Genomic DNA, 56,061 nt, shown 5'->3' with positions numbered 1-56,061 from the left:
CAGAGTAAAGCTCCCTCTACACTGTCCCCATCAAACACTCCCAGGACAGGGACAGCACGGGGTTAGATACAGAGTAAAGCTCCCTCGACACTGTCCCCCATCAAACACTCCCAGGACAGGGACAGCACGGGGTTAGATACAGAGTAAAGCTCCCTCGACACTGTCCCCCATCAAACACTCCCAGGACAGGTACAGCACGGGGTTAGATACAGAGTGAAGCTCCCTCGACACTGTCCCCCATCAAACACTCCCAGGACAGGGACAGCACGGGGTTAGATACAGAGTGAAGCTCCCTCTACACTGTCCCCATCAAACACTCCCAGGACAGGTACAGCACGGGGTGAGATACAGAGTAAAGCTCCCTCTACACTGTCCCCATCAAACACTCCCAGGACAGGTACAGCACGGGGTTAGATACAGAGTAAAACCTCCCTCTACACTGTCCTCATCAAACACTCCCAGGACAGGTACAGCACGGGGTTAGATACAGAGTGAAGCTCCCTCGACACTGTCCCCCATCAAACACTCCCAGGACAGGGACAGCACGGGGTTAGATACAGAGTGAAGCTCCCTCTACACTGTCCCCCATCAAACACTCCCAGGACAGGTACAGCACGGGGTGAGATACAGAGTGAAGCCCCCTCGACACTGTCCCCCCATCAAACACTCCCAGGACAGGTACAGCACGGGGTGAGATGCAGAGTAAAGCTCCCTCGACACTGTCCCCCATCAAACACTCCCAGGACAGGGACAGCATGGGGTTAGATACAGAGTGAAGCCCCCTCGACACTGTCCCCCATCAAACACTCCCAGGACAGGTACAGCACGGGGTTAGATACAGAGTAAAGCTCCCTCGACACTGTCCCCCATCAAAACACTCCCAGGACAGGTACAGCACGGGGTGAGATGCAGAGTAAAGCTCCCTCGACACTGTCCCCCATCAAACACTCCCAGGACAGGTACAGCACGGGGTTAGATACAGAGTGAAGCCCCCTCGACACTGTCCCCCATCAAACACTCCCAGGACAGGGACAGCACGGGGTTAGATACAGAGTAAAGCTCCCTCTACACTGTCCCCATCAAACACTCCCAGGACAGGTACAGCACGGGGTTAGATACAGAGTAAAGCTCCCTCTACACTGTCCCCATCAAACACTCCCCAGGACAGGTACAGCACGGGGTTAGATACAGAGTAAAGCTCCCTCTACACTGTCCCCCATCAAACACTCCCAGGACAGGTACAGCACGGGGTTAGATACAGAGTAAAGCTCCCTCTACACTGTCCCCATCAAACACTCCCAGGACAGGTACAGCACGGGGTTAGATACAGAGTAAAGCTCCCTCTACACTGTCCCCATCAAACACTCCCAGGACAGGTACAGCACGGGGTTAGATACAGAGTAAAGCTCCCTCTACACTGTCCCCATCAAACACTCCCAGGGCAGGTCCAGCACGGGGTTAGATACAGAGTAAAGCTCCCTCTACACTGTCCCCATCAAACACTCCCAGGACAGGTACAGCACGGGGTTAGATACAGAGTAAAGCTCCCTCTACACTGTCCCCCATCAAACACTCCCAGGACAGGTACAGCACGGGGTTAGATACAGAGTAAAGCTCCCTCTACACTGTCCCCATCAAACACTCCCAGGACAGGTACAGCACGGGGTTAGATACAGAGTAAAGCTCCCTCTACACTGTCCCCATCAAACACTCCCAGGACAGGTACAGCACGGGGTTAGATACAGAGTAAAGCTCCCTCTACACTGTCCCCATCAAACACTCCCAGGACAGGTACAGCACGGGGTTAGATACAGAGTAAAGCTCCCTCTACACTGTCCCCATCAAACACTCCCAGGACAGGTACAGCACGGGGTTAGATACAGAGTAAAGCTCCCTCTACACTGTCCCCATCAAACACTCCCAGGACAGGTACAGCACGGGGTTAGATACAGAGTAAAGCTCCCTCGACACTGTCCCCATCAAACACTCCCAGGGCAGGTACAGCACGGGGTTAGATACAGAGTAAAGCTCCCTCTACACTGTCCCCATCAAACACTCCCAGGACAGGTACAGCACGGGGTTAGATACAGAGTAAAGCTCCCTCTACACTGTCCCCCATCAAACACTCCCAGGACAGGTACAGCACGGGGTTAGATACAGAGTAAAGCTCCCTCTACACTGTCCCCATCAAACACTCCCAGGACAGGTACAGCACGGGGTTAGATACAGAGTAAACCTCCCTCTACACTGTCCACATCAAACACTCCCAGGACAGGTACAGCACGGGGTTAGATACAGAGTAAAGCTCCCACTACACTGTCCCCCATCAAACACTCCCAGGGCAGGTACAGCACGGGGTTAGATACAGAGTAAAGCTCCCACTACACTGTCCCCCATCAAACACTCCCAGGACAGGTACAGCACGGGGTTAGATACAGAGTAAAGCTCCCACTACACTGTCCCCCATCAAACACTCCCAGGACAGGTACAGCACGGGGTTAGATACAGAGTAAAGCTCCCACTACACTGTCCCCCATCAAACACTCCCAGCAAACATATCTGCAGAGCTCTTACCGTTTCTCTGTCGGTGCTTTGTAATTCTTGTTTGTGTAAATTTCTTCCAGACTAAACTCCTTCTTATTCAGTCTACAAGAGAGACAGAGACACCAGTCAGTGTACAGATATCTCCCTGGGAGAGAGAGAAGGGACTGAGAGACACCAGTCAGTGTACAGATATCTCCCTGGGAGAGAGAGAAGGGACTGAGAGACACCAGTCAGTGTACAGATATCTCCCTGAGAGAGAGAGGGGGGACTGAGAGACACCAGTCAGTGTACAGATATCTCCCTGAGAGAGAGAGGGGGGACTGAGAGACACCAGTCAGTGTACAGATATCTCCCTGAGAGAGAGAGGGGGGACTGAGAGACACCAGTCAGTGTACAGATATCTCCCTGAGAGAGAGAGAGGGGACTGAGAGACACCAGTCAGTGTACAGATATCTCCCTGAGAGAGAGAGAGAGGGGACTGAGAGACACCAGTCAGTGTACAGATATCTCCCTGAGAGAGAGAGAGGGGACTGAGAGACACCAGTCAGTGTACAGATATCACCCTGAGAGAGAGAGGGGACTGAGAGACACCAGTCAGTGTACAGATATCTCCCTGAGAGAGAGAGAGGGGGGACCGAGAGACACCAGTCAGTGTACAGATATCCCCCTGAGAGTGAGAGAGAGGACTGAGAGACACCAGTCAGTGTACAGATATCTCCCTGAGAGAGAGAGAGAGAGGGGACTGAGAGACACCAGTCAGTGTACAGATATCCCCCTGAGAGAGAGAGAGAGGACTGAGAGACACCAGTCAGTGTACAGACATCTCCCTGAGAGAGAGAGGGGACTGAGAGACACCAGTCAGTGTACAGATATCCCCCTGAGAGAGAGAGAGGGGACTGAGAGACACCAGTCAGTGTACAGATATCTCCCTGAGAGAGAGAGAGGGGACTGAGAGACACCAGTCAGTGTACAGATATCTCCCTGAGAGAGAGAGAGGGGACTGAGAGACACCAGTCAGTGTACAGATATCTCCCTGAGAGAGAGGGGACTGAGAGACACCAGTCAGTGTACAGATATCCCCCTGAGAGAGAGAGAGAGGGGACTGAGAGACACCAGTCAGTGTACAGATATCTCCCTGAGAGAGAGAGAGAGGGGACTGAGAGACACCAGTCAGTGTACAGATATCTCCCTGAGAGAGAGAGAGGGGACTGAGAGACACCAGTCAGTGTACAGATATCTCCCTGAGAGAGAGAGGGGACTGAGAGACACCAGTCAGTGTACAGATATCTCCCTGAGAGAGAGAGAGAGGGGACTGAGAGACACCAGTCAGTGTACAGATATCTCCCTGAGAGAGAGAGAGGGGACTGAGAGACACCAGTCAGTGTACAGATATCTCCCTGAGAGAGAGAGAGAGGACTGAGAGACACCGGTCAGTGTACAGATATCCCCCTGAGAGAGAGAGAGGGGACTGAGAGACACCAGTCAGTGTACAGATATCTCCCTGAGAGAGAGAGGGGACTGAGAGACACCAGTCAGTGTACAGATATCTCCCTGAGAGAGAGAGAGGGGACTGAGAGACACCAGTCAGTGTACAGATATCCCCCTGAGAGAGAGAGAGGGGACTGAGAGACACCAGTCAGTGTACAGATATCTCCGAGAGAGAGAGAGGACTGAGAGACACCAGTCAGTGTACAGATATCTCCCTGAGAGAGAGAGAGAGGGGACTGAGAGACACCAGTCAGTGTACAGATATCTCCCTGAGAGAGAGAGAGGGGACTGAGAGACACCAGTCAGTGTACAGATATCTCCCTGAGAGAGAGAGAGAGGACTGAGAGACACCAGTCAGTGTACAGATATCTCCCTGAGAGAGAGAGAGAGGGGACTGAGAGACACCAGTCAGTGTACAGATATCCCCCTGAGAGAGAGAGAGAGGACTGAGAGACACCAGTCAGTGTACAGATATCTCCCTGAGAGAGAGAGAGAGGACTGAGAGACACCAGTCAGTGGACAGACATCTCCCTGAGAGAGAGAGGGGACTGAGAGACACCAGTCAGTGTACAGACGCTTACCGTGTTGGTTTGGGTAGACCCATGGGGGTGAGGTTGGTCTGAGATTTCACTGGAGTTTTCCGAATGCGAAATCGCGAGACTTTTCCGAGCTTTTCCCGTCCGGAGGAATCCTGTCGCTGTAAGAAACACAGACACCGAGTAACATCCTCATTTTCCAATCCCCACGATGCCTTCACATCCCCTCCCTCCCTATCTGTGTAACCTCCTCCAGCCCCGACACTCCTCCCTATCCCTGTAACCCCCTCCAGCCCGTACACCCCTCCCTATCTCTGTAACCCCCTCCAGCCCCTACACCCCTCCCTATCTATGTAACCTCCTCCAGCCCCTACACCCCTCCCTATCTCTGTAACCCCCTCCAGCCCCCTACACCCCCTCCCTATCTCTGTAACCTCCTCCAGCCCCCTCCACCCCTCCCTATCTCTGTAACCCTCCTCCAGCCCCCTACACCCCCTCCCTATCTCTGTAACCTCCTCCAGCCCCTACACCCCTCCCTATCTATGTAACCTCCTCCAGCCCCTACACCCCTCCCTATCTATGTAACCTCCTCCAGCCCCTACACCCCTCCCTATCTATGTAACCTCCTCCAGCCCCTACACCCCTCCCTATCCCTGTAACCCCCTCCAGCCCCGGCACTCCTCCCTATCCCTGTAACCCCCTCGAGCCCCTACACTCCTCCCTATCTATGTAACCTCCTCCAGCCCCTCCACCCCCTCCCTATCCCTGTAACCTCCTCCAGCCCCGACACCCCCTCCCTATCTCTGTAACCTCCTCCAGCCCCTACACCCCCTCCCTATCTCTGTAACCTCCTCCAGCCCCTACACCCCCTCCCTATCTCTGTAACCCCCTCCAGCCCCTACACCCCCTCCCTATCTCTGTAACCTCCTCCAGCCCCTACACCCCTCCCTATCTCTGTAACCTCCTCCAGCCCCCTACACCCCCTCCCCATCTCTGTAACCTCCTCCAGCCCCCTACACCCCCTCCCTATCTCTGTAACCTCCTCCAGCCCCCTACACCCCCTCCCTATCTCTGTAACCTCCTCCAGCCCCCAACACCCCTCCCTATCTCTGTAACCTCCTCCTGCCCCCTACACCCCTCCCTATCTCTGTAACCTCCTCCAGCCCCTACACCCCTCTCTATCTCTGTAACCTCCTCCAGCCCCCTACACCCCCTCCCTATCTCTGTAACCTCCTCCAGCCCCCTCCCTATCTCTGTAACCTCCTCCAGCCCCCTCCCTATCTCTGTAACCTCCTCCAACCCCGTACACCCCCTCCCTATCTCTGTAACCTCCTCCAGCCCCTACACCCCTCCCTATCTCTGTAACCTCCTCCAGCCCCCTACACCCCCTCCCTATCTCTGTAACCTCCTCCAGCCCCTACACCCCTCCCTATCTCTGTAACCTCCTCCAGCCCCCTACACCCCCTCCCTATCTCTGTAACCTCCTCCAGCCCCTACACCCCTCCCTATCTCTGTAACCCCCTCCAGCCCCCTACACCCCCTACCTATCTCTGTAACCTCCTCCAGCCCCCTACACCCCCTCCCTATCTCTGTAACCTCCTCCAGCCCCCTACACCCCCTCCCTATCTCTGTAACCCCCTCCAGCCCCCTACACCCTCTCCCTATCTCTGTAACCCCCTCCAGCCCCCTACACCCGCTCCCTATCTCTGTAACCTCCTCCAGCCCCCTACACCCCCTCCCTATCTCTGTAACCTCCTCCAGCCCCTACACCCCTCCCTATCTCTGTAACCTCCTCCAGCCCTGACACTCCTCCCTATCCCTGTAACCTCCTCCAGCCCCTACACCCCTCCCTATCTCTGTAACCTCCTCCAGCCCCCGACACCCCCTCCCTATCTCTGTAACCCCCTCCAGCCCCGACACACCCTCTCTATCTCTGTAACCTCCTCCAGCCCCTACACCCCCTCCTTATCTCTGTAACCTCCTCCAGCCCCCTACACCCCCTCCCTATCTCTGTAACCTCCTCCAGCCCCTACACCCCCTCCTTATCTCTGTAACCTCCTCCAGCCCCCTACACCCCCTCCCTATCTCTGTAACCTCCTCCAGCCCCCGACACCCCCTCCCTATCTCTGTAACCCCCTCCAGCCCCGACACACCCTCTCTATCTCTGTAACCTCCTCCAGCCCCCGACACCCCCTCCCTATCTCTGTAACCTCCTCCAGCCCCCGACACCCCCTCCCTATCTCTGTAACCCCCTCCAGCCCCGACACACCCTCTCTATCTCTGTAACCTCCTCCAGCCCCCTACACCCCTCCCTATCTCTGTAACCTCCCCCAGCCCCTACACCCCTCCCTATCTCTGTAACCTCCTCCAGCCCCTACACCCCCTCCCTATCTCTGTAACCTCCTCCAGCCCCTTACACCCCCTCCCTATCTCTGTAACCTCCTCCAGCCCCTACACCCCCTCCCTATCTCTGTAACCCCCTCCAGCCCCCTCCCTATCTCTGTAACCTCCTCCAGCCCCTACACCCCCTCCCTATCTCTGTAACCTCCTCCAGCCCCTACACCCCTCCCTATCTCTGTAACCTCCTCCAGCCCCCTACACCCCCTCCCCATCTCTGTAACCTCCTCCAGCCCCCTACACCCCCTCCCTATCTCTGTAACCTCCTCCAGCCCCCTACACCCCCTCCCTATCTCTGTAACCTCCTCCAGCCCCCAACACCCCTCCCTATCTCTGTAACCTCCTCCTGCCCCTACACCCCCTCCCTATCTCTGTAACCTCCTCCAGCCCCTACACCCCTCCCTATCTCTGTAACCTCCTCCAGCCCCTACACCCCTCCCTATCTCTGTAACCTCCTCCAGCCCCCTACACTCCCTCCCTATCTCTGTAACCTCCTCCAGCCCCCTCCCTATCTCTGTAACCTCCTCCAGCCCCCTCCCTATCTCTGTAACCTCCTCCAACCCCGTACACCCCCTCCCTATCTCTGTAACCCTCCTCCAGCCCCTACACCCCCTCCCTATCTCTGTAACCCTCCTCCAGCCCCTACACCCCTCCCTATCTCTGTAACCTCCTCCAGCCCCCTGCACCCCTCCCTATCTCTGTAACCTCCTCCAGCCCCTACACCCCCTCCCTATCTCTGTAACCTCCTCCAGCCCCCTACACCCCCTCCCTATCTCTGTAACCTCCTCCAGCCCCCTCCCTATCTCTGTAACCTCCTCCAGCCCCTACACCCCTCCCTATCTCTGTAACCTCCTCCAGCCCCCTACACCCCTCCCTATCTCTGTAACCTCCTCCAGTCCCTACACCCCCTCCCTATCTCTGTAACCTCCTCCAGCCCCTTACATCCCTCCCTATCTCTGTAACCTCCTCCAGCCCCTACACCCCCTCCCTATCTCTGTAACCTCCTCCAGCCCCTACACCCCTCCCTATCTCTGTAACCTCCTCCAGCCCCCTACACCCCTCCCTATCTCTGTAACCTCCTCCAGTCCCTACACCCCCTCCCTATCTCTGTAACCTCCTCCAGTCCCTACACCCCCTCCCTATCTCTGTAACCCTCCTCCAATCCCCGACACCCCCTCCCTATCTCTGTAACCTCCTCCAGCCCCTACACCCCTCCCTATCTCTGTAACCTCCTCCAGCCCCTACAGCCCCTCCCTATCTCTGTGGAGTAGTGGATGAGGTGGAGGGCTGTTGTAGGCTGCAAAGAGACATAGATAGGATGCAAAGCTGGGCTGAAAAATGGCAAATGGAGTTTAACCCTGATAAATGTGAGGTGATTCATTTTGGTAGGACTAATTTAAATGTGGATTACAGGGTCAAAGGTAGGGTTCTGAAGACTGTGGAGGAACAGAGAGATATTGGGGTCCATATCCACAGATCTCTAAAGGTTGCCAGTCAAGTGGATAGAGCTGTGAAGAAGGCCTATAGTGTGTTAGCTTTTATTAACAGGGGGTTGGAGTTTAAGAGCCGTGGGGTTATGCTGCAACTGTACAGGACCTTGGTGAGACCACATTTGGAATATTGTGTGCAGTTCTGGTCACCTCACTATAAGAAGGATGTGGAAGCGCTGGAAAGAGTGCAGAGGAGATTTACCAGGATGCTGCCTGGTTTGGAGGGTAGGTCTTATGAGGAAAGGTTGAGGGAGCTCGGGCTGTTCTCTCTGGAGCGGAGGAGGCTGAGGGGAGACTTAATAGAGGTTTATAAAATGATGAAGGGGATAGATAGAGTGAATATTCAAAGACTATTCCCTCGGGTGGATGGAGCTATTACAAGGGGGCATAACTATAGGGTTCGTGGTGGGAGATACAGGAAGGATATCAGAGGTAGGTTCTTTACGCAGAGAGTGGTTGGGGTGTGGAATGGACTGCCTGCAGTGATAGTGGAGTCAGACACTTTAGGAACATTTAAGCGGTTATTGGATAGGCACATGGAGCACACCAGGATGATAGGGAGTGGGATAGCTTGATCTTGGTTTCAGATAAAGCTCGGCACAACATCGTGGGCCGAAGGGCCTGTTCTGTGCTGTACTGTTCTATGTAACCCCCTCCAGCCCCCTCCACCCCCTCCCTATCTCTGTAACCCCCTCCAGCCCCCTACACCCCCTCCCTATCTCTGTAACCCCCTCCAGCCCCCTACACCCCCTCCCTATCTCTGTAACCCCCTCCAGCCCCCTACACCCCCTCCCTATCTCTGTAACCCCCTCCAGCCCCCTCCACCCCCTCCCTATCTCTGTCACCTCCTCCAGCCCCCGACATCTCCTCCCTATCTCTGTAACCTCCTCCAGCCCCCTACACACCCTCCCTATCTCTGTAACCTCCTCCAGCCCCCTACACCCCCTCCCTATCTCTGTAACCTCCTCCAGCCCCCTACACCCCTCCCTATCTCTGTAACCTCTTCCAGCCCCTACACCCCCTCCCTATCTCTGTAACCTCCTCCAGCCCCTACCCCCCTCCCTATCTCTGTAACCTCCTCCAGCCCCCTACACCCCCTCCCTATCTCTGTAACCCCCTCCCTATCTCTGTAACCCCCTCCAGCCCCCTACACCCCCTCCCTATCTCTGTAACCTCCTCCAGCCCCTACACCCCTCCCTATCTCTGTAACCCTCCTCCAGCCCCCTACACCCCCTCCCTATCTCTGTAACCCCCTCCAGCCCCCTACACCCCCTCCCTATCTCTGTAACCCCCTCCAGCCCCCGACATCCCCTCCCTATCTCTGTAACCTCCTCCAGCCCCCTACACACCCTCCCTATCTCTGTAACCTCCTCCAGCCCCCTACACCCCCTCCCTATCTTTGTAACCTCCTCCAGCCCCTACACCCCCTCCCTATCTCTGTAACCTCCTCCAGCCCCTACACCCCCTCCCTATCTCTGTAACCTCCTCCAGCCCCTACACCCCCTCCCTATCTCTGTAACCCTCCTCCAGCCCCCTACACCCCCTCCCTATCTCTGTAACCTCCTCCAGCCCCTACACCCCCTCCCTATCTCTGTAACCCTCCTCCAGCCCCTACACCCCTCCCTATCTCTGTAACCTCCTCCAGCCCCCTACACCCCTCCCTATCTCTGTAACCACCTCCAGCCCCCTACACCTCTCCCTATCTCTGTAACCCCCTCCAGCCCCCTACACCCTCTCCCTATCTCTGTAACCCCCTCCAGCCCCCCTACACCCCTCCCTATCTCTGTAACCCCCTCCAGTCCCCTACACCCCTCCCTATCTCTGTAACCTCCTCCAGCCCCCTACACCCCCTCCCTATCTCTGTAACCTCCTCCAGCCCCCTACACCCCCTCCCTATCTCTGTAACCTCCTCCAGCCCCCTACACCCCCTCCCTATCTCTGTAACCTCCTCCAGCCCCCTACACCCCTCCCTATCTCTGTAACCCCCTCCAGTCCCCTACACCCCTCCCTATCTCTGTAACCCCCTCCAGCCCCCGACACCCCCTCCCTATCTCTGTAACCTCCTCCAGCCCCCTACACCCCCTCCCTATCTCTGTAACCTCCTCCAGCCCCCGACACCCCCTCCCTATCTCTGTAACCTCCTCCAGCCCCCGACACCCCCTCCCTATCTCTGTAACCTCCTCCAGCCCCCTACACCCCCTCCCTATCTCTGTAACCCCCTCCAGCCCCCTACACCCCCTCCCTATCTCTGTAACCTCCTCCAGCCCCCTACACCCCCTCCCTATCTCTGTAACCCCCTCCAGTCCCCTACACCCCTCCCTATCTCTGTAACCCCCTCCAGCCCCCGACACCCCCTCCCTATCTCTGTAACCCTCCTCCAGCCTCCTACACCCCCTCCCTATCTCTGTAACCCTCCTCCAGCCTCCTACACCCCCTCCCTATCTCTGTAACCTCCTCCAGCTCCCTACACCCCCTCCCTATCTCTGTAACCTCCTCAAGCCCCCTACACCCCCTCCCTATCTCTGTAACCCCCTCCAGCCGCTCTGACCTGTTCTCTGGTCACAGTGTCCTGGCAGTGGCCACCGCGATGGTGTCGATTGCGTGCCTTCGGGGTGCTGCCACCCACATCGGGGGGCTCCTCACGCTCTGTGACGGGAACCCCGTTTAGCAGAACCACCCGCGACAGGGTCTCCAGTCCGTCAGCCGCTGGGGAGCCCTGTCTGAGCAAAGCAGGACAGCGGGGATCAGTGTTACAGCGAGAGAGAGACAGACAGTTACCCCCCCCTCGCGTCCCGCCACCCCCCACCGTTTCCCGTCCCCCTTCATCTTCCCTCCCTCCTCCTCCCCTCTCTAGAATCATATCATCCTACAGTGCAGAAGGAGGCCATTTGGCCCATCGAGTCTGCACCAACCACAATACCACCCTATCCCCATAACCCCATGCATTTACCCTAGCTAGTCCCCCTGACACTAAGGGACAATTTAGCACGGCCAATCCACCTAACCTACACATCTTTGGACACTAAGGGACAATTTAGCATGGCCAATCCACCTAACCTACACATCTTTGGACACTAAGGGACAATTTAGCATGGCCAATCCCCCTAACCTGCACATCTTTGGACACTTGGGGGCAATTTAGCATGGCCAATCCACCCTAACCTACACATCTTTGGACACTAAGAGACAATTTAGCATGGCCAATCCACCTAACCTGCACATCTTTGGACACTTGGGGGCAATTTAGCATGGCCAATCCACCTAACCTGCCCATCTTTGGACACTAAGGGGCAATTTTGCACGGCCAATACACCTAACCTGCACATCTTTGGACACTAAGGGACAATTTAGCATGGCCAATCCCCCTAACCCGCACATCTTTGGACACTAAGGGGCAATTTAGCATGGCCAATCCACCTAACCTGCACATCTTTGGACACTAAGGGACAATTTAGCATGGCCAATCCACCTAACCTACACATCTTTGGACACTAAGGGACAATTTAGCATGGCCAATCCACCTAACCTACACATCTTTGGACACTAAGGGACAATTTAGCATGGCCAATCCACCTAACCTACACATCTTTGGACACTAAGGGACAATTTAGCATGGCAAATCCACCTAACCTGCCCATCTTTGGACACTAAGGGGGCAATTTAGCATGGCCAATCCACCCTAACCTACACATCTTTGGACACTAAGAGACAATTTAGCATGGCCAATCCACCTAACCTGCACATCTTTGGACACTTGGGGGCAATTTAGCATGGCCAATCCACCTAACCTGCCCATCTTTGGACACTAAGGGGCAATTTTGCACGGCCAATACACCTAACCTGCACATCTTTGGACACTAAGGGACAATTTAGCATGGCCAATCCCCCTAACCCGCACATCTTTGGACACTAAGGGGCAATTTAGCATGGCCAATCCACCTAACCTACACATCTTTGGACACTAAGGGGCAATTTAGCATGGCCAATCCACCTAACCCGCACATCTTTGGACACTAAGGGGCAATTTAGCATGGCCAATCCACCTAACCCGCACATCTTTGGACACTAAGGGGCAATTTGGCACGGCCAATCCACCTAACCTGCACATCTTTGGACACTAAGGGGCAATTTATCATGGCCAATCCACCTAACCTGCCCATCTTTGGACACTAAGGGGCAATTTAGCATGGCCAATCCACCTAACCTGCACATCTTTGGACACTAAGGGACAATTTAGCATGGCCAATCCACCTAACCTACACATCTTTGGACACTAAGGGACAATTTAGCATGGCCAATCCACCTAACCTACACATCTTTGGACTGTGGAAAGAAACCGGAGCTCCCGGAGGAAACCCACGCAGACACGGGGAGAACGTGCAGACTCCACACAGACAGTGACCCGAGCCGGGAATCGAACCCGGGTCCAACGCTGAGAGACAGCAGAGCTAACCCACTTTAAGAACATAAGAAATAGGAGCAGGAGTAGGCCATCTTGCCCCTCGAGCCTGCCCCGCCATTCAATAAGATCATGGCTGATCTGAAGTGGATCAGTTCCACTTACCCGCCTGATCCCTAATTCCCTTACCGATCAGGAATCCATCTATCTGTGATTTAAACATATTCAACCAGGTAGCCTCCACCACTTCAGTGGGCAGAGAATTCCAGAGATTCACCACCCTCTGAGAGAAGAAGTTCCTCCTCAACTCTGTCCTAAACCGACCCCCCTTTATTTTGAGGCTGTGCCCTCTAGTTCTAGCTTCCTTTCTAAGTGGAAAGAATCTCTCCATCTCTACCCTATCCAGCCCTTTCATTATCTTATAGGTCTCTATAAGATCCCCCCTCAGCCTTCTAAATTCCAACGATTACAAACCCAATCTCCTCAGTCTCTCCTCATAATCAACACCCTCATCTCTGGTATCAACCTGGTGAACCTTCTCTGCACTCCCTCCAAGGCCAATATATCCTTCCGCAAATAAGGGGACCAACACTGCACACAGTATTCCAGCTGCGGCCTCACCAATGCCCTGTACAGATGCAGCAAGACATCCCTGCTTTTATATTCTATCCCCCTCGCGATATAGGCCAACATCCCATTTGCCTTCTTGATCACCTGTTGCACCTGCAGACTGGGTTTTTGCGTCTCATGCACAAGGACCCCCAGGTCCCTCTGCACAGTAGCATGTTGTAATTACTTTCCATTTAGATAATAATCCAATTTGCTATTATTTCCTCCAAAGTGAATAACCTCGCATTTATCAACGTTATACTCCATCTGCCAGATCCTCGCCCACTCACTCAGCCTGTCCAAATCTCTCTGCAGACCTTCTACGCCCTCCACACGATTCACTTTTCCACTTATCTTTGTGTCGTCTGCAAACTTTGTTCCCCTACACTCCGTCCCCTCCTCCAGATCGTCTATATAAATGGTAAATAGTTGAGGCCCCAGTACCAATCCCTGCGGCACGCCACTAGTTACCATCCGCCAACCACCATGCCGCCCCCCCTCCTCCTCCCCTCTCCCTCCCCTGCGCAGAGTTACCTGGACGGTGAGCTCCCTCGGTCTGCGGTGTTGCCAGCTGCCCCATCCCAGCCGACGGGGGAGCGCCGAGGGAGCCCCCCTTCCCTGCGGGGCGGGGTGGCGGGCCGTCGGTCGGGGTAGACCTCCTTGCGGAGGCAGAGGAGGGCGCGGGGGAAAGGGGGGAGGGTCCTGCGCCGTCGGCACTGCTCGCCGCCGCCGCCCGCCCCCAGCTCCCGGGCCGGCTCGGCGCCCCCCAGGGTGTGGCGCCGGTGCCGGGGGGCACGGGGGGGCGGGCGGGGGAGGGGCGGCGGGCGGGGGGGCTGCGAGGGGAGATCCGGGCAGGACTGGCTCCGACTGAGGCGGTGTTGGGGGCTGGAGGGAGAAGAGGAAAGGGAGGGGGTGGTGGCCGCCTCGCCCGAGATGGCAATCTTCACTTGAATGTTGACAGCCCGAGGGCTCAGCGAAGCCTCGGGGCCTCGGTCCCCCTCGCCAGCGACGGGGGCCGGGCTGGCCGCGACGGCGCTGGGAGCGGGAGCAGGGCTGGGCCAGGCCAGGTGCGTCCGCACCGGGGACAGGAAGATCCCAGCGAAACTTTCCAGCTTCGAGCGGACCGTCTGGATGAAGGGGGAGAGCTTCCAGCGGCTGTACGGGTAGGAGGGACTCTCGGGCGGGCTGGCTGAATGCTGGGGAGGTGGGTGCCGGCTGGGGGGTTGGCCACAACTTCCAGTGGGACCTGCGGAGAGAGGGAGAGAGAGGGAGAGAGAGAGAATGTTAGCAACAGACACAACAACAAGGCAGATTGTTTGAATGGATGGAAACGGAAAGAGGCGGAGACACAGGAAGCAGAGTAGGGATAAATAGGTCCCTTTCCTCATGGCGGGCATAGAATTATAGAATCGCTGCGTCCAGAAGGAGGCCATTCAGCCCATCAACCACACCCGGGCCCTATCCGCGTATCCGGCCTGCTAATCCCGACACTCGGAGACAATTTAGCATGGCCAATCCACCTAACCTACACATCTTTGGACACTAAGGGACAATTTAGCATTGACAATCCACCTAACCTACACATCTTTGGACACTGAGGGGCAATTTAGCATGGCCAATCCACCTAATTTGCACATCTTTGGACACTAAGGCACAATTTAGCACGGCCAATCCACCTAACCTGCACATCTTTGGACACTAAGGGACAATTTAGCATGGCCAATCCCCCTAACCTACACATCGTTGGATACTAAGGGGCAATTTAGCATGGCCAATCCACCTAACCTACACATCTTTGGATACTAAGGGGCAATTTAGCATGGCCAATCCACCTAACCTACACATCTTTGGACACTAAGGGACAATTTAGCATGGCCAATCCACCTAACCTGCCCATCTTTGGATACTAAGGGGCAATTTAGCATGGCCAATCCACCTAACCTGCACATCTTTGGATACTAAGGGGCAATTTAGCATGGCCAATCCACCTAACCTACACATCTTTGGACACTAAGGGACAATTTAGCATGGCCAATCCACCTAACCTACACATCTTTGGACACTAAGGGACAATTTAGCATAGCCAATCCACCTAACCTACACATCTTTGGACACTAAGGGGCAATTTAGCATGGCCAATGCACCTAACCTACACATCTTTGGACACTAAGGGACAATTTAGCATGGCCAATCCATCTAACCTACACATCTTTGGATACTAAGGGACAATTTAGCATGGCCAATCCCCCTAACCTGCACATCTTTGGACACTAAGGGACAATTTAGCATGGCCAATCCACCCAACCTACTCATCTTTGGACAGTAAGGGACAATTTAGCATGGCCAATCCACCTAACCTACACATCTTTGGACACTAAGGGACAATTTAGCATGGCCAATCCACCTAACCTACACATCTTTGGACACTAAGGGGCAATTTAGTATGGCCAATCCCCCTAACCTACACATCTTTGGACACTAAGGGACAATTTAGCATGGCCAATCCACCTAACCTACACATCTTTGGACACTAAGGGACAATTTAGCATGGCCAATCCACCCGACCTACACATCTTTGGACACTAAGGGACAATTTAGCATGGCCAATCCACCCAACCTACACATCTTTGGACACTAAGGGGCAATTTAGCATGGCCAATCCACCCAACCTACACATCTTTGGACAGTAAGGGACAATTTAGCATGGCCAATCCCCCTAACCCGCACATCTTTGGACACTAAGGGGACAATTTAGCATGGCCAATCCACTCAACCTACACATCTTTGGACACTAAGGGGCAATTTAGCACGGCCAATCCACTTAACCTACACATCGTTGGACACTAAGGGGCAATTTAGCACGGCCAATCCACCTAACCTACACATCTTTGGACAGTAAGGGACAATTTAGCATGGCCAATCCACCTAATTTGCACATCTTTGGACAGTAAGGGACAATTTAGCATGGCCAATCCACCTAATTTGCACATCTTTGGACAGTAAGGGTCAATTTATCATGGCCAATCCACCTAACCTACACATCTTTGGACACTAAGGGGCAATTTAGCACGGCCAATCCACCTAACCTCCACATCTTTGGACACTAAGGGGACAATTTAGCATGGCCAATCCACTCAACCTACACATCTTTGGACACTAAGGGGCAATTTAGCACGGCCAATCCACTTAACCTACACATCTTTGGACACTAAGGGGCAATTTAGCACGGCCAATCCACCTAACCTACACATCTTTGGACAGTAAGGGACAATTTAGCATGGCCAATCCACCTAATTTGCGCATGTTTGGACTGTAAGGGACAATTTAGCATGGCCAATCCACCTAATTTGCACATCTTTGGACAGTAAGGGGACAATTTAGCCTGGCCAATCCACCTAAACTACACATCTTTGGACACTAAGGGGCAATTTAGCATGGCCAATCCACCTAACCTACACATCTTTGGACACTAAGGGGCAATTTAGCATGGCCAATCCACCTAACCTACACATCTTTGGACACGAAGGGACTGATTACCAAGGCAAATCCTAACCCCGCCCACTCCGTCCCGCACATCAGTGACACACACCCTCCTCCCCCACTCTCAGCCCCTCTGTTCCAGGGACGTGTCTGACCTACCCAGACAGTCACAGTCCAGACGGTCCCCAAGCGGCCGTTTGTCCGTTTCCCCATCGCGCAGCGTCCCGGAAGCGGACTCCATCGCCGGGGAGGACTGCCACGTGTTCAACCTGGAGGGAGACGGGTCGGGCGAGAGAGAGAGGGGGGGGAGAGAGGGAGAAGGGGGGGGCGAGAGAGAGAGAAAGAGGAGTGGGGGTGAGGGGGGGGGGGGGGGGGGGGGAGAGATTAGTCTCACGGCAAAATAAGTTGATTCACCCCCCCCCCCGCCCCACGCCACATCAGGGCCTTTGGCCAACATGATGCCAGGTGCTGTGGCCATTCCCGACGCCAGCCACGCAAAAGGGGTGCACAGCAAGATCCCACGGGCAGCAAGTCGCTGAAAGGGGTCGCCTGCTCAGCGTGTAACCCCTCCCTCTGTCGTCAGGGTGAGGTGCGGGGGTATCAGATCTATCGGGAGTGGGGATCCTCCTTACCTGGTGCTCGGTGGCGGTGTCTCTGGGCTGGATCCTGAGCTCTTCCACGACACCTGGGCAAAAAGAGTGAGAGAAACATTGAAAACAGAATCGGGAGGCGGCCATTCGGTCCTTCCAGCCTGGCCCGCCATTCATCCCCAACACGGCTGATCACCCAAGTCAATATCCCGATCCCCCCCCCCCTTCCCCTCCCCCCACATCCCTCTCGCCCCAAGATCCAGATCCCATTTCATCCTGAAACCACACAACGTTTTGTCCTCAACTACTTCCCGTGGGAGTGAATTCCACACATTCACCACCCTCTGGGTGAAGACATTTCTCCCACCTCAGTCCCTAAAAGGTCACCCCCCTTATCCTCAAACCCACCCTGGTTCTGGACTCCCCCCACCATCGGGAACATTCTTTCTGAATCCACCCTGTCGAACCCTGTTAGAATTTTATAAGTTTCTATGAGATCCCCTCTCACTCTTCCAAACTCCAGTGAATATAATCCTCGCCCACTCAGTCTCTCCTCATGTGACAGACCTGCCATCCCAGGAATCGGCCTGGTAAACCTTCGCTGCGCTCCCTCTATAACAAGGACATCCTTCCTCAGATAAGGAGACCAAAACTGCCCACAATACTCCAGGTGTGATGGAGGTGGCTGGACTTGCGGATAGCGAAGAACATTGTCGGGCAATATAGCAGGATATAGATAGGCTGGAAAGTTGGGCGGAGAGGTGGCAGATGGAGTTTAATCCGGATAAATGCGAAGTGATGCATTTTGGAAGAAATAATGTAGGGAGGAGTTATACAATAAATGGCAGAGTCATCAGGAGTATAGAAACACAGAGGGACCTGGTCCACAAATCCTTGAAGGTGGCAACACAGGTGGAGAAGGTGGTGAAGAAGGCATATGGTACGCTTGCCTTTATAGGACGGGGTATAGAGTATAAAAGCTGGAGTCTGATGATGCAGCTGTATAGAACGCTGGTTAGGCCACATTTGGAGTACTGCGTCCAGTTCTGGTCGCCGCACTACCAGAAGGACGTGGAGGCGTTAGAGAGAGTGCAGAGGAGGTTTACCAGGATGTTGCCTGGTATGGAGGGTCTTAGCTATGAGGAGAGATTGGGTAGACTGGGGTTGTTCTCCCTGGAAAGACGGAGAATGAGGGGAGATCTAATAGAGGTGTACAAGATTATGAAGGGGATAGATAGGGTGAACAGTGGGAAGCTTTTTCCCAGGTGACGATCACGAGGGGTCACGGGCTCAAGGTGAGAGGGGCGAAGTATAACTCAGACATCAGAGGGACGTTTTTTACACAGAGGGTGGTGGGGGCCTGGAATGCGCTGCCAAGTAGGGTGGTGGAGGCAGGCACGCTGACATCGTTTAAGACTTACCTGGATAGTCACATGAGCAGCCTGGGAATGGAGGGATACAAACGATTGGTCTAGTTGGACCAAGGAGCGGCACAGGCTTGGAGGGCCGAAGGGCCTGTTTCCTGTGCTGTACTGTTCTTTGTGTGGCCTCTACAACGCCCTGTACAATTGCAGCAAAACCTCCCTATCCCTAAACTCCAATCCTCTCGCTGTGAAGGCCAACATACCATTAGCCTTCTTCACTGCCAGCTGGACCTGCACGCTTACTCTCAGCGACTGATGCACCAGGACTCCAAGGTCTCACTGAGTATCCGCCTCTCTCAGTTTGCACCCATTCAGGTAATAATCTGCCTTCCTATTATTGCTACCAGAGTGGAGAACCTCACACTTATCCACATTATACTGCATCTGCCATGCACCTGCCCACACACCATTGCAGGGCAGCCCGCAGAGGGGGGGGGACCAGGGTGGCGCGGCCCGCAGAGAGAGGGGGGCCAGGGTGGCGCGGCCCGCAGAGAGAGGGGGGCCAGGGTGGCGCGGCCCGCAGAGAGAGGGGGGCCAGGTTGGCGCGGCCCGCAGAGAGAGGGGGGCCAGGGTGGCGCGGCCCGCAGAGAGAGGGGGGCCAGGTTGGCGCGGCCCGCAGAGAGAGGGGGGCCAGGGTGGCGCGGCCCGCAGAGAGAGGGGGGCCAGGTTGGCGCGGCCCGCAGAGAGAGGGGGGCAAGGGTGGCGCGGCCCGCAGAGAGAGGGGGGGCAGCACAGACAAGGATGCGGCGCACCCCGGAATACTCACCCCGTTGCTGGTGACCCTCGGGGGGGTCGGCGGAGCTTCTGGCGTCACGTTGAGGGGCAGGCAGTCCTCCAGGTTGACGGACAGGACGCGGCCAGCCAGCCGCTCGAGCGGGGAGCCGGCAGGGCGCGCCGGGCGTGGGGTCCGGCGCCTGGGCGTGGCTCGGTGCCCCTGACCGACCCTCGGGGGAGTGGCCGGGGATCGCAGCCGATCAGAGACAGGAGTCAGGCCGGGGGCCGGGTTCGAGGGGGCGGGTCTGTCGGCGGCGCTCGTTCGGGGGGTGCCCAGTGGGGGGACGGCATGATGAGGTTCCAGAACGCTGGGAGGCTCGTTCCCGACTCGCAGAGACATCAAAGGACTGGAGAGAGAGAGAGAGAGAGAAATCAGACAACACGGAGGGGGAAAGGACAGTGTATCTAACGCACTGTGACACCCGGTCCCAGAGGGGGAAAGGACAGTGTATCTAACGCACTGTGACACCCGGTCCCAGAGGGGGAAAGGACAGTGTATCTAACGCACTGTGACACCCGGTCCCAGAGGGGGAAAGGACAGTGTATCTAACGCACTGTGACACCCGGTCCCAGAGGGGGAAAGGACAGTGTATCTAACGCACTGTGACACCCGGTCCCAGAGGGGGAAAGGACAGTGTATCTAACGCACTGTGACACCCGGTCCCAGAGGGGGAAAGGACAGTGTATCTAACGCACTGTGACACCCGGTCCCAGAGGGGGAAAGGACAGTGTATCTAACGCACTGTGACACCCGGTCCCAGAGGGGGAAAGGACAGTGTATCTAACGCACTGTGACACCCGGTCCCAGAGGGGGAAAGGACAGTGTATCTAACGCACTGTGACACCCGGTCCCAGAGGGGGGAAAGGACAGTGTATCTAACGCACTGTGACACCCGGTCCCAGAGGGGGAAAGGACAGTGTATCTAACGCACTGTGACACCCGGTCCCAGAGGGGGAAAGGACAGTGTATCTAACGCACTGTGACACCCGGTCCCAGAGGGGGAAAGGACAGTGTATCTAACGCACTGTGACACCCGGTCCCAGAGGGGGGAAGGACAGTGTATCTAACGCACTGTGACACCCGGTCCCAGAGGGGGAAAGGACAGTGTATCTAACGCACTGTGACACCCGGTCCCAGAGGGGGAGTGGACAGTGTATCTAACGCACTGTGACACCCGGTCCCAGAGGGGGAAAGGACAGTGTATCTAACGCACTGTGACACCCGGTCCCAGAGAGGGGGAAAGGACAGGGTATCTAACGCACTGTGACACCCGGTCCCAGAGGGGGAAAGGACAGTGTATCTAACGCACTGTGACACCCGGTCCCAGAGGGGGAAAGGACAGTGTATCTAACGCACTGTGACACCCGGTCCCAGAGGGGGAAAGGACAGTGTATCTAACGCACTGTGACACCCGGTCCCAGAGGGGGGAAAGGACAGTGTGTCTAACGCACTGTGACACCCGGTCCCAGAGGGGGAAAGGACAGTGTATCTAACGCACTGTGACACCCGGTCCCAGAGGGGGAAGGGACAGTGTATCTAACGCACTGTGACACCCGGTCCCAGAGGGGGAAAGGACAGTGTATCTAACGCACTGTGACACCCGGTCCCAGAGGGGGAAAGGAATGTGTATCTAACGCACTGTGACACCCGGTCCCAGAGGGGGAAAGGACAGTGTATCTAACGCACTGTGACACCCGGTCCCAGAGGGGGAAAGGACAGTGTATCTAACGCACTGTGACACCCGGTCCCAGAGAGGGAAAGGACAGTGTATCTAACGCACTGTGACACCCGGTCCCAGAGGGGGAAAGGACAGTGTATCTAACGCACTGTGACACCCGGTCCCAGGGGGGGAAAGGACAGTGTATCTAACGCACTGTGACACCCGGTACCAGAGGGGGAAAGCACAGTGTATCTAACGCACTGTGACACCCGGTCCCAGAGGGGGAAAGGACAGTGTATCTAACGCACTGTGACACCCGGTCCCAGAGGGGGAAAGGACAGTGTGTCTAACGCACTGTGACACCCGGTCCCAGAGGGGGAAAGGACAGTGTATCTAACGCACTGTGACACCCGGTCCCAGAGGGGGAAAGGACAGTGTATCTAACGCACTGTGACACCCGGTCCCAGAGGGGGAAAGCACAGTGTATCTAACGCACTGTGACACCCGGTCCCAGAGGGGGAAAGGACAGTGTATCTAACGCACTGTGACACCCGGTCCCAGAGGGGGAAAGGACAGTGTGTCTAACGCACTGTGACACCCGGTCCCAGAGGGGGGAAAGGACAGTGTATCTAACACACTGTGACACCCGGTCCCAGAGGGGGGAAGGGCAGTGTATCTAACGCACTGTGACGCCCGGTCCCAGAGGGAGAAAGGACAGTGTATCTAATGCACTGTGACACCCGGTCCCAGAGGGGGAGTGGACAGTGTATCTAACGCACTGTAACACCCGGTCCCAGAGGTGGAAAGGACAGTGTATCTAACGCACTGTGACACCCGGTCCCAGAGGGGGAAAGGACAGTGTATCTAACGCACTGTGACACCCGGTCCCAGAGAGGGAAAGGACAGTGTATCTAACGCACTGTGACACCCGGTCCCAGAGGGGGAATGGACAGTGTATCTAACGCACTGTGACACCCGGTCCCAGTGGGGGAAAGGACAGTGTATCTACCGCAGTGTGACACCCGGTCCCAGAGGGGGAAAGGACAGTGTATCTAACGCACTGTGATACCCGGTCCCAGAGGGGGAAAGGACAGTATATCTAACGCACTGTGACACCCGGTCCCAGAGGGGGAAAGGACAGTGTATCTAACGCACTGTGACACCCGGTCCCAGAGGGGGAGTGGACAGTGTATCTAACGCACTGTGACACCCGGTCCCAGAGGGGGAAAGGACAGTGTATCTAACGCACTGTGACACCCGGTCCCAGAGAGGGGGAAAGGACAGGGTATCTAACGCACTGTGACACCCGGTCCCAGAGGGGGAAAGGACAGTGTTTCTAACGCACTGTGACACCCGGTCCCAGAGGGGGAAAGGACAGTGTATCTAACGCACTGTGACACCCGGTCCCAGAGGGGGAAAGGACAGTGTATCTAACGCACTGTGACACCCGGTCCCAGAGGGGGGAAAGGACAGTGTGTCTAACGCACTGTGACACCCGGTCCCAGAGGGGGAAAGGACAGTGTATCTAACGCACTGTGACACCCGATCCCAGAGGGGGAAGGGACAGTGTATCTAACGCACTGTGACACCCGGTCCCAGAGGGGGAAAGGACAGTGTATCTAACGCACTGTGACACCCGGTCCCAGAGGGGGAAAGGACAGTGTATCTAACGCACTGTGACACCCGGTCCCAGAGGGGGAAAGGACAGTGTATCTAACGCACTGTGACACCCGGTCCCAGAGGGGACAGTGCATCTAACGCACTGTGACACCCGGTCCCAGAGGGGGAAAGGACAGTGTGTCTAACGCACTGTGACACCCGGTCCCAGAGGGGGAAAGGACAGTGTATCTAACGCACTGTGACACCTGATCCCAGAGGGGGAAGGGACAGTGTATCTAACGCACTGTGACACCCGGTCCCAGAGGGGGAAAGGACAGTGGATCTAACGCACTGTGACACCCGGTCCCAGAGGGGGAAAGGACAGTGTATCTAACGCACTGTGACACCCGGTCCCAGAGGGGGAAAGGACAGTGTATCTAACGCACTGTGACACCCGGTCCCAGAGGGGACAGTGTATCTAACGCACTGTGACACCCGCTCCCAGAGGGGGAAAGGACAGTGTATCTAACGCACTGTGACACCCGCTCCCAGAGGGGGAAAGGACAGTGTATCTAACGCACTGTGACACCCGGTCCCAGAGGGGGAAAGGACAGTGTATCTAACGCACTGTGACACCCGGTCCCAGAGGGGGAAAGGACAGTGTATCTAACGCACTGTGACACCCGGTCCCAGAGGGGGAAAGGACAGTGTATCTAACGCACTGTGACACCCGGTCCCAGAGGGGGAAAGGACAGTGTATCTAACGCACTGTGACACCCGGTCCCAGAGGGGGAAAGGACAGTGTGTCTAACGCACCGTGACACCCGGTCCCAGAGGGGGAAAGGACAGTGTATCTAACGCACTGTGACACCCGGTCCCAGAGGGGGAAAGGACAGTGTATCTAACGCACTGTGACACCCGGTCCCAGAGGGGGACAGGACAGTGTATCTAACGCACTGTGACACCCGGTCCCAGAGGGGGAAAGGACAGTGTATCTAACGCACTGTGACACCCCGGTCCCAGAGGGGGAAAGGACAGTGTATCTAACGCACTGTGACACCCGGTCCCAGAGGGGGAAAGGACAGTGTATCTAACGCACTGTGACACCCGCTCCCAGAGGGGGAAAGGACAGTGTATCTAACGCACTGTGACACCCGGTCCCAGAGGGGGAAAGGACAGTGTATCTAACGCACTGTGACACCCGGTCCCAGAGGGGGAAAGGACAGTGTATCTAACGCACTGTGACACCCGGTCCCAGAGGGGGAAAGGACAGTGTATCTAACGCACTGTGACACCCGGTCCCAGAGGGGGACAGGACAGTGTATCTAACGCACTGTGACACCCGGTCCCAGAGGGGGAAAGGACAGTGTATCTAACGCACTGTGACACCCCGGTCCCAGAGGGGGAAAGGACAGTGTATCTAACGCACTGTGACACCCGGTCCCAGAGGGGGAAAGGACAGTGTATCTAACGCACTGTGACACCCGCTCCCAGAGGGGGAAAGGACAGTGTATCTAACGCACTGTGACACCCGGTCCCAGAGGGGGAAAGGACAGTGTATCTAACGCACTGTGACACCCGGTCCCAGAGGGGGAAAGGACAGTGTGTCTAACGCACTGTGACACCCGGTCCCAGAGGGGGAAAGGACAGTGTATCTAACGCACTGTGACACCCGGTCCCAGAGGGGGAAAGGACAGTGTATCTAACGCACTGTGACACCCGGTCCCAGAGGGGGAAAGCACAGTGTATCTAACGCACTGTGACACCCGGTCCCAGAGGGGGAAAGGACAGTGTATCTAACGCACTGTGACACCCGGTCCCAGAGGGGGAAAGGACAGTGTGTCTAACGCACTGTGACACCCGGTCCCAGAGGGGGGAAAGGACAGTGTATCTAACACACTGTGACACCCGGTCCCAGAGGGGGGAAGGGCAGTGTATCTAACGCACTGTGACGCCCGGTCCCAGAGGGAGAAAGGACAGTGTATCTAACGCACTGTGACACCCGGTCCCAGAGGGGGAGTGGACAGTGTATCTAACGCACTGTAACACCCGGTCCCAGAGGTGGAAAGGACAGTGTATCTAACGCACTGTGACACCCGGTCCCAGAGGGGGAAAGGACAGTGTATCTAACGCACTGTGACACCCGGTCCCAGAGGGGGAAAGGACAGTGTATCTAACGCACTGTGACACCCGGTCCCAGAGGGGGAAAGGACAGTGTATCTAACGCACTGTGACACCCGGTCCCAGAGAGGGAAAGGACAGTGTATCTAACGCACTGTGACACCCGGTCCCAGAGGGGGAAAGGACAGTGTATCTAACGCACTGTGACACCCGGTCCCAGTGGGGGAAAGGACAGTGTATCTACCGCAGTGTGACACCCGGTCCCAGAGGGGGAAAGGACAGTGTATCTAACGCACTGTGATACCCGGTCCCAGAGGGGGAAAGGACAGTATATCTAACGCACTGTGACACCCGGTCCCAGAGGGGGAAAGGACAGTGTATCTAACGCACTGTGACACCCGGTCCCAGAGGGGGAGTGGACAGTGTATCTAACGCACTGTGACACCCGGTCCCAGAGGGGGAAAGGACAGTGTATCTAACGCACTGTGACACCCGGTCCCAGAGGGGGAAAGGACAGTGTATCTAACGCACTGTGACACCCGGTCCCAGAGGGGGACAGGACAGTGTATCTAACGCACTGTGACACCCGGTCCCAGAGGGGGAAAGGACAGTGTATCTAACGCACTGTGACACCCCGGTCCCAGAGGGGGAAAGGACAGTGTATCTAACGCACTGTGACACCCGGTCCCAGAGGGGGAAAGGACAGTGTATCTAACGCACTGTGACACCCGCTCCCAGAGGGGGAAAGGACAGTGTATCTAACGCACTGTGACACCCGGTCCCAGAGGGGGAAAGGACAGTGTATCTAACGCACTGTGACACCCGGTCCCAGAGGGGGAAAGGACAGTGTGTCTAACGCACTGTGACACCCGGTCCCAGAGGGGGAAAGGACAGTGTATCTAACGCACTGTGACACCCGGTCCCAGAGGGGGAAAGGACAGTGTATCTAACGCACTGTGACACCCGGTCCCAGAGGGGGAAAGCACAGTGTATCTAACGCACTGTGACACCCGGTCCCAGAGGGGGAAAGGACAGTGTATCTAACGCACTGTGACACCCGGTCCCAGAGGGGGAAAGGACAGTGTGTCTAACGCACTGTGACACCCGGTCCCAGAGGGGGGAAAGGACAGTGTATCTAACACACTGTGACACCCGGTCCCAGAGGGGGGAAGGGCAGTGTATCTAACGCACTGTGACGCCCGGTCCCAGAGGGAGAAAGGACAGTGTATCTAACGCACTGTGACACCCGGTCCCAGAGGGGGAGTGGACAGTGTATCTAACGCACTGTAACACCCGGTCCCAGAGGTGGAAAGGACAGTGTATCTAACGCACTGTGACACCCGGTCCCAGAGGGGGAAAGGACAGTGTATCTAACGCACTGTGACACCCGGTCCCAGAGGGGGAAAGGACAGTGTATCTAACGCACTGTGACACCCGGTCCCAGAGGGGGAAAGGACAGTGTATCTAACGCACTGTGACACCCGGTCCCAGAGAGGGAAAGGACAGTGTATCTAACGCACTGTGACACCCGGTCCCAGAGGGGGAAAGGACAGTGTATCTAACGCACTGTGACACCCGGTCCCAGTGGGGGAAAGGACAGTGTATCTACCGCAGTGTGACACCCGGTCCCAGAGGGGGAAAGGACAGTGTATCTAACGCACTGTGATACCCGGTCCCAGAGGGGGAAAGGACAGTATATCTAACGCACTGTGACACCCGGTCCCAGAGGGGGAAAGGACAGTGTATCTAACGCACTGTGACACCCGGTCCCAGAGGGGGAGTGGACAGTGTATCTAACGCACTGTGACACCCGGTCCCAGAGGGGGAAAGGACAGTGTATCTAACGCACTGTGACACCCGGTCCCAGAGAGGGGGAAAGGACAGGGTATCTAACGCACTGTGACACCCGGTCCCAGAGGGGGAAAGGACAGTGTATCTAACGCACTGTGACACCCGGTCCCAGAGGGGGAAAGGACAGTGTATCTAACGCACTGTGACACCCGGTCCCAGAGGGGGAAAGGACAGTGTATCTAACGCACTGTGACACCCGGTCCCAGAGGGGGGAAAGGACAGTGTGTCTAACGCACTGTGACACCCGGTCCCAGAGGGGGAAAGGACAGTGTATCTAACGCACTGTGACACCCGATCCCAGAGGGGGAAGGGACAGTGTATCTAACGCACTGTGACACCCGGTCCCAGAGGGGGAAAGGACAGTGTATCTAACGCACTGTGACACCCGGTCCCAGAGGGGGAAAGGACAGTGTATCTAACGCACTGTGACACCCGGTCCCAGAGGGGGAAAGGACAGTGTATCTAACGCACTGTGACACCCGGTCCCAGAGGGGACAGTGTATCTAACGCACTGTGACACCCGGTCCCAGAGGGGGAAAGGACAGTGTGTCTAACGCACTGTGACACCCGGTCCCAGAGGGGGAAAGGACAGTGTATCTAACGCACTGTGACACCCGATCCCAGAGGGGGAAGGGACAGTGTATCTAACGCACTGTGACACCCGGTCCCAGAGGGGGAAAGGACAGTGTATCTAACGCACTGTGACACCCGGTCCCAGAGGGGGAAAGGACAGTGTATCTAACGCACTGTGACACTCGGTCCCAGAGGGGGAAAGGACAGTGTATCTAACGCACTGTGACACCCGGTCCCAGAGGGGGAAAGGACAGTGTATCTAACGCACTGTGACACCCGGTCCCAGAGGGGGGAAAGGACAGTGTATCTAACGCACTGTGACACCCGGTCCCAGAGGGGGAAAGGACAGTGTATCTAACGCACTGTGACACCCGGTCCCAGAGGGGGGAAAGGACAGTGTATCTAACGCACTGTGACACCCGGTCCCAGAGGGGGGAAAGGACAGTGTGTCTAACGCACTGTGACACCCGGTCCCAGAGGGGGAAAGGACAGTGTATCTAACGCACTGTGACACCCGATCCCAGAGGGGGAAGGGACAGTGTATCTAACGCACTGTGACACCCGGTCCCAGAGGGGGAAAGGACAGTGTATCTAACGCACTGTGACACCCGGTCCCAGAGGGGGAAAGGACAGTGTATCTAACGCACTGTGACACCCGGTCCCAGAGGGGGAAAGGACAGTGTATCTAACGCACTGTGACACCCGGTCCCAGAGGGGACAGTGTATCTAACGCACTGTGACACCCGGTCCCAGAGGGGGAAAGGACAGTGTGTCTAACGCACTGTGACACCCGGTCCCAGAGGGGGAAAGGACAGTGTATCTAACGCACTGTGACACCCGATCCCAGAGGGGGAAGGGACAGTGTATCTAACGCACTGTGACACCCGGTCCCAGAGGGGGAAAGGACAGTGTATCTAACGCACTGTGACACCCGGTCCCAGAGGGGGAAAGGACAGTGTATCTAACGCACTGTGACACTCGGTCCCAGAGGGGGAAAGGACAGTGTATCTAACGCACTGTGACACCCGGTCCCAGAGGGGGAAAGGACAGTGTAGCTAACGCACTGTGACACCCGCTCCCAGAGGGGGAAAGGACAGTGTATCTAACGCACTGTGACACCCGGTCCCAGAGGGGGAAAGGACAGTGTATCTAACGCACTGTGACACCCGGTCCCAGAGGGGGAAAGGACAGTGTATCTAACGCACTGTGACACCCGGTCCCAGAGGGGGAAAGGACAGTGTATCTAACGCACTGTGACACCCGGTCCCAGAGGGGGAAAGGACAGTGTATCTAACGCACTGTGACACCCGCTCCCAGAGGGGGAAAGGACAGTGTATCTAACGCACTGTGACACCCGGTCCCAGAGGGGGAAAGGACAGTGTATCTAACGCACTGTGACACCCGGTCCCAGAGGGGGGAAGGACAGTGTATCTAACGCACTGTGACACCCGGTCCCAGAGGGGGAAAGGACAGTGTATCTAACGCACTGTGACACCCGGTCCCAGAGGGGGAAAGGACAGTGTATCTAACGCACTGTGACACCCGGTCCCAGAGGGGGAAAGGACAGTGTATCTAACGCACTGTGACACCCGGTCCCAGAGGGGGAAAGGACAGTGTATCTAACGCACTGTGACACCCGGTCCCGGCGGGGGAAAGGACAGTGTATCTAACGCACTGTGACACTCGGTCCCAGAGGGGGAAAGGACAGTGTATCTAACGCACTGTGACACCCGCTCCCATACCTGCACGCTCTCTGGCACCGTCTCTTGCTGGTGTCCACCGGAGCAGAAGCCTGGTGAATCCGAGGCCTCCGTAGCGTCACGTAGCATGCCAGGGGAGGGTCTGCTCTGCAATCCACTTCAGCGTCCATACCTGCGAGGTGGTTGGGAGTGGGGGGGGGCAGGCTCTGTCTTCTCAGGCCCCCCCCGGGGGAGCGTCCGTCTTCTCAAGGGGGGCTGTGGGGCGCAGGGGTGGACATCGAGACTGCGGGTCCTGTGCGGCGAGGGGACAAAAATACATCGGAGGCACGGTCAGTGAACCAAAATGGCTGCAGGAGGCCATTCGGCCTGTCCCCAAGGCTGCTAACGCCTTCAATCCAGCCCATGGCTCCATTCTGCCCCTCAGCTCCCTCCTGCCTGTGCCCCCGCATTATCCCCTCGAATCCCTCACCCACCCCTTAGTGTCCGACAATCGCTCAATTAATTGGTGGGACACGGGCATCGCTGGCTAGGCCAGCATTTATTGCCCATCCCTAGTTGCCCTTGGAGGTGAGTTGAGTGTCAACCACATTGGCTGTGGGTCAGATGTAGGCCCAAACCAGGATAAGGACGGCAGATTTCCTTCCCTAAAGGGAACCAGATGGGGTTTGTTCCCCCCCCGACAATCGACAAGGGGTCGCCAGTAGATTCTTAACTCCCGGATTTTTTTGATTGAATTCCAATTCCACCAGTTGCCATGGGCGGGATTCGAACCCATGTCCCCCAGGACATTAGCCGAGTCTCTGGATTAACAGTCCAGCTCCTCGACAGCGGAGTCACAGGTGGACAGAGTGGTGAAGAAGGCATTCGGCATGCTTGGTTTCATCGGTCAGAACATTGAATACAGGAGTCGGGACGTCTTGTTGAAGTTGTACAAGACCTTGGTAAGGCCACACTTGGAATACTGTGTGCAGTTCTGGTCACCCTATTATAGAAAGGATATTATTAAACTGGAAAGAGTGCAGAAAAGATTTACTAGGATGCTACTGGGACTTGATGGTTTGAGTTATAAGGAGAGGCTGGATAGACTGGGACTTTTTTCTCTGGAGCGTAGGAGGCTGAGGGGTGATCTTATAGAGGTCTATAAAATAATGAGGGGCATAGATCAGCTAGATAGTCAATATCTTTTCCCAAAGGTAGGGGAGTCTAAAACGAGAGGGTGTAGGTTTAAGGTGAGAGGGGAGAGATACAAAAGGGTCCAGAGGGGCAATTTTTTCACACAGAGGGTGGTGAGTGTCTGGAACGAGCTGCCAGAGGCAGTAGTAGAGGCGGGTACAATTTTGTCTTTAAAAAAGCATTTAGACAGTTACATGGGTACGATGGGTATAGAGGGATATGGGCGAAACGCGGGCAATTGGGATTAGTTTAGGGGATTAATGAAAAGAGGGACGGCATGGACAAGTTGGGCCGAAGGGCCTGTTTCCATGCTGTAAACCTCTATGACTCTATGACCAGTCCGTCCATAGCTATCTCCCCGAGAGAGAGAGAGGGGACTGAGAGACACCAGTCAGTGTACAGATATCTCCCTGAGAGAGAGAGAGAGGGGACTGAGAGACACCAGTCAGTGTACAGATATCTCCCTGAGAGAGAGAGAGGGGACTGAGAGACACCAGTCAGTGTACAGATATCTCCCTGAGAGAGAGAGGGGGCTGAGAGACACCAGTCAGTGTACAGATATCTCCCTGAGAGAGAGAGAGGGGGCTGAGAGACACCAGTCAGTGTACAGATATCTCCCTGAGAGACAGAGAGGGGACTGAGAGACACCAGTCAGTGTACAGATATCTCCCAGAGAGAGAGGACTGAGAGACACCAGTCAGTGTACAGATATCTCCCTGAGAGAGAGAGAGAGAGAGGGGACTGAGAGACACCAGTCAGTGCACAGATATCTCCCAGAGAGAGAGGACTGAGTGACACCAGTCAGTGTACAGATATCTCCCTGAGAGAGAGAGAAGGGGGGCTGAGAGACACCAGTCAGTGTACAGATATCTCCCTGAGAGAGAGAGAGGACTGAGAGACACCAGTCAGTGTACAGATATCTCCCCGAGAGAGAGAGGGGACTGAGAAACACCAGTGTACAGATATCTCCCTGAGAGAGAGAGAGAGAGAGGACTGAGAGACACCAGTCAGTGTACAGATATCTCCCTGAGAGAGAGAGAGAGAGAGAGGACTGAGAGACACCAGTCAGTGTACAGATATCTCCCTGAGAGAGAGAGAGAGAGGGGACTGTGAGACACCAGTCAGTGTACAGATATCTCCCTGAGAGAGGACTGAGAGACACCAGTCAGTGTACAGATATCTCCCTGGGAGAGAGAGAGAGAGGACTGAGAGACACCAGTCAGTGTACAGATATCTCCCTGAGAGAGAGAGAGGGGACTGAGAGACACCAGTCAGTGTACAGATATCTCCCTGAGAGAGAGAGGGGACTGAGAGACACCAGTCAGTGTACAGATATCTCCGAGAGAGAGAGAGAGAGGGGACTGAGAGACACCAGTCAGTGTACAGATATCTCCCTGAGAGAGAGAGAGAGAGAGGGGACTGAGAGACACCAGTCAGTGTACAGATATCTCCCCGAGAGAGAGAGGGGACTGAGAGACACCAGTCAGTGTACAGATATCTCCCAGAGAGAGAGGGGACTGAGAGACACCGGTCAGTGTACAGATATCTCCCCGAGAGAGAGAGAGAGGGGATTGAGAGACACCAGTCAGTGTACAGATATCTCCCAGAGAGAGAGGGGACTGAGAGACACCGGTCAGTGTACAGATATCTCCCCGAGAGAGAGAGAGAGGGGATTGAGAGACACCAGTCAGTGTACAGATATCTCCCTGAGAGAGAGAGAGAGAGGGGACTGAGAGACACCAGTCAGTGTACAGATATCCCCCTGAGAGAGGGGGGACTGGGAGACAGCAGTCAGTGTACAGATATCCCCCTGAGAGAGAGGGGACTGAGAGACAGCAGTCAGTGTACAGACATCTCCCTGAGAGAGAGAGAGAGAGAGAGGGGACTGAGAGACACCAGTCAGTGTACAGATATCTCCCTGAGAGAGAGAGAGGGGACTGAGAGACACCAGTCAGTGTACGGATATCCCCCTGAGAGAGAGGGGACTGGGAGACACCAGTCAGTGTACAGATATCTCCCTGAGCGAGAGAGGACTGAGAGACACCAGTCAGTGTACAGATATCTCCCCGAGAGAGAGAGAGGGGACTGAGAGACACCAGTCAGTGTACAGATATCTCCCTGAGAGAGAGAGGGGGGACTGAGAGACACCAGTCAGTGTACAGATATCTCCCTGACAGAGAGAGAGAGGGGACTGAGAGACACCAGATATCTCCCTGAGAGAGAGAGAGAGGGGACTGAGAGACACCAGTCAGTGTACAGATATCACCCTGAGAGAGAGAGAGGGGACTGAGAGACACCAGTCAGTGTACAGATATCTCCCTGAGAGAGAGGACTGAGAGACACCAGTCAGTGTACAGATATCTCCCAGAGAGAGAGAGAGAGGACTGAGAGACACCAGTCAGTGTACAGATATCTCCCTGAGAGAGAGAGGGGACTGAGAGACACCAGTCAGTGTACAGATATCTCCCTGAGAGAGAGAGAGAGGACTGAGAGACACCAGTCAGTGTACAGATATCTCCCTGAGAGAGAGAGAGGGGACTGAGAGACACCAGTCAGTGTACAGATATCTCCCTGAGAGAGAGAGAGAGGGGACTGAGAGACACCAGTCAGTGTACAGATATCTCCCTGAGAGAGAGAGAGAGGGGACTGAGAGACACCAGTCAGTGTACAGATATCTCCCTGAGAGAGAGAGAGGGGACTGAGAGACACCAGTCAGTGTACAGATATCTCCCTGAGAGAGAGAGGGGGGACTGAGAGATACCAGTCAGTGTACAGATATCTCCCTGAGGGAGAGAGAGAGGGGACTGAGAGACACCAGTCAGTGTACAGATATCTCCCTGAGAGAGAGAGAGGGGACTGAGAGACACCAGTCAGTGTACAGATATCTCCCTGAGGGAGAGAGAGAGGGGACTGAGAGACACAGTCAGTGTACAGATATCTCCCTGAGAGAGAGAGAGGGGGGACTGAGAGACACCAGTCAGTGTACAGATATCTCCCTGAGAGAGAGAGAACTGAGAGACACCAGTCAGTGTACAGATATCTCCCTGAGAGAGAGAGAGGGGACCGAGAGACACCAGTGTACAGATATCTCCCTGAGAGAGAGAGAGAGGACTGAGAGACACCAGTCAGTGTCCAGATATCTCCCTGAGAGAGAGAGGACTGAGAGACACCAGTCAGTGTACAGATATCTCCCTGAGAGAGAGAGAGGGGACTGAGAGACACCAGTCAGTGTACAGATATCTCCCTGAGGGAGAGAGAGAGGGGACTGAGAGACACCAGTCAGTGTACAGATATCTCCCTGAGAGAGAGAGAGGGGGGACTGAGAGACACCAGTCAGTGTACAGATATCTCCCTGAGAGAGAGAGAGAGGGGACTGAGAGACACCAGTCAGTGTACAGATATCTCCCTGAGAGAGAGAGAGGGGACCGAGAGACACCAGTCAGTGTACAGATATCTCCCTGAGAGAGAGAGAGAGGACTGAGAGACACCAGTCAGTGTCCAGATATCTCCCTGAGAGAGAGAGGACTGAGAGACACCAGTCAGTGTACAGATATCTCCCTGAGAGAGAGAGAGGACTGAGAGACACCAGTCAGTGTTCAGACAGTTACATGGATAAGATGGGCAGAGGGGGATATGGGCCAAATGTGGGCAACTGGGACTAGCTCAGGGGTTAATTCGAAGGGCAGCATGGACAAGTTGGGCCGAGTGGCCTGTTTCCATACTCTAACGATCGATGACAGCGTTAGGTCATATCCTTCCCCCTCCCCGGAGTCTACTCAGAGACGGGGATCCCACTGGCTCATTGGGAAGGGGAGACCTTTCTCCTCAAGTGTCCCAGACTGAGCCACCCTCCTCCTCCCCCCCCCGTCCCAGATTCTCCAGCCCCCGGGAAGGGGGACGAGGGGGAAAATGCGGAGAACAGCATCGTCCTTGTCAAAGCCCCTTCAAAATTTCTGGATGCAACACACACCTCTCTCTGCGGTGATTTCGGAAGTGACGGGGGATTTTTTTTTTGGGTGACGTTGCAGTGAGGGGGCGATATCTGGGTCTGTCAGTGCTGTATCTGGCTCCTGTCCCAGGGAATTAGCTTTGTGACATATGTCCTACCCGGGGACAGCTGGACGGGGTGTGGAGTGACGCTTTACTGGGTGTCATTTTCCCCACAGGTAGGCAGGGGGAGGCTGGCTGGGGAGGGGCTGGAGGACAGACGGTGCTTAAAATCTGCCCGAGGGCATCAAACCCAGAGGGGGAGGTGCTCTGAGCGCCAATACGCATACACCCCCTCCTCACAGAGGGGGGAGAGGGGCAGGAGAGGGGGAGCGAGAGAGAGAGCAAGGCAGGAGAGGGGGAGCGAGAGAGCGGGGCAGAGAGGGGGAGAGAGCGGGGCAGGAGAGGGGGAGAGAGCGGGGCAGAGAGGGGGAGCGAGAGAGAGAGCGGGAGCGAGAGAGAGAGCGGGAGCGAGAGAGAGAGGGGGAGCAAGAGAGAGAGCGGGGCAGGAGAGGGGGAGCGAGAGAGGGAGCGGGGCAGAGTGAGAGAGGGGGAGCGAGAGAGAGAGCGGGGCAGAGAGGGGGAGAGAGCGGGGCAGGAGAGGGGGAGCGAGAGAGAGAGTGGGGCAGAGAGGGGGAGCGAGAGAGAGAGCGGGGAGGAGAGGGGGAGCGAGAGAGAGAGAGCGGGGCAGGAGAGGGGGAGCGAGAGAGAGAGTGGGGCTGGAGAGGGGGAGCGAGAGAGAGAGCGGGGCAGGAGAGGGGGAGCGAGAGAGAGAGCGGGGCAGGAGAGGGGGAACGAGAGAGAGAGCGGGGCAGGAGAGGGGGAACGAGAGAGGGAGCAGGGCAGAGAGAGAGAGGGGGAGCGAGAGAGAGAGCGGGGCAGAGAGGGGGAGAGAGCGGGGCAGAGAGGGGGAGAGAGCGGGGCAGGAGAGGGGGAGCGAGAGAGAGAGTGGGGCAGAGAGGGGGAGCGAGAGAGAGAGCGGGGAGGAGAGGGGGAGCGAGAGAGAGAGAGCGGGGCAGGAGAGGGGGAGCGAGAGAGAGAGTGGGGCTGGAGAGGGGGAGCGAGAGAGAGAGCGGGGCTGGAGAGGGGGAGCGAGAGAGAGAGCGGGGCAGGAGAGGGGGAGCGAGAGAGAGAGCGGGGCAGGAGAGGGGGAACGAGAGAGAGCGGGGCAGGAGAGGGGGAGCGAGAGAGGGAGCAGGGCAGGAGAGGGGGAGCGAGAGAGAGAGCGGGGCAGAGAGGGGGAGCGAGAGAGAGAGAGCGGGGCAGGAGAGGGGGAGCGAGAGAGAGAGCGGGGCAGGAGAGGGGGAGCGTGAGAGAGAGCGGGGCAGGAGAGGGGGAGCGAGAGAGAGAGCGGGGCAGGAGAGGGGGAGCGAGAGAGAGAGCGGGGCAGGAGAGGGGGGCGAGAGAGAGAGCGGGGCAGGAGAGGGGGGGCGAGAGAGAGAGCGGGGCAGAGAGTTGCAAGAGAGAGCGGGGCAGGAGAGGGGGAGCGAGAGAGAGAGCGGGGCAGGAGAGGGGGAGCGAGAGAGAGAGCGGGGCAGGAGAGGGGGAGCGAGAGAGAGAGAGAAAGAGAGAGGTAGGGAGCACTGCCTGGCTTGATGTTAGAACGTGGGGGAGGGGGCGAGGGATTAACGCAACTCCAGACGCAAATCACTGGATAATTACAGGTCGCTGTCGGGGGAACAGAATGCAACTCGTAACCGCCTGAATGCCTGGAACAGGTGTCACTTTGGACCCCCCAGCCCAACACAACTCCCCCCCCCCCGTCTGTCCCCAGGGACCCTCACAGCTCACCCAGCCCGGGGTAACCATCGAATCATTCCCGGAACGTGGGTGCCTCTGCTCAGACCAGTGTTGGACCCACTGCCGTCCCCCCAGTTGTGAGAGAGATGTAGGTACACCCACAGTGCTGTTAGGGAGGGAGCTCCAGGATTCTGACCCCAGCCAACGTGAAGGAACGGCCGATATATTTCCAAGTCTGGATTTGGGGGGGGGACGTGCAGGTGGTGGGTGTTCCCCAATGCGTCTGCTGTCCCCACACCCCCGCTCTCCCACCCCACTTTTATTCTTCTTAAAAGTTTTGTTTAAGGTTTAAAGTTTATTGATTCGTGACAAGTCGGCTCACATTAACACTGCTGCCTCACAGCTCCAGGGACCCGGGTTCGATTCCCGGTCTCGGGTCACTGTCTGTGTGGAGTTTGCACAGTCTCCTCGTGTCTGCGTGGGTTTCCTCCGGGTGCTCGGGTTTCCTCCCACAGTCCAAAGATGGGAAAGTTAGGTGGATTGGCCGTGCTAAATTGTCCCTTAGTGTCCAAAGATGTGTAGGTTAGGTGGATTGGCCGTGCTAAATTGTCCCTTAGTGTCCAAAGATGTGTAGGTTAGGTGGATTGGCCATGCTAAATTGTCCCTTAGTGTCCAAAGATGTGTAGGTTAGGTGGATTGGCCATGCTAAATTGTCCCTTAGTGCCCAAAGATGTGTAGGTTAGGTGGATTGGCCATGCTAAATTGCCCCTTAGTGTCCAAAGATGGGAAAGTTAGGTGGATTGGCCATGCTAAATTGCCCCTTAGTGTCCAAAGATGGGAAAGTTAGGTGGATTGGCCATGCTAAATTGCCCCTTAGTGTCCAAAGATGGGAAAGTTAGGTGGATTGGCCATGCTAAATTGCCCCTTAGTGTCCAAAGATGTGTAGGTTAGGTGGATTGGCCGTGCTAAATTGTCCCTTAGTGTCCAAAGATGTGTAGGTTAGGTGGATTGGCCATGCTAAATTGTCCCTTAGTGTCCAAAGATGTGTAGGTTAGGTGGATTGGCCGTGCTAAATTGTCCCTTAGTGTCCAAAGATGTGTAGGTTGGGTGGATTGGCCATGCTAAATTGCCCCTTAGTGTCCAAAGATGGGAAAGTTAGGTGGATTGGCCATGGTAAATTGTCCCTTAGTGTCCAAAGATGTGTAGGTTAGGTGGATTGGCCATGCTAAATTGCCCCTTAGTGTCCAAAGATGTGCAGGTTAGGTGGATTGGCCATGCTAAATTGCCCCTTAGTGTCCAAAGATGGGAAAGTTAGGTGGATTGGCCATGCTAAATTGTCCCTTAGTGTCCAAAGATGGGAAAGTTAGGTGGATTGGCCATGCTAAATTGCCCCTTAGTGTCCAAAGATGGGAAAGTTAGGTGGATTGGCCATGCTAAATTGTCCCTTAGTGTCCAAAGATGGGAAAGTTAGGTGGATTGGCCATGCTAAATTGCCCCTTAGTGTCCAAAGATGGGAAAGTTAGGTGGATTGGCCATGCTAAATTGTCCCTTAGTGTCCAAAGATGGGAAAGTTAGGTGGATTGGCCATGCTAAATTGCCCCTTAGTGTCCAAAGATGGGAAAGTTAGGTGGATTGGCCATGCTAAATTGCCCCTTAGGGGGAACTAGCTATGGTAAATGCGTGGGGTTACGGGGATAGGGCCCGGACGGGAGTGTGGTCGGTGCAGACTCGATCGGCCTCCTTCTGCACTGTCTGGACTCTACGATTCTGTAAGACCTTTGACAAGGTCCCTCATGGCAGACTGGTGAAGTCACACAGGATCAGAGGAGAGCTGGCAAGAATGGGGTAGCAGTAGAGGGATGCTTTTCTGAATGGAGGGCTGTGACTACTGTGACGAGCGGTGTTAGAAGAGAGAACAGTACAGCACAGAACAGGCCCTTCGGCCCACGATGTTGTGCCGAGCTTTATCTGAAACCAAGATCAAGCCATCCCACTCCCTATCATCCTGGTGTGCTCCATGTGCCTATCCAATAACCGCTTAAATGTTCCTAAAGTGTCTGACTCCACTATCACTGCAGGCAGTCCATTCCACACCCCAACCACTCTCTGCGTAAAGAACCTACCTCTGATATCCTTCCTGTATCTCCCACCACGAACCCTATAGTTATGCCCCCTTGTAATAGCTCCATCCACCCGAGGAAATAGTCTTTGAACGTTCACTCTATCTATCCCCTTCATCATTTTATAAACCTCTGTTAAGTCTCCCCTCAGCCTCCTCCGCTCCAGAGAGAACAGCCCGAGCTCCCTCAACCTTTCCTCATAAGACCTACCCTCCAAACCAGGCAGCATCCTGGTAAATCTCCTCTGCACTCTTTCCAGCGCTTCCACATCCTTCTTATCGTGAGGTGACCAGAACTGCGCACAATATTCCAAATGTGGTCTCACCAAGGTCCTGTACAGTTGCAGCATAACCCCACGGCTCTTAAACTCCAACCCCCTGTTAATAAAAGCTAACACACTGTAGGCCTTCTTCACAGCTCTATCCACTTGAGTGGCAACCTTCAGAGATCTGTGGATATGGAACCCAAGATCTCTCTGTTCCTCCACAGTCTTCAGAACCCTACCTTTGACCCTGTAATCCACATTTAAATTAGTCCTACCAAAATGAATCACCTCACATTTATCAGGGTTAAACTCCATCTGCCATTTTTCGGCCCAGCTCTGCATCCTATCTATGTCTCTTTGCAGCCTACAACAGCCCTCCTCCTCATCCACTACTCCACCAATCTTGGTGTCATCAGCAAATTTACTGATCCACCCTTCAGCCCCCTCCTCTAAGTCATTAATAAAAATCACAAAGAGCAGAGGACCAAGCACTGATCCCTGCGGCACTCCGCTAGCAACCTGCCTCCAGTCCGAAAATTTTCCATCCACCACCACCCTCTGTCTTTGATCAGACAGCCAGTTACCTCTCCAATCGGCCAACTTTCCCACAGGGGTCAGTGCTAGGACCTCTGTTGCTCGTAGTATATATAAAGGATTTGGAGAAATATGTAGCTGGTCTGACTGATTAGTAAGTTCGCAGACAACACAAAAATTGGAGGAGTTGCGGAGAGTGAACAGGATTGTCAGGATAAAGCAAGACGTAGATCGGTTGGAGACTTGGGCGGAGAGATGGCAGATGGAGTTTAATCCAGACAAACATGAGGTAATGCATTTTGGAAGGACTAATACAGATAGGAAATATACAGTAAGTGGCAGAACCCTTAGGAGTATCCATAGAGGTTTACAGCATGGAAACAGGCCCTTCGGCCCAACTTGTCCATGCCGCCCCTTTCTTTTAAATCCCTAAGCTAATCCCAATTGCCCGCGTTTGGCCCATATCCCTCTATACCCATCCTACCCATGTAACTGCCTAAACGCTTTTTAAAAGACAAAATTGTGCCCGCCTCTACTACTGCCTCTCGTTCCAGACACTCACCACCCTCTGTGTGAAAAAATTGCCCCTCTGGACACTTTTGTATCTCTCCCCTCAAACCTATGCCCTCTAGTTTTAGACTCCCCTACCTTTGGGAAAAGATATTGACTATCTAGCTGATCTGTGCCCCTCATTATTTTATAGACCTCTATAAGATCACCCCTCAGCCTCCGACACTCCAGAGAAAAAAGTCCCAGTCTATCCAGCCTCTCCTTATAACTCAATCCATCAAGTGCCGGTAGCATCCTAGTAAATCTTTCCTGCACTCTTTCTAGTTTAATAGTATCCTTTCTATAATAGGGTGACCAGAACGGTACACAGTATTCCAAGTGTGGCCTTATCGGTGCCTTGTACAACTTCAACAAGACGTCCCAACTCCTGTATCCAATGTTCTGACCGATGAAACCAAGCATGCCGAATGCCTTCTTCACCACTCTGTCCACCTGTGACTCCACTTTCAAGGATAGGCAGAGGGATCTGGGCGTACATGTCCACCGGTCGCTGAAAGTGGCAACGCAGGTGGAGAAGGTAGTCAAGAAGGCATACGGCATGCTTGCCTTCATCGGCTGGGACGGTGAATATACAATTTGGCAGGTTATACTGCGGCTGTACAGATAGGTCCCCTTTGGAATATAGTGTTCAATTAGAACAAAGAACAATACAGCACAGGAACAGACCCTTCGGCCCTCCAAGCCCGCGCCGCTCCCTGGTCCAAACTAGACCATTATTTTGTATCCCTCCATTCCCACTCCGTTCATGTGGCTATCTCGATAAGTCTTAAACGTTCCCAGTGTGTCCGCCTCCACCACCTTGCCCGGCAGCGCATTCCAGGCCCCCACCACCCTCTGTGTAAAATATGTCCTTCTGATATCCGTGTTAAACCTCCCCCTCCCCTCACCTTGAACCTATGACCCCTCGTGAACGTCACCACCGACCTGGGGAAAAGCTTCCCACCGTTCACCCTATCTATGCCTTTCATGATTTTATACACCTCTATTAAGTCTCCCCTCATCCTCCGTCTTTCCAGGGAGAACAACCCCAGTTTACCCAATCTCTCCTCATAACTAAGCCCCTCCATACCAGGCAACATCCTGGTAAACCTCCTCTGCGCTCTCTCTAAAGCCTCCACGTCCTTCTGGTAGTGTGGCGACCAGAACGGAACGCAGTACTCCAAATGCGGCCGAACCAACATTCTATACATCTGCAACATCAGACCCCAACTTTTATACTCTATGCCCCGTCCTATAAAGGCAAGCATGCCATATGCCTTCTTCACCACCTGTGACGTCACCTTCAAGGATCTGTGGACTTGCACACCCAGGTCCCTCTGCGTATCTACACCCTTTATGGTTCTGCCATTTATCGTATAGCTCTCCCCTACGTTAGTTCTACCAAAATGCATCACTTCGCATTCATCAGGATTGAACTCCATCTGCCAATTCTGGTCGCCGCACTACCAGAAGGATGTGGAGGCTTTGGAGAGGGTTACAGAAAAGATTTACCAGGATGTTGCCTGGTCTGGAGGGCATCAGCTATGAGGAGAGGTTGGAGAAACTTGGTTTGTTCTCACTGGAGGTTGAGGGGGAAGACCTGATAGAAGTCTACAAGATTATGAGGGACAGAGTGGATAGTCAGAGACTTTTTCCCCAGGGTGGAAGAGTCAATTACTAGGGGGCACAGGTTTATAAGATGCATGGGGAAAAAGTTGAGATGTGAGGCAAGTTTTTTTTGAGGGGGGATTCAGAGGTGGAAATGCCATTCAATGCCAAGGGGGGAGATGGTAGATTTTCTCTTCTTGGAGACGGGCATTGCCTGGCACTTGTCTGCCTGGCGCGAGTGTTACTTGCCACTTGTCTGCCCGAGGCTGGATATTGTCCAGGTCTTGCCGTGTTTGGAACCGGGACCGAGTGGCGGCGAATGGTGCCGAACTTTGCGTAATCATCGGCGAACATCCTCCTTTCTGATGGAGGGAAGGTCATTGATGGAGCAGCTGGAGATGCTTGGGGCCTGGGATTCGAACCCCAAGGAACCCCCGTAGGGATGTCCTGGGGCTGAGATGACTGACCCTACAAGCATCCCAACCAACTTCCTTCGTGCTGTGAATGACTCCAACCAGTGGAGTGTTTTCCCCCCCCACCCCTGACGATTCCCAGCGACTCTAGTTTTGCTGGGGGCTTTCTGATGCCACACTCGGTCAAAGGCTCTCATTCTCACCTCCGGAAAGACAGCTCTTCTGTCAATGTTTGAACCGAGGGCTCGAAGGAGGTCAGGAGCTGGATGAACTCAAGCTGGAAAAACCCAAGCTAAACGTCTGTGAACAGGGTATGATTTTCCTGCTCTCTGGGGAAACTCTGGCTTGCTATTCTCCCCAACAAACCCCACACCTCCCCATCTGTCATCGGATTTCCCCCTTTGCCGATATCCCTTGGCAACGCTTCTCTGTAGACCCCCCCCCCCGCATCGACAGACAACAACTCGGACAGCGCAGCGCTCCCTCACCGCTGACCAGAAGCGCGTAGGAATCCCCGCGCTGGCAGTGCAGACAACTCCAACGCGGACGCCAAAACAAAACAGCAACAATTACTCGCCAAACGTCACCTGTGAGGAGAGAGAGAGAGAGCACGTGAGAGAGGGGGGAAAAGAGACGCACAAAAACAGAAGCAAAGTCTCCATAACGACGCCATGACCAACCAACCCGCCAATCAGCATCAACGGTTGATGCCCCCCAAAATTTGGTGTCCTGGCGCCTGACCTGATGAGTACCAGGTGAAAAACTTTGACAGTCACGTCTTTTATTTGGCGGCACGGGGGTTAGCACTGCTGCCTCACAGCGCCAGGGACCCGGGTTCGATTCCCGGCGCGGGTCACTGTCTGTGCGGAGTCTGCACATTCTCCCTGTGTCTGCGTGGGTTTCCTCCGGGTGCTCCGGTTTGCTCCCACAGTCCGAAAGGTGTGCGGGTTAGGGTGGATTGGCCGTGCTAAATTCTCCCTCCGTGTCCCGGGATGTGTAGGTTATAGGGATTAGCGGGGTAAATGTGGGATTATGGGGATGGAGCCCAGATGGGACTGTTGTCGCTGCAGACTCGATGGGCCGAATGACCTCCTTCTGCACGATAGGGATTCTATAGGGATATGGGGGTAGGGCCTGGATGGGATGGGATGGGATTGTGGTCGGTGCAGACTCGATGGGCCGAATGGCCTCTTTCTGTACTGTAGGGTTTCTATGATTTCTATGATTTGATTTATGATTGTCACATGTATTGGGATACAGTGAAAAGTATTGTTTCTTGCGCGCTGTACAGAAAGCATACCGTTCATAGAGTACAGAGAGGAGAAGGAAAAGGATTTGATTTATTATTGCCACATGTATTGAGATACAGTGAAAAGTATTGATTCTTGCGCACTATACAAAGCATACCGTTCATAGATAAGGAGAGGGTGCAGAATGTAGTGTCTCAGTCACAGCTCGGGGTGTAGAGAAAGATCAACTTAATGCGAGGTCGGTCCATTCAAAAGTCTGACCGCAGCAGCAGGGAAGAATCTGTTCTTGAGTCGGTCGGTACGTGACCTCAGACTTTTGTATCTTTTTCCCGACGGAAGAAGGTGGAAGAGAGAATGTCCGGGGTGCGTGTGGGGGGGGTCCTTAATTATGCCGGCTGCTTTTCCCCCCGAGGTAGCGGGAAGTGTAGACGGAGTCAATGGATGGGAGGCTGGGGTTTGCGTGATGGGATTGGGCTACATTCACGACCCTTTGTAGTTCCTTGCGGTCTTGGGCAGAGCAGGAGCCCCAGACCGAGCTGTGATACACCCGGAAAGGATGCTTTCTATGGGGCATCTGTAAAAGTTGGTGAGAGTCGTAGCGGACATGCTGAATTTCCTTAGCTTCCTAAGTAGAGGCGTTGGTGGGGCTTTCTTAACTATAGTGTCGGCGTGGGGGGGGACCAGGACAGGTTGTTGGCAATCTGGACATGATTTGATCTATCAAAATGCATCACCTTGCATTTATCTAAATTAAACTCCATCTGCCATTCGTCAGCCCACTCGCCCAATTGATCAAGATCCCGTTGCAATCGGAGATAACCTTCCTCACTGCCCACTGTGCCACCAATCTTGCTGTCATCTGCAAACTTACTAACCATGCCCCCTATATTCTCATCCAAATCATTAATATAAATGACAAATAACAGTGGACCCAGCACTGATCCCTGAGGAACACCGCTGGTCACAGGCCTCCAGTTTGAAAAACAACTCTCTACAACCACCTGTCAAGAAGCCAATTTTGTTTCCATTTAGATACCTCACCCTGGATCCCGTGAGATTTAACCTTATGCAACAACCTACCATGCGGTACCTTGTCAAAGGCCTTGCTAAAGTCCATGTAGACAACATCAACTGCACTGCCCTCATCTACCTTCTTGGTTACCCCTTCAAAGAACTCAACCAAATTTGTGAGACATGATTTTCCACTCACAAAGCCATGCTGACTGTCCCTAATCAGTCCTTGCCTCTCTAAATGCCTGTAGAACCTGTCTCTCAAAATATCTTCCAACAACTTACCCACCACAGATGTGAGGCTCACCGGCCTGTAGTTCCCAGGCTTTTCCCTGCAGCCCTTCTTAAACAAAGGCACAACATTTGCCACCCTCCAACCTTCAGGTACCTCACCTGTGACTATCGATGATTCAAATATCTCGGCTAGGGGACCCGCAATTTCCTCCCTAGCCTCCCACAGTGTCCTGGGATATACCTCATCAGGTCCCGGGGATACCTTGATGCACTTTAAGACTTACGATGTGGAGATGCCGGCGTTGGACTGGGGTGGGCACAGTAAGAAGTCTCACAACACCAGGTTAAAGTCCAACAGGTTTATTTGGTGGCACTAGCTTTCGGAGCGCTGCTCCTTCATCAGGTAAGTGGGAGTTCTGTTCACGAACAGGGCATATAAAGACACAAACTCAATTTGTAGAATAATGGTTGGAATGCGAGTCTTTACAGGTGATCAAGTCTGAAAGGTACAGACAATGTGAGTGGAGAGAGCGTTAAGCACAGGTTAAAGAGATGTGTATCGTCTCCAGACAGGACAGTTAGTGAGATTTTGCAAGCCCAGGCAAGTCGTGGGGGTTACAGACAGTGTGACATGAACCCTGGTTGAGGCCATCCTCATGTGTGCGGAACTTGGCTATCAGTTTCTGCTCAGCGACTCTGCGCTGTGTGTCGTGAAGGCCACCTTGGAGAACGCTTACCCGAATATCAGAGGCTGAATGCCCGTGACTGCTGAAGTGTTCCCTAACAGGAACCATCAAGGACGGTCACCTCAGCACCTCACTGTACCGCAAGCCCACGGAAAACCTCACGATGCTCCACTTCTCCAGCTTCCACCCTAAACACGTTAAAGAAGCCGTCCCCTACGGACAAACCCTGCGTATACACAGGATCTGCTCGGATGAGGAGGATCGTAACAGACACCTCCAGACGCTGAAAGATGCCCTCATAAGAACAGGATATGGCGCTCGAATCATCGATCGACAGTTCCGACGCGCCACAGCGAAAAACCGCACCGACCTCCTCAGAAGACAAACACGGGACACAGTGGACAGAGTACCCTTCGTCGTCCAGTACTTCCCCGGAGCGGAGAAGCTACGGCATCTTCTCCGGAGCCTTCAACATGTCATTGATGAAGACGAACATCTCGCCAAGGCCATCCCCACACCCCCACTTCTTGCCTTCAAACAACCGCACAACCTCAAACAGACCATTGTCCGCAGCAAACTACCCAGCCTTCGGGAGAACAGTGACCACGACACCACACAACCCTGCCACAGCAACCTCTGCAAGACGGATCATCGACACGGATGCCATCGTCTCATGTGAGATCATCCACCAGGTACACGGTACATACTCTTGCAACCCGGCCAACGTTGTCTACCTGATACGCTGCAGGAAAGGATGTCCCGAGGCATGGTACATTGGGGAGACCATGCAGACGCTACGACAACGGATGAATGAACACCGCTCGACAATCACCAGGCAAGACTGTTCTCTTCCTGTTGGGGAGCACTTCAGCAGTCACGGGCATTCAGCCTCTTATCTTCAGGTAAGCGTTCTCCAAGGCGGCCTTCGCGACACACGACAGCGCAGAGTCGCTGAGCAGAAACTGATAGCCAAGTTCCGCACACATGAGGACGGCCTAAACCAGGGTTCATGTCACACTATCTGTAACCCCCACGACTTGCCTGGGCTTGCAAAATCTCACCAACTGTCCTGTCTGGAGACAATACACATCTCTTTAACCTGTGCTTAACCCTCTCTCCACTCACACTGTCTGTACCTTTAAGACTTGATGACCTGTAAAGACTTGCATTCCGACCATTATTTTGTAAATTGAGTTTGTGTCTTTATATGCCCTGTTTGTGAACAGAATTCCCACTCACCTGATGAAGGAGCAGCGCTCCGAAAGCTCGTGCTACCAAATAAACCTGTTGGACTTTAACCTGGTGTTGAGAGAGTTCTTCGTTTAAGACATACATGGAGTTTAGAAGGATGAGGGGGGGGGATCTCATTGAAACTTAGAGAATACTGAAAGGCTGGGATGGAATGGACGTGGAGATGCTGTTTCCATTCGTTGGAGACGAGGATCCGAGGACGCGACCTCTAAGAGACCTTTAGAAGCGAGATGAGGAGGAATTTCTTCAGCTGGAGGGTGGGGAATGTGTGGAATCCGTTGCCCCGGAGGAGGGCGGGTCACTGAGTGTATTGGAGACGCAGATAGATCGGTCCTTGATTGGCGAGGGGAGCAAAGGTTACGGGGGAAAGGGCAGGTGAACAGAGTTGAGAAACTTGTCAGCCACGGCAGAGCAGACTTGGATGGGCCAACAGCCTAACTCTGCTTCGATGTCTGACAACAGCAGGGTGGCACAGCGGGTTAGCACTGCTGCCTCACCGCGCCAGGGACCCGGGTTCGATTCCCGGCTTCGGGTCACTGTCTGTGCAGAGTCTGCACGTTCTCCCCGTGTCTGCGTGGGTTTCCTCCGGGTGCTCCGGTTTCCTCTCACAGTCCGAAAGACCGTGCTGGTTAGGGTGGATTGGGCCGTGCTAAATTCTCCCTCAGTGTTACCCGAACAGGAGTGTGGGCGACTCGGGGATTTTCACAGTAATTTCACAGTTAATGTCAGCCTACTTGTGATACTAATAAACTTTATAAAATAAAGTTGCAGCCATAATTGTATCGCGATAACTTGTTAGTATTATAGTCAGTCATATTCAGTTTTGTAATAACTAGCAGCATTTCAAGAACAGTTGTTCTAACGAGCTAATTACTAGTCTGCAATATTTCAATTACAGTGGTAGTTACACTTCTAACTAATCTTTCACTTTGTCATATTACGGTCCAGACTTTCAAGTGTCCAGATCACCAACAACCTGTCCTGGTTCCTCCATGCCAACGCCACGCCATGCCAACGCTATAGTTAAGAAAGTGGAAAAGTGAATCGTGTGGAGGACGGAGAAGAAGTGGAAAAGTGAATCGTGTGGAGGACGGAGAAGAAGTGGAAAAGTGAATCGTGTGGAGGACGGAGAAGAAGTGGAAAAGTGAATCGTGTGGAGGACGGAGAAGAAGTGGAAAAGTGAATCGTGTGGAGGACGGAGAAGAAGTGGAAAAGTGAATCGTGTGGAGGACGGAGAAGATCTGCAGGGAGATTTGGACAGGCTGAGTGAGTGGGCGAGGATCTGGCAAATGGAGTATAACGTTGAGAAATGCGAGGTTATACACTTTGGAGGAAATAATAACAAATGGGATTACTATCTCAATGGAAACAAATTAAAACATGCTACCGTGCAAAGGGACCTGGGGGTCCTTGTGTATGAGACGCAAAAGCCCAGTCTGCAGGTACAACAGGTGATCAAGAAGGCAAATGGGATGTTGGCCTATATCGCGAGGGGGATAGAATATAAAAGCAGGGATGTCTTGATGCACCTGTACAGGGCATTGGTGAGGCCGCAGCTGGAATACTGTGTGCAGTATTGGTCCCCTTATATGAGGAAGGATATATTGGCATTGGAGGGAGTGCAGAGAAGGTTCACCAGGTTGATACCGGAGATGAGGGGTTTGGATTATGAGGAGAGGCTGAGGAGATTGGGTTTGTACTCGTTGGAGTTTAGAAGGATGAGGGGGGATCTTATGGAGACTTATAAGATAATGCGGGGGCTGGATAGGGTGGAGGCGGAGAGATTCTTTCCACTTAGTCAGGAAGTTAAAACTAGAGGACACAGCCTCAAAATAAAGGGGGGTCGGTTTAAGACAGAGTTGAGGAGGAACTTCTTCTCCCAGAGGGTGGTGAATCTCTGGAATTCTCTGCCCACTGAGGTGGTGGAGGCTACCTCGCTGAATATGTTTAAAGCGCGGATGGATGGATTCCTGATCGGTAAGGGAATTAAGGGTTATGGGGATCAGGCGGGTAAGTGGTACTGATCCACTTCAGATCAGCCATGATCTTATTGAATGGCGGGGCAGGCTCGAGGGGCAAGATGGCCTACTCCTGCTCCTATTTCTTATGTTCTTATAGTTAAGAAAGTCCCACCAACGCCTCTACATAGAGGCATAGAGTATAAAAGTTGGGGTCTGATGTTGCAGATGTATAGAACGTTGGTTCGGCCGCATTTGGAATACTGCGTCCAGTTCTGGTCGCCGCACTACCAGAAGGACGTGGAGGCTTTGGAGAGAGCGCAGAGGAGGTTGACCAGGATGTTGCCTGGTATGGAGGGGCTTAGTTATGAGGAGAGATTGGGTAAACTGGGGTTGTTCTCACTGGAAAGACGGAGGATGAGGGGAGACTTAATAGAGGTGTATAAAATTATGAAAGGCATAGATAGGGTGAACGGTGGGAAGCTTTTCCCCAGGTCGGTGGTGACGCTCACGAGGGGTCATAGGTTCAAGGTGAAGGGGGGGGGGGAGGTTTAACACAGATATCAGAAGGACATATTTTACAGAGAGGGTGCTGGGGGCCTGGAATGCGCTGCCAGGCAAGGTGGTGGAGGCGGTCACACTGGGAACGTTTAAGACTTATCTAGATAGCCACATGAACGGAGTGGGAATGGAGGGATACAAAAGAATGGTCTAGTTTGGACCGGGGAGCGGCGCGGGCTTGGAGGGCCGAAAGGCCTGTTCCTCTGCTGTATTGTTCTTTCTCAGGAGACTAAGGAAATTCGGCATGTCCGCTACGACTCTCACCAACTTTTACAGATGCCCCATAGAAAGCATCCTTTCCGGGTGTATCACAGCTCGGTCTGGGGCTCCTGCTCTGCCCAAGACCGCAAGGAACTACAAAGCATCGTGAATGTAGCCCAGTCCCATCACGCAAACCCCAGCCTTCCATCCATTGACTCCGTCTACACTTCCCGCTGCCTCGGGGGGAAAAGCAGCCGGCATAATCGAGGACCCCCCCCCACGCACCCCCGGACATTCTCTCTTCCACCTTCTTCCGCCGGGAAAAAGATATAAAAGTCTGGGGTCACGTACCGACCGACTCAAGAACAGCTTCTTCCTGCTGCCGTCAGACTTTTGAATGGACCGACCTGGCGTGAAGTTGATCTTTCTCGACACCCGAGCTCTGACTGTGACACTACATTCTGCACCCTCTCCTTTCCTTCTCTATGAACGGTATGCTTTGTCTGTATAGCGTGCAAGAAACAATACTTTTCACTGGATCCCGATACACGTGACAATAATAAATCAAATCAAATTCTTTTCCTTCTCCCCTCTGCACTCTATGAACGGTATGCTCTTAGAATCTTAGAAACCCTACAGCACAAAGAGAGGCCATTCGGCCCATCGAGTCTGCACCGACCACAATCCCACCCAGGCCCTACCCCCATATCCCTACACATTTACCCACTAATCCCTCTAACCATCCCAGGACACTAAAGGCAATTTTAGCATGGCCAATCTACCTGACCTGCACATCTTTGGACTGTGGGAGGAAACCGGAGCACCCGGAGGAAACCCACGCAGACACGAGGAGAACGTGCAAACTCCACACAGACAAGTGGATAGAGCTGTGAAGGCGGCCTATAGTGTGTTAGCTTTTATTAACAGGGGGTTGGAGTTTAAGAGCCATGGGGTTATGCTGCAACTGTACAGGACCTTGGTGAGACCACATTTGGAATATTGTGTGCAGTTCTGGTCACCTCACTATAAGAAGGATGTGGAAGCGCTGGAAAGAGTGCAGAGGAGATTTACCAGGATGCTGCCTGGTTTGGAGGGTAGGTCTTATGAGGAAAGGTTGAGGGAGCTAGGGCTGTTCTCTCTGGAGCGGAGGAGGCTGAGGGGAGACTTAATAGAGGTTTATAAAATGATGAAGGGGATAGATAGAGTGAACGTTCAAAGACTATTTCCTCGGGTGGATGGAGCTATTACAAGGGGGCATAATTTTAGGGTTCGTGGTGGGAGATACAGGAAGGATATCAGAGGTAGGTTCTTTACGCAGAGAGTGGTTGGGGTGTGGAATGGACTGCCTGCAGTGATAGTGGAGTCAGACACTTTAGGAACATTTAAGCGGTTATTGGATAGGCACATGGAGCACACCAGGATGATAGGGAGTGGGATAGCTTGATCTGGGTTTCAGATAAAGCTCGGCACAACATCGTGGGCCGAAGGGCCTGTTCTGTGCTGTACTGTTCTATGTTCTATGTACAGTGACCCAAGCCGGGAATCGAACCCGGGTCTCTGGAGCTGTGAAGCAGCAGTGCTAACCACTGTGCTACCGTGACGCCCTACCGTGTTGTCTGTATAGCGCGCCAGAAACAATACTTTTCACTGTATCCCGATACACGTGACAATAGAAATCAGATCTTAACTAATCTGAAATAGTCAAGACCTCATTAACCAGTCAGTAGCATTTCAGTCGTAACCATAATTATTTGCTTAAAACTGGCTAGTGAGTGGACAGTCATACTTCGGTTATTGCTATAATTGCCTAGTTATAATAAACTAGTTAACAGACAGTTGTAGTCACGGATATTCTGTTTTAACTGGCCAGTTAGTAGTCAGTAACACTACTGATTATGGCCATAATCAGTTGTAACTAGTTAGTTGACATTAAAGTCACCATAATTATAACGGGCTATCGGGTCAGAGACACAACAATTCTAGCTAGCTAATTAGTTTGTAAATTTTCAAACATAATCATAAAGATTTGAGTTCTAAACTAGCTAGTTAGTTATATTTCAGTTACAACTACAGGGTCTGGGTCCATAGGACTCTAAAATCGGCCCCGCAGGTGGAGGAGGTGGTTAAGAAGGCGTATGGTGTGCTGGCCTTTATCAATCGAGGGATTGAGTTTAGGAGTCCGGGGATAATGATGCAGCTATATAAGACCCTCGTCAGGCCCCACTTGGAGTACTGTGCTCAGTTCTGGTCGCCTCATTACAGGAAGGATGTGGAAAAGATTGAAAGGGTGCAGAGGCGATTGACAAGGATGTTGCCTGGATTGAGTGGCATGCCTTAAGAGGATAGGCTGAGGGAGCTCGGTCTTTTCTCCTTTGGAGAGATGTAGGACGAGAGGAGACCTAATAGAGGTGTACAAGATGTTGAGAGGCATTGATCGGGTGGACTCTCAGAGGCTTTTTCCCAGGGTGGAAATGGCTGCTACGAGAGGACACAGGTTTAAGGTGCTGGGGGGTAGGTACAGGGGAAATGTTAGGGGGAAGTTTTTCACACAGAGGGTGGTGGGCGAGTGGAATCGGCTGCCGTCAGTGGAGGCAAACTCAATAGGGTCTTTTAAGAGACTCCTGGATGAGTACATGGGACTTAATAGGATGGAGGGTTATAGGTAGGTCTAGAAGGTAGGGATATGTTCGGCACAACTTGTGGGGCCGAAGGGCCTGTTTTGTGCTGTAGTTTTTCTATGTTCTAACTACAACTATTTAGCTCCAACTGGCTAATTAGTTGGCTACATTTTAGTTATAGTCAGAACTATTCAGTAATCAGCTAGTTCGTTAGTAGTTAGCAATATTTCATCTTGGAGTCATAACTAGCAGCTTGCATACATTTAGTTAGTTAGTAGTTAATAACATTTAATTTTAGAGTCAGAACTAGCAGGTTACATACATTTAGTTCGTAGTTAATATTTCGTTTTAGAGCCATAACTAGCAGGTTACATAGTTAGTTAGTAATATTTCAATTTAGAGTCATAACTAGGTTACAGTTAGTTAATAATATTTCATTTTAGAGCCATAACTAGCAGGTTACATAGTTAGTTAGTAATATTTCAATTTAGAGTCATAACTAGAAGGTTACATAGTTAGTTAGTAGTTAATAATATTTCATTTTAGAGCCATAACTAGGTTACAGTTAGTTAGTAATATTTCATTTTAGAGTCATAACTAGCAGGTTACATAGTTAGTAATATTTCATTTTAGAGTCATAACTAGCAGGTTACATACAGTTAGTTAGTAATATTTCATTTTAGAGTCATAACTAGCAGGTTACATACAGTTAGTTAGTAATATTTCATTTTAGAGTCATAACTAGCAGGTTACATACAGTTAGTTAGTAATATTTCATTTTAGAGTCATAACTAGCAGGTTACATACAGTTAGTTAGTAATATTTCATTTTAGAGTCATAACTAGCAGGTTACATACAGTTAGTTAGTAATATTTCATTTTAGAGTCATAACTAGCAGGTTACATACAGTTAGTTAGTAATATTTCATTTTAGAGTCATAACTAGCAGGTTACATACAGTTAGTTAGTAATATTTCATTTTAGAGTCATAACTAGCAGGTTACATAGTAGTTAGTTAGTAATATTTCATTTTAGAGTCATAACTAGCAGGTTACATACAGTTAGTTAGTAATATTTCATTTTAGAGTCATAACTAGCAGGTTACATACAGTTAGTTAGTAATATTTCATTTTAGAGTCATAACTAGCAGGTTACATAGTAGTTAGTTAGTTAGTAGTCAGCAATATTTCATCTTAGGGTCAGTTACAACCAGATATTCAGTAGTTGGCAATATTTCATGTTAAAAGCCAGCTAGTTAGTTAGTAGTTGACAATATTTCACCTCAGAGTCATAACCAGCAGGTTATAAACAGTTAGTTAGATGATGAACAGTTAGTAACATTTGAGGTCAGAGGCAGAACTTTCCAGTTCTGGGTCATAGGTCACGGTCAGCAGCATTTGGTGGGTAATTTCTGGCTGGTTGTGGTAGTTAAGCTGGTTAGGTTAGTGCTGAGTGGGTTACCCCAGACCCCCCCCCCCTGACTCACTCACTCACTCACTCAGAGGCTTGTCCTGTGTCCCTCTCTCCCGCTCTGACCGCTCCCTCCGGCAGCTCCGCACCGACTGAGCCCCGCCGGCCGCCCGACCCCCCCGCGGGACCCGCCCCCGCCCTCCCATTGGCCAGCCCCGACTCCTCCCCTCCACCCCCATTGGGCCGCCCCTCCGCGGGTGCCGCCCCCTCGCTCCCATTGGGCGTCCACTCCTACTAAACCCCGCCCCCCCTCTCTCCCATTGGCCCGGATAGGTTCCTCCCCCGTCCCCCTGCTATTGGGCGTCCCCTCCGACTAAACCCCGCCCCCTCTCCCCCATTGGGCGTCCACTCCTACTAAACCCCGCCCCCTCTCTCCCATTGGCCCGGATAGGTTCCTCCCCCGTCCCCCTGCTATTGGGCGTCCCCTCCTACTAAACCCCGCCCCCTCTCCCCCATTGGGCGTCCCCTCCTACTAAACCCCGCCCCCTCTCTCCCATTGGCCCGGATAGGTTCCTCCCCCGTCCCCCTGCTATTGGGCGTCCCCTCCTACTAAACCCCGCCCCCTCTCCCCCATTGGGCGTCCCCTCCTACTAAACCCCGCCCCCTCTCTCCCATTGGGTGTCCCCTCCATCGACCCCGCTCCCCTCATTGGCGGCCGCTGTGATTGGACGGCGGGAGGCCCCGCCCAGCCGATTGCGTTCTCGATTCCCATTGGTGAAAAGCGATGGGGGGGTGGGACTAGGGAATAAGGCGCCTGCGCAGTGCCAGAGTTGGGTCTGCGCGTTGTCGGGACTGAAGGAGGTTCGCCGACGTGTGCGGCCGACCGGCGCCCGGGTACATGCGCCTGCGCGTTGCCGGCGCTGAGGGAGATACGCCTGCGCTCTGCCGGCTCTGGCGAGGGGAAGCGAATGCGGCTGCGCACTGCCGGCGCTGACGCGAGAGGAAAGGGGGGGTGAATGCGACTGCGCGTTGCCGGCGCTGAGGGGCGGGGCTGGAATTCGAAACCCAACGGTCGCCGCTCGCGCCGCCCGGGAGCCCGGGGGGAACCAATGGGAACCGAGCTTTCATCCTGAGTGAACCAATAGCGATCGAGCTTTCGCTTCAGGGGAACCAATAGGAATCGAGCTTTCACCCAGGGGATCGACTGAGTGAGTGAAAATCTATAGGGGAGGGTATAGATTCTATACATTACCCAGGGAGAGGGGGAGGGTATAGATTCTATACATTACCCAGGGGGAGAGAGGGGGAGGGTATAGATTCTATACATTACCCAGGGGAGAGAGGGGGGGTATAGATTCTATACATCACCCAGGGGAGAGAGGGGGGGGTATAGATTCTATACATCACCCAGGGGAGAGAGAGGGGGGTATAGATTCTATACATCACCCAGGGGAGAGAGAGGGGGGGTATAGATTCTATACATTACCCAGGGGAGAGAGAGGGGGGTATAGATTCTATACATTACCCAGGGGAGAGAGGGGGGGTATAGATTCTATACATTACCCAGGGGGGAGAGAGGGGGAGGGTATAGATTCTATACATTACCCAGAGGGGAGAGAGGGAGGGTATAGATTCTATACATTACCCAGGGGGAGAGAGAGGGAGGGTATAGATTCTATACATTACCCAGGGGGAGAGAGAGGGAGGGTATAGATTCTATACATTACCCAGGGGGGGAGAGGGGAGGGTATAGATTCTATACATTACCCAGAGGGGAGAGGGGAGGGTATAGATTCTATACATTACCCAGAGGGGAGAGGGGAGGGTATAGATTCTATACATTACCCAGAGGGGAGAGGGGAGGGTATAGATTCTATACATTACCCAGGGGGAGAGAGGGGAGGGTATAGATTCTATACATTACCCAGGGGGAGAGAGGGGGGTATAGATTCTATACATTACCCAGGGGGAGAGAGGGAGGGTATAGATTCTATACATTACCCAGGGGGGAGAGAGGGGGAGGGTATAGATTCTATACATTACCCAGGGGAGAGAGGGGAGGGTATAGATTCTATACATTACCCAGGGGGAGAGTATAGATTCTATACATTACCCAGGGGGAGAGAGGGGAGGGTATAGATTCTATACATTACCCAGGGGGAGAGAGGGAGGGTATAGATTCTATACATTACCCAGGGGAGAGAGAGGGGGAGGGTATAGATTCTATACATTACCCAGGGGAGATGGGGAGGGTATAGATTCTATACATTACCCAGGGGAATAGAGGGGAGGGTATAGATTCTATACATTACCCAGGGGGAGAGGGGAGGGTATAGATTCTATACATTACCCAGGGGAATAGAGGGGAGGGTATAGATTCTATACATTACCCAGGGGGAGAGAGGGGAGGGTATAGATTCTATACATTACCCAGGGGAGATGGGGAGGGTATAGATTCTATACATTACCCAGGGGAATAGAGGGGAGGGTATAGATTCTATACATTACCCAGGGGGAGAGAGGGGAGGGTATAGATTCTATACATTACCCAGGGGAGATGGGGAGGGTATAGATTCTATACATTACCCAGGGGAATAGAGGGGAGGGTGTAGATTCTATACATTACCCAGAGGGGGAGGGTATAGATTCTATACATTACCCAGAGGGGACGGTATAGATTCTATACATTACACAGGGGGAGGGTATAGATTCTATACATTACCCAGAGGGGATGGTATAGATTCTATACATTACACAGGGGGAGGGTATAGATTCTATACATTACCCAGAGGGGGAGGGTATAGATTCTATACATTACCCAGGGGAGATGGGGAGGGTATATATTCTATACATTACCCAGGGGAATAGAGGGGAGGGTGTAGATTCTATACATTACCCAGAGGGGGAGGGTATAGATTATATACATTACCCAGGGGGAGGGTATAGATTCTATACATTACCCAGGGGGTATAGATTCTATACATTACCCAGAGGGGATGGTATAGATTCTATACATTACACAGGGGAGGGTATAGAGTCTATACATTACCCAGAGGGGGGGTATAGATTCTATACATTACCCAGGGGGCATAGATTCTATACATTACCCAGGGGAGAGTAGGTATATATTCTATACATTACCCAGGTGGAGGGTATAGATTCTATACATTACCCGGGGTGATAGTGTGGCGACCAGAACTGGGCGCAGTATTCCAGATGCGGCCGAACCAACGTTCTATACAGCCGCAACATCAGAC

General features: G+C 53.7%; 1 protein-coding gene across 1 annotated transcript; it reads right to left on the bottom strand.

The window, feature by feature from the left end:
* Positions 1 to 2,574: 2,574 nt before the first annotated feature.
* Positions 2,575 to 52,944, bottom strand: LOC144489676 (uncharacterized; the record flags this gene model as incomplete). Its single annotated transcript, XM_078207537.1, has 10 exons — positions 52,889 to 52,944; positions 42,114 to 42,212; positions 29,279 to 29,528; positions 19,724 to 20,078; positions 17,576 to 17,628; positions 17,103 to 17,212; positions 13,998 to 14,709; positions 11,004 to 11,175; positions 4,614 to 4,729; positions 2,575 to 2,646 (listed from the first exon to the last, which is right to left on the bottom strand). Coding segments are annotated over exons 3-10 (1,718 nt in total), but the record flags the coding sequence as incomplete, so codon positions are not given.
* Positions 52,945 to 56,061: the final 3,117 nt, after the last annotated feature.

The sequence above is a fragment of the Mustelus asterias genome, unplaced genomic scaffold, assembly GCF_964213995.1.
Source record: "Mustelus asterias unplaced genomic scaffold, sMusAst1.hap1.1 HAP1_SCAFFOLD_2431, whole genome shotgun sequence".
In the NCBI taxonomy this organism is placed as follows: domain Eukaryota; kingdom Metazoa; phylum Chordata; class Chondrichthyes; order Carcharhiniformes; family Triakidae; genus Mustelus; species Mustelus asterias.
This window is presented reverse-complemented; position numbering and strand designations above follow the sequence as displayed.